This window comes from Capricornis sumatraensis, chromosome 19 (genome assembly GCF_032405125.1).
Source record: "Capricornis sumatraensis isolate serow.1 chromosome 19, serow.2, whole genome shotgun sequence".
NCBI classification, from domain to species: Eukaryota; Metazoa; Chordata; class Mammalia; order Artiodactyla; family Bovidae; genus Capricornis; species Capricornis sumatraensis.
In genome coordinates, this window is record NC_091087.1 from 63,536,125 (window position 1) to 63,593,759 (window position 57,635).

A 57,635-nucleotide genomic window follows, 5' to 3' on the forward strand; every position below is an offset into this window, starting at 1 on the left:
AACTTTCCCCAAATAAGAAGAGTTGAAGTGGTTCAATTCATTTTTGCTTTCTGAGGGAAAATACGTAGCAAGGAGTTATAACAGTAGAGTTAAGATATAATCAATAATGACTAGCACTGAAACAGTGGCAGTCTTCTATATGTCCACTTGTACTAACAGAGACTTGATATACTGGATTTTTAATATCTATGTAAAGCTTTAAAATACTCATAACCATTATACAGCAGTTAACTATCTATGACTGATATTCCTACTGACTTTATAATTTATTTAGTTGCCCTACTGTCTAAAACATTTCCTTTACTTTGGGTATCTGATATAATTTATCCCATTTTTTACCAAGTTTAATTTTCTATTAGATCCATTATATTACTATAATAAGGCCTCCATAAATAAATGTACTGATTTGTCTCTTTAAATTGGTAGCAAATTAAAATCATAAGTCCTTGAAAAGAATGTCAAGTTTGTCACCAAATTAATGTGCGGCATCTTCAAGATGGATTTAATTTGTGCCACTTAATAACAACCTTTTCTGGATGTGCAACTGTCTCTTTCCACTGGCTCACTGCTTCAGTGTTATTACTGTCTTCACTTATCCAAATCTGTAAAGGAATAGTACAGTTATTTAACTTAACACAATAATGGTAACTGAGTTCATACAACTGATTACTCTCACTAATGAAAAACAATTGGAAGTTTGGGTTACCTATTTTCAACTAAACATATTTCCATTTTTCCAAAAGTTTGTCTCTTTGAAACTTAAATTTTAAAACACTTAACCTAGTCACTGAAGACTATTTTATATCACTCAATTCAATTTAAAAATTCAATGTGAGATATAGAATCATTTCCTCCAAAAAAGTTTTTAGTATCCTTTCTTAGGCAATTAACCTAGAAGCTCAACTTAAGACTGATCCCAACCACTTAAAAACATTTTTGTAAATACTAATTGAAACTAATCATAATTTAAATTGATTGGTGTGTGCTAAGTCGCTTCAGTTGTATCCAACTCTTTGCGACCCTATGGATTGTAGCCCACCAGGCTCTTCTGTCCATGGGATTCTCCAGGCAAGAACACTGGAGTGGGTTGCCAGGCCCTTCTCCAGGGGATCTTCCTGACCCAGAGATTGAACCTGCATCTCTGACATCTCCTGCACTGGCAGGCAGTTTCTTCACCACTAGCGCCACCTGGGAAGCTGCAAATTGACCGGTAAGGAATGTGTATTTTAAGTACCTTTATATTAAAGAAAACTGTAATTTTAATTGAAAGCTAATAAATCTAATCTAAATGAAATAATTCTTGATCCATAACTTTCAATATACCTGTCACTTACATAACTTTAGATAACATATGTGAGTGAACTTGGGAAAACTGTAAAGCATTATGCAAATATGTTATCACATTATATGTTATGTATCATGGAGGCAAGGTGAACAAGGAAACAAACTTGAATTCTCAACTCAGCTATAGCACTAACAAATGATGTTACTTTGGAGTTAATTTATTTGAAACTCGGTTTCTAATTCTTTTAAATAAATAAATTGAAGCAGGTCACTTCAAAAGGTTTGTTTTTCAAACTTTTCTCTTTTAATTTCTTGGTCTGAAGAACTTTCCTTCAAATAAAATCATATAAAGAATCCCAGTATATAAAACATAACAGGAACGTGCTTTGGCTAATAGATGAGTGGGAGATCTTGTTTCCACATGTGGCTACCTGACCAGGGTGGCTCCCTGAGGCTCCCAGAGGAGCCAGAGGGAACAGATAACAGGAACCTTTCCAGAGTTATTCTTAACTGCAATCTCAACTGAGAAAATGGAATCACCAAAAACATTATTCTGAAAATTATTTGTCAGGTAAATCTCCTATTCCTTTCATACATGGTAGTTGAGACTTAATGATACAGAAAAACTTTACAAGCCCCATGACTCTGAAAAGTATGCTAGTTATACTAATTCTTGAGTTCAAACTCTTTTCCAAATAAGAATAAATGAAGAACAACAAAAATGTAATATTGTTCACAAACATTTTAGGTAAAATATATGAAGTCAGTTAATATCAATCTTTGAAAATTCACATATAATTTGAAGATTCATGTAAAGTGCTAATAACATCTTGCTGTCAAACAGAAGCTTTTAAAACTAAAAATACAGATTTTGGAATTTAAATGTGAGTCAAACAATTGTAATTAAGATAAAAAATAATATACAGCTAATACAATGTACCCAATAAGAGAAAAAAAGAACTACAAAAGGAAACAAGTTCCATAGGATTGGCAAGTAAATAAGTGTTATGCAGTCTTATAAAAATTGCTAAGAATTTTAAAATAGGTTAATCCAGATAACAATATTGACTAAATAATATCGCAACCACTGTTAAGTGGTTGCTAATTGGCTAACAAATGTGTGGGAGTTCTTGTTTCCACTTGTGGCTACCTGACCAGGGTGGCTCCCTGAGGCTCCCAGAGGAGCCAGAGGGAACAGATAACATATTATCTGTTATTATGTATATTATCATGTATATTATTTTTTATCTTAATTACAATTGTTTGACTCACATTTAAATTCCAGTGGTCAATCTTTTCTAGGAATTCGGATTTACCACAATGGAGCTAATAGCATACAAACATTAAAATGAACATAACACAATAAAGCAAGCCTTAAGAAATCTGATTCAAATACTTAAGAGCTTCCTCTTTCACAAGGAAAGTATTGAAAAACTCAGGGAAAAAAACTCATTTTAAAAATCCTGGTTGCTCAGAAATTAAAACTATTTTTGTATTAAAGCCAAAAGTCTGACAATAGTTGATTTTTGCAGTGAATTTTTTTTCCTGCAAACTGTTTTTACAGTAAATTTTTTTTGAGTTTTCCATTGAATTTAACTTTTGATTTCACTCTATTCAGCCTCAGTTTTAACCTGTATTCCCTTTGTTAACCAACTGTTTAAATGCTACAAAAGTGCAAGGAAAGAATATGAGATAAAACTGCCTACTAACCTGTCCCACAAAGTGTCTTCTTCCTACAGAGCTTCGACTATAAAGCTTAATGAGAAAAATAATTTCTTTTTCACTCTGTATAAGTGGAAAAATCATAGTCTCTCCCCACTTTACTCTTCCATTGGAGGCCTTCAGTAAGCGTGTCTTCTTTTTATAAATCAACTCTCCTGAGCTAAACATTGCCACTTTCACAAAAAAACCTAAAGAATAAGAAATTTTGATAAATAAAATTTTAAATGTCATATAGAGATATAATTCATATATTATATTTGTCATAAAATAACAATAAGTACTTTTAAAGATCTGATGAGTTACTGCCATAAGAGAAAACTTCTCTAGTAAACTTTACAGTTACTATTGCAATTTACAAATAACTATTGTCACCTAAGTGAATCTAATCTTCCTCTACTGCCATTAAAGACTGGAATTGTAGGCATAAATAACAATCAGAAGTAAAGGAGTACACACTGAAAAGGATTGTACAAAAGAGAAGTGCCAACTCCTTGGAAAGCTAAAGGAATTATTTCACCAATTTATATAAGTAAAATTATTTGCTTGAGACTTCAGAGTTAAACACCTGCCCACTAGAGAAAATCTATTCTTTAAGTAAATGTGAGATGTAGAGCTTCCAGTAATGGTAAAATAGCTTATACAAACTAACCTCTCATAGATGATGATTATAAACTGGGGAAAATATTAAAAACAATTGTTCAGACCAGAAACAGAAAGAAACTAGAGGGGTGTCACCTCTTAAAAGATGGGAAGCACACTAAGTAAAATTCAGGTTTATACAGCGTTCACCTAAGCCTGCCCCCCAATCTGACATACAGTGCTTACAGCTCAAGCAGAAAGTGCAGTCTGACTAATTTGAGAAGTGATGGTACAGAGATGGGGCTGCCAGATAACAAGAAAGTGAAGAGTTTCCAGAAAGGAGGCAGTCACAAAGTGAGAACTGAGGCTGAACAATATTTATAAAATGGAGATCACTGATAATCCCGATTACCATTAGCCGTTTTGATTAAAGGAAGACACATGTTAATGTAATAAACTGCACTGTTTTTTCCTTGTTTCCTAGACTTAACCTTATACGGTCCTGGTAATTTAACTTATTCTTTTAATGCCAAGTTGGACTTTACTTATTTTTTATGATTTTTCCATTTACCTACATAAATAATGGTAGTCTATAGCTATTTTTTGTGTATGCTATCCTTTGTGTTTTGATATCAAGAATATGCTAACCTCATAAACCATCTTTTTCCATCTTTTTTTCATGCTGTGGAACAGCTCATATAGAAGAGGAATTATATGTTCCTTGAAAGTTTAGTAGAATCTGCCAGTAAAATCATCTTAGTCTCTGCTTTTGTTAGAGGCAGTTCTTTAACTGCTTTTACATGGTTACAGTATTGTTCTATTCAGATTCTTCCCTCTTCTGGAGTGAATTCCAACATTCTTTTTCTTAGAAAATTATTTATTTTATATAGCTATTCAAATGAACTGGTATCATTATAACTAGTGTTATCTTATTTTTGAATCTCTTATGAATTTAAAATTATATCCTCTTCCTTGTTCATGTTTTCTTTTATTTTTTGCTTGATCCAGCCTTCTATAGGTTTGTCTATTCTAATATTCTTTCCAAAAGAACAATCTTTTGGTTTTATTAATTTTGTGGGGTTTTTGTTGTCTCCATATTTACCGACTCCAACTTTAGCTTTAATTTCTATTTCTACCTTCCTCTGTGTTTGCTGTTGTTTTCCTAGTTTCTTGAATTGTGCTCAATTGTATTAATTTTCAATCTTTGTAGTTACAGTGGACATCATTGCTTCTGCCTACCTCCAGATATTGTCTTTTCTTCTAGTAGGAATAAGGAACACTTTTACCCCCACTCTTAGCCCTTTAGGTAGGAATGACCTCAAACCTCCCACTCTAGGAGCAGCCATGTGAACCAGGGCTAGAGAATCAAAATATCAGAAACTCTGAATATACTCAAAGGCACAAGGTAAGAAAGTGTTTTAAGGTTTGTGTTTTTTCAAGATTTTCAAGGTGTGAGTTTTTTAAAATTAAGTTTTGAGTTAGCAGAGCATCCAAAAAAGGGCATAGACCTAGAGAGAGGATATACCATGTAGGCTGGTGAAACATATCTGACAGTCCTCTGGACACTCAACCTATATTAACTAATGAGATAAATAAAGAATAGCATCAAATGCAAGACAGTCACAACTGGATAAGAATCAAGAGAGGAGTGGGTTAACACAATGGCTAAAATTTGAAATTCAATAAAGTAATTTTAAGTTGAAAGGTAAGTATATGAGTTAAATAATAAAAATAACTAAGATTATAATCTTCACTGTAAGAAATATAGAAAAAATCTGTTATAAATATTTTCTGAAGATTTCACTTTAAACCACTTTGACATACTTACTCAAAGTTAGGGGTGTTGATGAACTTGGAAGGTACTGTGCCTCAAGAATTTGTAACTGAATTCTGCTATTCACTGCTTGAAAACAAGTCCCTAGTTCAAGTTCTGCATGGCAAACCTGCATATTAAAAAAGCGTTATTTGGTAATTAAGAATAAAGTTTGGGGATATTTCAAAATTCAAAAACAAAGAGCTAAGGCTAGACATTCCCAGGTGGCGCTAGTGGTAAAGAATTTGCCTGTCAATCTAGTTCAATCCCTGGGTTGGAAGATCCCCTGGAGGAAGGGAAGGCAACCCACTCCAGTATTCTTGCCTGGAGAATCCCTTGGATAGGGGAGCCTGGCAGGTTATAGTCCATAAGGTCCCAAAGAGTTAGATACGACTGAAATGACTCAGCATACACACATGCTGTTTACTGTCATACAAAGCGAAGTGTTAAAGTGAAAGTGAAAGTGAAGTCACTCAGTCATGTCCAACTCTTTGTGACCCCATGGACTGCAGCCTACCAGGCTCCTCCCACCATGGGATTCTCCAGGCAAGAGTACTGGAGTGGGTTGCCATTTCCTTCTCCAGGGGATCTTCCCGACCCAGGGATCGAACCCGCGTCTCCTGCATTCCAGGCAGATGCTTTCTCTGAGCCACCAGGGAAGTGTTAAAAGAGAATGCTAAATGTCATGGAGTCTGTCAGTATAAAGTACTTACTGACTTTCATAAATTCTGATAATGTAAATTTCACATATATACTGAACCTTCAAAATCAGGGAAACCAAAGACATGCAAATTAAAAAAAAATTAAATTTCTAAGCAGTTTAAGTAGAGAAAATATCAGAGAAATAAACACCACAAGAGCACATTTTCAAAAGACTTAAACGTAGTCATTGGAATAATCTTTTCAAATGACTGAAATATAATATGATATATGAATATATGAAATATGATAAAAATGTTATATATGAAACGCATCATTAGTTTTTCCAGTTGTGGAAATCAGAGGTAGTGCTACGAAAATCAAAAGACAAAGGATTACTACAATGAACAGATTTGTTGATTAAAAGTTGAATTAGTATGCTAAATGGAAGTAAACTGATGACGAAAATTGGCAAGAAGGAAGCTAGTGAAAGTGATGAGCCAGTAAATAATAAGGAAAAGGTCAAATAAAATCTGAGGGAAACAATAAAATGAAGGAAATTTAGAAAGGGGGAGAAGCTAAAATGTGCTCTTCAGTATTGCTGACTAAGAGCAGAAGAAAGTGCATAATCTGCCTTACACAAGTGAACTTATTTACATGGATTCCAGGGTGCATGGAGTAAAAAATAGAAGAAACAAAGTCAGCCAACACAAAAACATAACTGTTCACATGTTGAAAAGAGTAAATATAAGATTAAAGAAAGAACATAATGTTAACAGATGTCACTAGGGTCAGCATAGATAAAACACAAAAGTCTTGGCTAGTGTTGATTCCAACAGAATTATAGAATAGCTGACTGATACTTCATCAAGCGGTTTATATTTGATAATTACCCAGTATTCCCCAGTAACTAACACTTGGATCAGAAAAAAAAGAACCTTTTTATGTACATGCTATTAACTGAATCTTGGATAGTTTCTAAACATGATATTCTGTAATGGTCAAAATGGCCAAAATTGCTCATGCCTTAAGAAATCAGAAGATACAAAGTGAATCACTTAAAAGTTTAAAGTCAACTGTTGAGGTCATTCCTTCTTGAAAAATCTAAAATGATGATAAAAGTTGTCTATTTGGCAACAATTGCTGAATTCTAATAAATAAAAGCAAATTGCTTTTGCTTTTAATAAGAATGAGGTTAAAGCATTTGCCTCCAATGCGGGAGACCCAGGTTCAATCCCTGGGTCGGGAAGATCTCCCGGAGAAGGAAATGGTAAACCACTCCAGTATTCTTGCCTGGAGAATCCCATGGACGGAGAAGCCTGGTAGGCTATAGTCCCTGGGGTCGCAGAGAGTCAGACACGACTGAGCGACTTCACCTTCACCTTCAAGAATGGATTAATCTTTTTAGGTGGACTAATTCAGTAGCCATAAATAAAATACCTTTGCTGATTAAAAGAACAAATGCTGCCATCCATTTTAAAGTTATTTATTGTTTACAAAACACAAAGGAAACCAGGATAACATTTTTTCATTCATTTTTTTCATTATGGTTTGTACCCTTAATAATAACAGATGAAAATACTGAAAGATGGCAAAACTTCTCTTAGAGTTACACACTGGTAGAATTCATTCTCACAAAACAGAGCAGCATTCAGCAGTGGGTTTACCATTTCTTTCTTACCAAGGTTATTTCACAAATTCAATTTATACTCCAAGATATTAATTCAGATCATGAAAAACTATTCAAAGTGGTTTTAAACCTCACAATAACCAAAAACTTAAATTTCTAATCAATTAGTAACTATATATTAAAAGCATTTTTAATGATCTCCATTCCTGAATAATGTATCATTTTTTAAAAGAAAAGAAAATCTTTTTTGTCCTTCCTGGAATGACTATTGAAAATGAAAAATTCAGCATAATTAGAGAAATCCCTTATCTGGTGATTTTTGAGAATATCTTCTTAAGGGGACAATGCAGTGTTGATGAAAGATATTTTCACATATTGAGGTATATAGGCAAGTCATTCTAGTTTATATATGAATTAACTTGACTTCTATACTGATTAAAATAGCCCATTTGTGGCCTATCAAGTATACATTGTATATCTGCTTTAATTATTAAAGCAAAGGGTACACTGATCACAAGTAAAGAAGAGCCATGTTAAAAATAAAGATTAAATGCCTCCTTTCCTGGGACACCACTGCTGGTCCTCTTCAATGATAAGACTCCCTTCCCAGGAGCCAAGGCTCTTACTGTGCACATGCTCTTTTTTTTTTTTTCAAACCCTGAAGGAATGTATCCCTGACTTGTTTGACATTCTATATTCTGATAAGATGTTAAAACAGTGCTGAAAACCATGCTTCTCTTGAGCAATTCCTCAGTTATCTGAGAGGCTGTCTTCCAGGCTATAGTCCTCAGTTTGGCTCAAATAACACTCATTTCTACCACAGACTGTTTATTGATTTTTTTCTCATCAATGTGGTAAAATTAAGAGAGCTGGCTCTGGAATCAGAATGCCTCCGTTCAAATCCTTATTTCCCAACAAAAGGCTATATAAACTCAGGCAAATGCTTCAAGGTTTTGGTCTCCACAATAGGGGTAACAAGAGCAGCAAGCTCATTAAGTTCGTTGTGAGCATTAAATCACTTACGACCAAGTTAGTCGTATGCGAAGTTTCTTCAAATGTCAGATATTAAATATTTCTTCAGGAAACCTTGTCTCTTGCACACTATTCAACACAGAAATTTGAGCTGTCAACTATTTGTTAAGGTCAAAAGTTCCGTGGTGAAGAAATTAATAGCTCTATATGGAAGTTCTGCTGTTCATGATGTCACTGTGAAGGACAGATAGGTAAGTGTGTCTCTTTCAATGTCACAATTAGAATATCAATTTTCCTCTTCAACACATGAAACAAAACATATTATTCTTGCTTCTAATCAATAATATGAACAGTAATATAAATTCACTGATCCAAGATAGCCCAAAAACCCTTTCTTCAAGCCATCTATCTTTGTATCCCTAGCACAAGGCATACAAAATGTTTATAAAAGATCTCTGATTTGCAAAATGTAATTGTAGAAACTGTGCTATAATCATTCATTCTGATTCTCCAAGGCAGATTCAGATTATAATGTCTCAATTCCCCAGAAAATACATTTGCTGAGTTATCTTCTGATATACTCTACCAGCCTTTAAAGGTTTAATCTATCGATTATCCATTTAAATAATAATATGTGCCTTCTGTAAAATATGGTTGCAAATTATTGTCTACTAATCTAGTTAAGTGATAAACTCCTGTCACAGTTACAAAACAAATTTGCTATACTTTAACAGAAAATAGTAATCTAATTTAGCATGCTTTCATTCATGATTTATTCTTTCCTATCAACCTACATACAAATGTTCAATGCCAAGAATATGACAGGCCCTTACTAAGGGTATGGTAAAATACGAAGAAAAAAGATGGAAGCTCAGGTCTTATTTTCTTTTTAAAATAGTGACTTAAATAATTCTGAAAGTGAAGTGAAAGTTGCTCAGTCGTGTCCGACTCTTTGCAACCCCATGGACTATACAGTCCACAGAATTCTCCAGGCCAGAATACTGGAGTGGGTAGCCTATCCCTTCTCCAGGGGACCTTCCCAACCCAGGAACCAAACCAGGGTGTCCTGCATTGCAGGTGGATTCTTTACTGAGCTACCAGAGAAGCCTAAGTTACAGTAAATGCTATAAAGAAAACAGATTTGGTATGAAAACAGAAAATAAAAGATCAGAAATAACAAGATTTTTCAACTCTTCTTGATTATAGTAATCTTTTGTTCTTTACTTTTAATCCCTGATTTCACTTCACTTCAGTGGTTCTTAAGCAAAACTACACATGAAAATCACCTGAGTAACTTGAAAATTACAAATGCCTCTGGCTCACTCCTCCCCAAATTCTGATTTAACAGTTTAAGTGTAGGCATGTTTAACAGCTTCCCATGTGATTCTAATGTGTACTCAGCTTAAGAACCACTTCAAGTCACCTTAAATATTTTTGAAAACAGGTAAAATATAACTCCTAAGTAAACTTAAAATCACGTGAAAGTTTGACCTTAAAAAGGGTTATGACTGATTTCTATATATGTTATCCTAACACAGAAGCTACATAATTAAATCATTAGGAATTTCTAGACAACTTAATGGAGAAGGCAATGGCACCCCACTCCAGTACTCTTGCCTGGAAAATACCATGGATGGAGGAGCCTAGTGGGCTGCAGTCCATGGCGTCGCTAAGAGTCGGACACGACTGAGCGACTTCACTTTCACGCATTGGAGAAGGAAATGGCAACCCACTCCAGTGTTCTTGCCTGGAGAATCCCAGGGACGGGGGAGCCTGGTGGTCTGCCATCTCTGGGGTCACACAGAATTGGACACGACAGAAGCGACTTAGCAGCAGACAGCTTAAAGAGTGCTCAGCTGGTTAACTGAAAGAAGCAACTATTGGGCCTCAAAACTCAATAAGCACTATAGACAATCATGCCCTTCACAAAAAAATACAGCTGGAAGATCCTCATTCTACCCAATTTATGGATAGATACAGTAACTACTCATGACTAAAACTTTCCTAACCCATTTCAAGGCAATTTTCCATTGAGTTTAGAGTTTATAATACTTTCTTGCTTTTCCTATGTTATCAGCTACTTAAAAAAAAATAAAAATAATAATTTTTAAAAATTATTCACTTTTAGGGTTATTATGTTGAAGTGCCCTGCTGTGCTTGATCACTTCAGTTGTGTCCAACTACGCAACCCCATGGACCTCAGCCTGCCAGGCTCCTCTGTCCACAGGATTCTCCATACACGAATATTGGTGGGTTGCCATGCCGTCCTCCAGTAGATCTTCCTGACCCAGGGATCAAACAAACCTGTGTCTCCTGCATTGCACGTGGATTCTTTACCAATGAGCCACTGGGAAAGCCCATTATTTTGAAGTATGAAACATTAATAAAACAGGTATCAGGAGAAGGTAAGCCGACTGTTACTTTTCAATGGAAAAAGAAAAGCAGCTCTGTTAACATTTTATTAATTTCAAAAAAGTTAAATAATGACATAATTATTACTTTTTTACATTACATTTATGTTGTTATTGCTTGAGAGCCTTCCTAATCCTCCAGTATATTCTCATGCTCAAATTATACTCCAAAAAAAAAAAAAAAATTCATCCAGTAAATAATTCTAAAAATGTGAAATACTTTGACATTACATACTATATCACTTACAGAAATTTTTGAAGGTGGTGATATGTCCAGAGAGTAATCCATTTCCTGTGTGCTAAGAGTTCTGAGTGACAGTGAGCATTCTCCAATGGTTTTCTTCCTGGGAGTTTGGGTTTGAATCTTAAATACAAGTCTCACAGTTTGTAGACTTTGGAATTTAATAGAAAATACAAAAGTTTCCATAAATTCAATATTCTAAAATAAAAATAAAAATATAAAACATGTAAATAGCATATTTTTAAAAGGGTCATATGCCAACACAATATAAGTAAAAATAACATTTTATAATGTAGGAAAGGCAAATTTAATATTTTTATAATAACAAAAAAATATTTTAAAATGAAAATGAGAATGACCATGACTTGTTTTTCTAAAATTTATTCTAGATACTATTTGTCTTAGTTTCACAAATCCTTCTAATTACTTAGGAATTTAGTCAGTATTAACACCAACTTCACCAGAATACAGCTTTTTCCCTTTTGAAAAATGAGGTTGTTTTCCATCTTTGGCTGTGGAGCATCATTCTTACTGTTTACCACAGTTCTTCAACAATTAACGAGAGTACTTCAAGACTCTCATGCAAGCTCTCTCTGTATGCAAAATCTAACTTGTTCACATTTAGAGACTTGAATTACTTCTTTAAAGGACCTAGTCTGTCTAATGCTTTTCCTATCTAACTTGGGGGTTAATTTATCTTTACTCTTTCCAGAATGAAAATTGATCTCCTTGACAGAGAAGACAAAGCAAAATATGAGTTTCAAGTTCTACCTTCTCTATCTTCCACTCCAGGCAGCAAGTGTTTTCCATGTGCAGACCATTTTCAGATGTTCTTTTTATTTTTTAAAACCTTGGCTTACTGTGAACTAACATCTTCTTGACATTAGACTGTTTTTTGTTTGTAAACGTCCTTCTTTCCATCTTTTTGAAGGGGAATTTTTTTTGCCTTTAGATATCTGGGCAACTAACATCAATGTTTTAGATACTGTGGCCAAGTGTTCACTTTGATTACAATCACTTATATCTGTGTACAGAATTGTGTTTCTGAGAGTCTCCCAACTACCTGAGCTATCTTTTTCTTTCAGTCTCAAACCACAGATCACATCAGTAACACAGTATACAAAAATGTTTAATTTTTTTTATTCTTTTTTTAATATAAATTTATTTTAATTGGAGGTAAATTACTTTACAATATTGTATTGGTTTTGCCATACATCAACATGAATCCACCACAGGTATACACATGTTCCCCATGCTGAACCCCTCCTTCCTCCTCCCTCCCTGTACCATCCCTCTGGGTCATCCCAGGGCACCAGCCCCAAGCATCCAGTATCATGCATCGAACCTGGACTGGCAATTTGTTTCATATATGATATTATACATGTTTCAATGCCATTCTCCCAAATCACCCCACCCTCTCCCTCTCCCACAGAGTCCAAAAGACTGTTCTATACATCTGTGTCTCTTTTGCTGTCTCACATATAGGGTTATCAATACCATCTTTCTAAATCCCATATACATGCATTAGTATACTGTATTGGTGTTTTTCTTTCTGGCTTACTTCACTCTGTATAATCAGTTCCAGTTTCATACACCTCATTAGAACTGATTCAAATGCATTCTTTTTAATGGCTGAGTAATACTCCATTGTGTATATGTACCACAGCTTTCTTATCCATTTATCTGCTGATGGACATCTAGGTTGCTTCCATGTCCTGGCTATTATAAACAGTGCTGCGATGAACATTGGGGTACATGTGTCTCTTTCAATTCTGAGGTTTCCTCGGTGTGTATGCCCAGCAGTGGGATTGCTGGGTCATAAGGCAGTTCTATTTCCAGTTTTTTAAGGAATCTCCACAAAAAACCTCGATTAACCAAAGCAATCTTGAGAAAGAAGAATGGAACTGGAGGAATCAACCTGCCTGACTTCAGACTCTACTACAAAGCCACAGTCATCAAGACAGTATGGTACTGGCACAAAGACAGAAATATAGATCAGTGGAACAAAATAGAAAGCCCAGAGATAAATCCATGCACCTATGGACACCTTATCTTTGACAAAGGAGGCAAGAATATACAATGGATTAAAGACAATCTAAGTGGTGCTGGGAAAACTGGTCAACCACTTGTAAAGGAATGAAACTAGAACACTTTCTAACACCATACACAAAAATAAACTCAAAATGGATTAAAGATCTAAACGTAAGACCAGAAACTATAAAACTCCTAGAGGAGAACATAGGCAAGATACTCTCCAACATAAATCACAGCAGGATCCTCTATGTCCACCTCCCAGAATACTGGAAATAAAGCAAAAATAAACAAATGGGACCTAATTAAACTTAAAGCTTCTGCACAACAAAGAAAACTATAAGCAAGGTGAAAAGACAGCCTTTGGAATGGGAGAAAATAATAGCAAATGAAGCAACTGACAAACAACTAATCTCAAAAATATACAAGCAACTCCTGCAGCTCAATTCCAGAAAAATAAACGACCCAATCAAAAAATGGGCCTAAGAACTAAATAGACATTTCTCCAAAGAAGACATACAGATGCTAACAAACACATGAAAAGATGCTCAACATCACTCATTATCAGAGAAATGCAAATCAAAACAATGAGGTACCATTTCACACCAGTCAGAATGGCTGAGATCAAAAGTCTACAAAAAATGTTTAATTTTTAAATTCATATGCAATGAGCTTATAAATGAAGTGTGCTAGTTTACATTGTCATAATAGAGGACTCCTAAACAACTTGATAATAATAAATTTTAAAATATTCCACGCAAGTTTTAATATGAAAACATTCCCCCCCTAACTTTTCCCAAGTTGGCTTAGTTTCATTTGAAAATCAAAAAGTTTAATTTGGGAAATATTCATCTGTGAGTGTCAGGATTAAAATTAGAGTTAAGATTTATCTCCATCTAGACTTTCTACAATGCATATTTTCATAAAGTAAGATCCTAATATAACACATAAATTTTGGTTACTGCCTTGTCACTTATTAAGAACATTTTCCCATGTCCTTAAAAACTCTTCCCAAGTATTATTTTTTCATGGCTGCCTAATATTCTATCACATGGTGTTATGGTTTGAATTGTGTCCCCCTGCTAAAAGTTATGTTGAAGTCCTAACCTTCAGTAACTTAGAATGTGGCCTTATTTGGAAATAGGCTCATTGAAAATGCAATTTGTGAAGTCAAGATAAGGTTACACTGGATAGGTGGACCTCTAATCCAATATAGCAGGCATCCTTGTAAGAAGATAGCCATGTGAACACATAGAGACACATGGAGATGAAAGTCATGTAGCTAGGTGAAAATGAAAGCCAATGATTAGAGTGAAGCCCAGGAATGACAGGGATTGCTGGTCATCACTAAAAGCTAGGAGAGAGGCATGTTAGAGATGGAACAGATTCTCCTTCAGAGAAGCAATCAACATTGTTGGCACTTTGACTTCAGACTTCCTCCAAAACTGTGAGAGAGAAATATTTGTTGTTCTAAGCTACCTAGTTTGTAACACACCAATCATAAGAAACTAATATACATGGTATACCATGGGTTTTCTCAATCATTCTCCTATGGCAAACATTTAGATAAGTTTCCAGCTTTCAGCCTATGAACAAAACTGCCAGGAATACTTTATATATATTTTGTTTGCATCTTAGATTATTTCCATGAAGTGATCCAAGTAGAAACACTATGTTAAAACCTGTAAATATTTGAAAGATTTTTTCCTTTAAAAAAATTGTTTACAATGTTGTGTTAGTTTCTGATGTACAGCAAAGTGATTCAGTTATATATATATATTCTTTTTCATATTCTTTTCCATTATGGTTCATTATAGGATATTGAATATAGTTCCCTATGCTATACAACAAGACCTTCTTGTTTATCTATTTTATATATAGTGTTTGTATCTGTTGTTGTTGTTTAGTTGCTAAGTTGTGTCCAACTCTTTTGCAACCTCATGGACTGTAGCCTGCCAGACTCCTCTGTCCATGGAATTTTCCAGGCAGGAATACTGGAGTGGGTTGCCATTTCCTCATCCTGGGCATCTTCCAGACACAAGGGTCAAACTTGTCTCTCTTGTGTCTCCTGCACTGGCAGGCAGATTCTTTACTACTGAGCCTGCTAACCCCAAACTCCTAATTTATCCCTCCCCAACCCGCTTTCCCTTTGGTAATCATAAATTTGTTTTCTGTCTGTGAGTCTGTTTCTGCTTTGTAAGTAAGTACATTTGTAACATATTTTAGATTCCACATATGAGTGACATCATATGATATTTATTTCTCTGACTTATTTCACTTAGTATATATAATCTTATTTTAAGGTTTTAATGTATATTGTCAAAATAATTGCCAAAATAATTTTATAGGCTAGAGTGCTCATAAAACTTTCCTAATTTTAATAAGCAAAAAAAGTAAAGAGAGAGAAAGCAATATGTAATTTAAATTTGTATATTTATGAATACTAGTGAGTGTAAATTTCTTCATGCTTATTAGTCATCTGAATTACTTTATTTTTAAATGATATGTTCTTATAGAAGATAAGTTTCATTTGTATGGAAAAACAGTAACCTTTCAATTCATATCAGAAGACAGAAATACAGATATATTTAAATTGAAATCTAGCATCTATAAAACAAATTCAGGATCATAAGTCTTCCAGTTATGATCATGGAAAATATTTAAAAGAAATTAACTACAATCATGTAATTATTTATCAAAGTCAACTGGGATAGGGGGAGAGAGGATGAAAATAAGACACTTACTCTCCTTACATACAAGAAAAGTAAATATTCTCATCAGATATTACTCCTAAATATTTTAGTGATTAAGATTTTCTTTTTAAATGCATCTTATATTGGACACTGAAATATCAAGTATTTCCGAGGCTCAAAATTCTTTAAAAAAGCAAGGCATACATAATTTGTAGTTTCCCCAAAATAAAACACTTTCGTATTCTAATTCTTTACATAGGTTAAAGTGACAAACATGAGGAAAACATAAAAAGATACTGAAACACAAACACTTACATTAGAGCCTTCCTTGACTGAGGATTTGAAATGCACTGGTTTGGGTAATGTTAGTATTCCTTTTACAGAAATAGTAGGAGTGTCTCCATACCTAGAGGGCCAACTTAAATCTCTGCACTAAAAAAAAATTATAGTTTGAGTTTTACAAAGGACTCTGACAATACAAATATTTATATGTTTCTTAAGTTAATGACAAATAAAACTATAAAAGTAAACTTTAATCTACTGAGATCTTTTGTTTCATCTCCACTAAAATAATCTGACAATTAATGTTCTACACATCATATCAATTTCCCTCTTGAGGAAAACATGTTTTAATCATATCTAAATATTTTCTTTAGATTCTTTATTAAATACTATTTTCTGCAAAATACTATAGAACCCTAAATTCCAAAGAAGATATTGACCCATTCTTCTGAAGATAGCAACAGTAGATGCTTATAATTTACACCCCTAATTATTCAATTTTGTAACAAAAGTTGGTATTAGCTATATTAACTTACCTGTAAAACTGTGATCCAGATCTGCTCTACTGAAGAATTATAAAACACTTTCACATTTAATCTCCCCCAGTCTCTTTCATCTCCTGATAGAGTAATTGTGTCTAAATTGTAAATGGACAAAGAGGTTTCAATTACTATACAACCCTCACAATCCAACTGAGCTTTTTACTGTGCTCAGTCACCCAGTCCTGTCCAACTCTTTGGGACCCCCCGGACTGTAGCCCTCCAGGCTCTTCTGTCCATGAGATTTTCCAGCCAAGAATACTGCAGTGGGTTGCCATTTCCTCCTCTAGGAGATCTTCCCGACCCAGGGATCAAACCTGCCTCTCCTCCATCTCCTGAACTGGCAGGCAGATTCTTTACTACTGCGCTACCTGGGAAGCCCAACTGAATTTTGATAAATCCAATTTTAAGAGCACAACTGAAAAATGCTATAATTATTTTTTAAAGTTGTCAGTTTATTAAGATAAAAATCATACTTCAATGCCTTTACTGAAGTGCTGGTAGAAGACATATCATAAAAAAATAACTGGCTTAAAAACTAAACCCAATTATAACCCAAAGAATTTAAGTTAAAACTAAGAAAACCTTACCCAAATAACACTGATACGGTTTTAATACTGTATGCTTCTAGAAATTCCCTCACTAATATACTTTAAAACAAACAAAAGATATTTAATTTTAAAAATGCCTTTATGCCTGAACATTAAAAAATACATTGGATTTGAGTATTCATATGCAGATAACACTGCCAATATGGATAAAATCATCTAAACTTTTCTTAAAACCTTATCATAAATATATTCAAATTACTATTGGGTAGAAATAATTCCTTTAAGAATATAAAGTAGAATGATTTATTCCTTACCCAGGCTTCTGTTACTCCCCTGAGAATTTTTCCTCGAAGAAGAACTACTAGGCACACTGGACAATGAATCATGTCTCTACAGATAAAATTCATTTTTAGTCAGATGTTACATATCAGATGTTAAGGATTCTGAAATGTATGCCTTAGCACCCACTCTAGTATCAAACTGAGTGCCAACCATTCTGACAATGTTACTGCTCAGAATTTTCCACTTTTAGACAGAAGAGAGGGAAAAAGTTTTCTCTATGTGTGTTAATCAGGAAAATCTTAAATCTCTTACTAGGTAATACATGGCAAAGGCTTTGCTGGTTTTGGTTTGGTTTTGTAATGAAGAGGAAGAGATTACTGTTTATATTTCATACTTGGAAGTACTAAGTCAGAATATATTAATATTTTGAAGTGCCCTATTATCAAAAAACCTATAAAGCAGTAGTTATCAATGCATAGTGCCCCGGGCCAGCAGTATCAGCATCACCTGGGAACCTGGTAGAAATACAAACTCAGGCCCCAGTGCAGAGCTATTGAATAAAAAATTCTCATGGTGAGGACTGGCAATCTGTGTTTTAACAAGTTCTTCTAACAATTCTGATGCACATTAAAAACAAACTGGTGCTATAAAGAACTAATTCTACAAAAAATTAACTCAATTGAGGATGATTAAGAATATATTTCCATTTTAACATATGCATATACATTTACACGGAAATGTATAAGTATGTATTTTCAAAATTCTCAATTCTACTTCAAAAATAGAATACTGTGTTAATATTAATAAAGTTCTATATCTCAACAGAAATACTAATATCTACTAACTAGGTAGTTATATTCAACAAGGAAAATTAAATCAATAAGCATTTTTAAGTATACCATTTTAAATTCCAACTGCCTTAAGACTGCCTCAGTGCATACCATAAGAGAAGTAAAATTCATTTTTTAAAAAAAGAGAGAAAAACTACCATCTTTTAGTATTCAACTGAAAGCTTTCTGAAATAATACACATGGGAAATGCCAAGTGTTTATTCTTTAGATATTAGAATAGAAATATCTACAAAAGATACATAACATGTTGTTCCTAATGAAACATATCTGAATTTTAGCATGAAAATAAATTATTGCTTATAATTAAATTGACATAAATTATTTACCTGAATGAACCGCTGAGATGAACTTGTAAGATCAAACATAGACTTGCTTAGCCCAGGGGAACTGGGAAGTCTGTTGGTCCTTAAGTCACAAACTACAAAGGGACATGAGAAAATTGCTTATTTTTATAGTAAAGAAGAAGAAACACTGGAAGTCTACTTAATTACCATGAACTAAATTCTATAGGAGAAATAGCATAAGTATGTGATGGTTTAGTTGCTAGGTCATGTCTGACTCCTGCAACTCCATGGATCGTAGCCCGCCAGGTTCCCCTGTCCACGGGATTTCCCAGGCAAGAATACTGGAGCCGATTGCTACTTCCTTCTCCAAGGGGATCTTCCCAACCCAGGGATCGAACCGAACCCACGTCTCCTGCATGCACAGATTCCTTAACGCTGAGCCACCAGGCAAGCATAATATATGCAAATCTACTTAAGTGACAAAGCCTTCCAATGAAGTTTAAAAAGTTGTTTTTCAATTATTTCACTTTTGTTTGAAATAGGAACCAACACAAATCAAACAACACATTTTCACAACTACATCAAATATCAACCAGGAAAAATTCCTTCTTTTTTCTTACATCATCTGATTCTTCATCCAGAAGAATAATCTAAGAGGATGTAAGTCATCTGTACTAACAGCAATTCAACTATTTAATGAGCACTTATTATATTAAAAATATCAATACTGAATTCCATGTACTGTTATATTTCTAGTCTGTATTTCCAGTGTCCTTTCTAAACTATAAGATCCTTGAAGAATGAAACTCTGAATAATAATTGTATAGCCTAGCACAGTGCTGAAATAAATATTTAAATAAGTACTTCTACTTTATTTTCAGTACCTCACCCTGAATTTAGTAGTTGAGAGAGCTATATATTAGAAAAAAAAAAAGTGAAAATTTTGTGGATTGGATATGTACAAGATAGTCCATAATTGATACAGTCTCAAATAGTAAACTAAAAAATTTGGTAATCACTTAGGCATTTTCTTTTTTTGTTTGTTTACGTTTCTAATCTCATCATTAGTTTCTAAATTTCTCATTTTCACTGAGTAGAACAGAAAATAAATACAGTTAGTAAATTCTTACTGTAGATATGAATGGATAGATGGTATATAAAATATGTACAAAATCTAAAAATTTCTATAAAAATAGGACAAACAAAATGGAACTTAGAACTACCAATATACAGAACTCATTAATCTTTCAATTTTTACATTAGATATAAACCATAGAGAAGTTATGATGTGATTTAACGATATGAATTCTAAAGCCAGCTTTTCTCTTTATTTTTAAATTATTTTCATTTCATTTCATTCATTAAATTGTTTTTCATCATAAGATTAATTATTTCTTCCAGAATCTTAGATTTAATTTGATTTCTACATTTGTTAAAGAGAAAAGACAAAGAGGAAAAACAAAATTTTTTTTCATACCCGATCCATATAATCTTGTTGCTTCAGAACGAGAAGGAAAGCGCCGACTCAAATCAGGTGACACGTGCTGGTACTTATAGAATGGGTTATAGACATCATAGCTGGGTCCCTGCTGGGCTGAACTGGAAAGTTCTGCCTTTCTATCTCCAAATGATGCTCTGGCAGATCCTGAAAGCAAGTATTTCTAAAATTTTACAACATCCTTTTCTTGGAATTATTAGCTAACAACTGGTGCACCTAAGGCAAAGGGGAAAAAGACTAACCTATAACAAAAGAATATATATACAATATGTAATTTCACTTATATAAAGGTCAGAATGGAGAAGGCAGTGGCACCCACTCCAGCACTCTTGCCTGGAAAATCCCATGGACAGAGGGGCCTGGTGGGCTGCAGTCCACAGGGTCGCTAAGAGTCGGACACGACTGAGCAACTTCACTTTCACTTTTCACTTTCATGCATTGGAGAAGGAAATGGCAACCCACTCCAGTGTTCTTGCCTGGAGAATCCCAGGGACAGTGGGAGCCTGGTGGGCTGCTGTCTATGGGGTCGCACAGAGTCAGACACGACTGAAGCGACTTAGCAGCAGCAGCAAAGGTCAGAAACAGAAAACAACTAAGCCACAATACTTAGGGACATGTCCTTAGGTGGTAAAAAGTAAAATCAGCAAGAAAGTATGACTGTAATAACCGGAATTTTGATTAGAGTGACTGAAAAGGGAGAAGATGGAAGCTTTTGCTTTGCTGGTAATACTCTCTTTCTTTAGTTGAGTGGTGACCATACATCCATTTTATTTTTATATTTTATATATATCTATTTTACTTTATAATAAATCACAAATAATTTGTTTTGTTCCTTTTGTCTATGTATATTATATTTCACAATTTTAAAAGAGTAAAACAATATCAAATTCCTTTCAAAGTTAAGACTTACATTAGAATTAATATATGGACATAAAATTTTTTAATGTTTAAATCATCACCATCTTTTAATTATTTTTATCCTATCTAAAATAGAAACCGCAGTATAAACAAACATTTTCTGAATTAAGCTGAACAATAAAACAGGTGGCTTCACGCTGAGTTCAGAAAAGAAAAATAACATATTTGGTTTTGAAGTGAGATCTTATCCTTGTACTCTGGTTCAAATAACTATGTGTACAATCCAAGCCCTGTACATAGGCAGAAGGGTGCCAAGAGGGAGGTGTGATCTCAGAGAGCCTTATAAGAAGCCTGTAAACCTTATAAGCCAACAGTTAAATCATTCAGCACATAAACACTACTACAGAAGTCTGTTTATGATAACAAGAGCAGCACTGTCAACAGGAGTAGCATAAAGATGACTCTCTTACCTTTATACACTATCCCTAAAAATGAATATTCTTATTTCATTTTTCCTTTATAAGTTAAGTAAATAAACATGTATAATATCATACATGAAACGAACCGCCAATCCAGGTTCGATGCATGATGCTGGATGCTTGGGCCCGGTGCACTGAGATGACCCAGAGGGATGGTACAGGGAGGGAGGAGGGAGGGGGGTTTAGGGAGGTGAACACGTGTATACCTGTGGCGGATTCATGTTGATGTGTGGCAAAACCAATACAATATTGTAAAGTAATTAACTTCCAATTAAAATAAATAAATTTTTATTTTTAAAAAAAGAATTCCAATTTTCCTCTTAAAAAGATATTATATTTAAAGTTCAAGATTAATAACTCTCAATTTACAGAACCACAGTGCTATAGAACTAAATATAAAGTAGCACAACTGCTTATACCTCTCAAAAGCCCAATTAAAAATTTCAGGATTTATTCAAATGCATTCTCTTAATGGATAGACATGTCATAAAGCAAATATAGTAAAATATTAATAATCAATCTCTGTTATCCAAGCAGTAAGCTGCAGTTAAAATCAGATCCAACAGCAAGTACGTAATACAATGTAACAAATGTCAAATATCTGAAACATGATTTTAGTCATTGATAGTGGTCCATCTCAAAATCTCTGTATCAGCACATCACTCACACAATCATACATATATACAAGATATACATATTTGATTTCTATAATTAGGCACCAAAAATGCTTTATTGACTGATTAAATAATTTTCTTTCCAATATGCTAAAAATCAGATGGATTTATGACATCTTCATTGAGCCTATAATTTCAGTGTAAACCAATTTCTCACTCATCCAACTAAAAAGTAATTTTTTCTAGCAATACAATGAAAAAAAAAAGACAAAAGAAAAACTATCACATGCTGTCAGGTAGGTATTTCTTACTTAGCTTCCGATAATGAAAATAATACATAAAATACCCTATATGTCTAAGAATAGAGAATTTATTTAAAAAATTGTATAATACTTTCATATGATTTACCCTTTACTATTGAGCCATTAATAATTTCATGATATATGATATGAATAAAACAGATTACAAGGCCATTTATATGGTTTACTCCGAATGCTGTTAACAAGTGCGAGAGAAAGATCAATTGATCAGGGTATACTGTAAATCAGAACTTTTAGACCGTTTAGGAGACACAATGCTGATATGTGCAAAGCAGGGTATCAAAGCTGATATGTGCTAAGCCAGTATCAGGGTTCATCTTTCCTTGCTTCTTTAAAACAAATTATCACTTCTGCCAGACCCAACTCTCCTGTGCATGAGTAGTGTTAAGTCGCTTCAGTTCAATTCAGTTCAGGTCAGTTCAGTCGCTCAGTTGAGTCCGACTCTTTGTGACCCCATGAATTGCAGCATGCCAGGCCTCCCAGTCCATCACCAACTCCTGGAGTTCACCCAAACTCATGTCCATCGAGTTGGCGATGCCATCCAGCCATCTCATCCTCTGTCATCCCCTTCTCCTCCTGCCCCCAATCCCTCCCAGCATCAGAGTCTTTTCCAATGAGTCAACTCTTCACATGAGGTGGCCAAAGTATTGGAGCTTCAGCTTTAACATCGTTCCTTCCAAAGAACACCCAGGACTGATCTCCTATAGAATGGACTGGTTGGATCTCCTTGCAGTCCAAGGGACTCTCAAGAGTCTTCTCCAACACCACAGTTCAAAAGCATCAATTCTTCAGCGCTCAGCTTTCTTCACAGTCCAACTTTCGCATCCATACATGACCACTGAAAAAACCATATCCTTGACTAGACAGACCTTTGTTGGCAAAGTAATATCTCTGCTTTTGAATATGCTATCTAGGTTGGTCATAACTTTCCTCCCAAGGAGTAAGCGTCTTTTAATTTCATGGCTGCAGTCACCATCTGCAGCGATTCTGGAGCCCCCCAAAATAAAGTCTGACACTGTTTCCACTGTTTCCCCATCTATCTCCCATGAAGTGATGGGACCAGATACCATGATCTTTGTTTTCTGAATGTTGAGTTTTAAGCCTACTTTTTCACTCTCTTCTTTTACTTTCATCAAGAGGCTTTTTAGTTCCTCTTCACTTTCTGCCATAAGCGTGGTGTCATCTGCATATCTGAGCTTATTGATATTTCTCCCAGCCATCTTGATTCCAGCTTGTGCTTCTTCCAGTCCAGCATTTCTCATGATGTACTCTGCACAGAAGTTAAATAAGCAGGATGACAATACACAGCCTTGACGTACTTCTTTTCCTATTTGGAACCAGTCTGTTGTTCCATGTCCAGTACTAACTGCTGCTTCCTGACCTGCATATAGGTTTCTCAAGAGGCAGGTCAGGTGGTCTGGTATTCCCATCTCTTTCAGAATTTTCCATAGTTGATTGTGATCCACACAGTCAAAAGCTTTGGCATAGTCAATAAAGCAGAAATAGATGTTTTTCTGGAACTCTCTTTCTTTTTCCATGATCCAGCAGATGTTGGCAATTTGATCTCTGGTTCCGCTGCCTTTTCTAAAACCAGCTTGAACATCAGGGAGTTCATGGCTCACATATTGCTGAAGCTTGGCTTGGAGAATTTTGAGCATTACTTTACTAGCGTGTGAGATGAATGCAATTGTGTGGTAGTCTGAGCATTCTTTGGCATTGCCTTTCTTAGGGATTGGAATGAAAATGGACATTTTCCAGTCCTGTGGCCACTGCTGAGTTTTCCAAATTTGCTGGCATATTGAGTGCAGCACTTTCACAGCATCATCTTCCAGGATTTGAAATAGCTGACTGGAATTCCATCACCTCCACTAGCTTTGTTCGTAGTGATGCTTTCTAAGGCCCACTTGACTTCACATTCCAGGATGTCTGGCTCTAGGTGAGTGATCACACCATCGTGACTATCTGGGTCAAGAAGATCTTTTTTGTACAGTTCTTCTGTGTATTCTTGGCACCTCTTCTTAATAGCTTCTGCTTCTGTTAGGTCCATACCATTTTGTCCTTTATCGAGCCCATCTTTGCATGAAATGTTCCCTTGGTATCTCTAATTTTCTTGAAGAGATCTCTAGTCTTTCCCATTCTGTTCTTTTCCTCTATTTCTTTGCATTGATCACTGAGGAAGGCTTTCTTATCTCTTCTTGCTATTCTTTGGAACTCTGCATTCAGATGCTTATATCTTTCCTTTTCTCCTTTGCTTTTCACTTCTCTTCTTTTCACAGCTATTTGTAAGGCCTCCCCAGACAGCCATTTTGCTTTTTTGCATTTTTTTTTCCATGGGGATGGTCTTGATCCCTGTCTCCTATACAGTGTCACGAACCTCTGTCCATAGTTCATCAGGCACTCTATCTATCAGATCTAGTCCCTTAAATCTATTTCTCACTTTCACTGTATAATCATAACAGATCTGATATAGGTCATACCTGAATGGTCTAGTGGTTTTCCCTACTTTCTTCAATTTAAGTCTGAATTTGGCAATAAGGAGTTCATGATCTGAGCCAGTCAGCTCCCGGTCTTGTTTTTGCTGACTGTATACAGCTTCTCCATCTTTAGCTGCAAATAATATAATCAATCTGATTTTGGGTTGATCATGTGGTGATGTCCATGTATAGAGTCTTCTCTTGTGTTGTTGGAAGAGGGTGTTTGCTATGACCAGTGCGTTCTCTTGGCAGAACTGTTAGCCTTTGCCCTGCTTCATTCTGTACTCCAAGGCCAAATTTGTCTGTTCTCCAGATGTTTCTTGACTTCCAACTTTTGCATTCCAGTCCCCTATAATGAAAAGGACATCTTTTTTGGGTGTTAGTTCTAAAAGGTCTTGTAGGTCTTCATAGAACTGTTCAACTTCAGCTTCTTCAGCGTTACTGGTTGGGGCACAGGCTTGGATTACCATGATATTGAATGGTTTGCTCTGGAAACGAACAGAGATCATTCTGTCATTTTTGAGACTGCATCCAAGTACTGCATTTCGGACTCTTTTGTTGACCATGATGGCTACTCCATTTCTTCTAAGGGATTCCTGCCCACAGTAGTAGATATAATGGTCATCTGAGTTAAATACACCCATTCCAGTCCATTTTAGTTGTCTGATTCCTAGTATGTCAACATTCACTCTTGCCATCTCCTGTTTGACCACTTCCAATTTGCCTTGATTCATGAACCTAACATTCCAGGTTCCTAAGCAATATTGCTCTTTACAGCAGCAGACCTTAAGTCGCTTCAGTTGTGTCCAAATCTTTGTGACCCTATGGACTGTAGCCCGCCAGGTTCCTCTGCCCATGGGATTCTCCAGGCAAGAATACTGGAGTGGGTTGCTATACCCTCCTCCAGGGGATTTTCCCAACCTAGGGATCAAACCTGCATCTCTTAGGTCACCTGCATTAGGCAGGCAGGTTCTTGACCGCTACCACCACCTGAGAAGTCCAACTCTCCTGTAGATAACTATAATAACCAATCAAAACAAACAAACAAAATACCCTGAAGGTACTAGAGAGTGAAAAAAAAGTAGTAAGGATTCTAAACAGCACTTTAGGACAAAGGGGAATGGCCACCTGTTTTTAATGACTTTTAGCCTTTGTGCAGGCCAAAATTGGCACCGTGTTCGGGGAGGCAAATAAAACTCCAGTAGACAATCCAGTGTTTCTGGCCTGAAGAACATAGAGCAGAGTACAGAGCAACCACAGCTGCTAGAAATAAGGTGGGAATCTTGGAAAGGAGAAAACCCCAAATTCTGTGACTAAAAGTCTGCTCAAATATCTGGCTGATCTCTGAACCACACATGTGTGATACAGGCTCCCAATAAAGATTAAAAAAAGAAAAATACTAAGCTCAGATAGCAGCTGCCACCAAAGGCACAGAATCTGCCACACAGTACAACCAGGTTAATTAACTGCTAAAGTTAAGGAAGGAGGAAGGAAAGGATGAGAGGAGGAAGGGAAGGAAGGGGGGGAAAAAACTGTCAAGAGTAATATAACAGATTCCAGAGTCTCCACAACATGACATCCAATGTCCAGAATACAATCCAAAATCACTCCACATACAAAGAAATGGGACTCATTCTCAAAAAAGGATAATCCACAGAATCTAAATCTGGAAGACCCAGATGTTAGAATAGTACACAAAGATGTTAAAACTCAAAGAAATAAAAGAAAATAGGTTTATGATTACTGGGGGGGGCAGAAACCACAGAAAAATAGAAACTATGAAAAGAAGAATTAAATGTAAATATTACAACGGGAAAATATATCTAAAATTAAAAACTCACTGGATGGGCTTAATGGCTGAATGGAAATAATGGAGGAGAGACAGTGAACTTGAAAATAGGTCAATATTACCAAACCTTAAGAATACAGAGGAGATGCATATGGCGTCACCTGGAACTTGAACAGCTGCGTGAGGCTATCAGAGACAATGGCCGAGAACAAACTAAGAGGGCAGAAGTCCAGGAACATTCCAAATAGCCAGCCAAAAAAGCTTTAAGGTTAAAAATAAAGCAAAACCAGCTACCACTAATCTTAACAAGATAAACACTGTGAATGATGAAAAAGCTAATAGAATGAATAAACCTTTTGGAGATATACAAAAGGAACTTGCACACTTCTTAAAAGGCTTTTCACTTGAACCTCTGCAGAAATAGCTGATTGCTCAGCAGTGTCATGAAAGCAAACAAGCTACTGTTGATGAAACTATAAGATTAGTGGTTCAGTTGTAATACACTGATGATGCATCAAATTGCCCCAAAAGAACAACAAATTAAATGTTTTACATTAAAAAAAAAAAAGAATAGAGAGGAGGAAAAAAAATGGGGAAAAAAAGAAGTTTCATAGACAAATAAGACAATATCACAGGGTCCAACATATGTGTAATTGGTATCCCATAAGAAGAGAGAAAGGATGGGGCAGAAAAAGTACTTAGAGAAATACTATAGATCTTGACAGGAGGTTGGATCACACTGGTACATACATTTGTCAAAACTCAACAAAGATATACTTACAACTTGGGCAGTTCATTTTGTTTAAAGTTTATGTCAAAAGAAGGAAACTATAAATAACTGAACTCTAGTAAATGATATATATACTTAAATATTTAGAGAGAAGTGTACTGATGTCTACAATTTACTCTGAAATGCATTCTCCCCCTACCCTCAAAAGAATTACTAATGGTTAAGGAAATGGATAGATAGATATGTGATAAAGTATATATAATAAAAGTGTTAATGATAGAATCTATATGGTAGATATACAGGCATTCATCATTAAGTTCTTCCAATGTTTGAAAATTTCCATAATAAAATTTTTAGGGAAATAAACCATTGTGACTGTTTCAATGAACTAAAACAAACTATTTCTAAAATACAAGTTACATGTTGCTTCCTTTTATCTTCCTTAGTCCATTGGCCTCTAGAATATCAGCCAAAATTCAACCAATGAATCTACCTCATTCAAGTGGCTGTTTAGACTGGGAAGCATTTTTAGACTGAGAAATATAATAATGAGAAAGAAGGGAAGGGAGAAATACTACTTCATTGATTCCTTATTTCTCTTTACACTAAAACTTAGAAAATAATATTTCCTATATTTATTGACCAAAACCAGAATAATTTGTCTATTTTTTCTTTCTAAATGTGTGAAGGATAACTGACATATTACAATTATATTACTCCTTTAAACAAGAATACTAGAGTGGGTTGTCATACCCTCCTCCAGAGGATCTTCCCGACCCAAGGATCAAACCCCCATCTCCTGCATTGTCAGGTGGGTTCTTTACCACTAGTGCCACCTTCAAAGCCCTAAAAAAGGCCAATTCTACACACAAATGTGTTGACTAGTGTCAGATATCATAATGGGACTTTTCAAAAACACTGTGCACTGAATTCCTCTAAAGAAGCAAGACATTTAAAAAAAATGAAATGTCAAATTTGTACACAAAGATATTTTATATCTTTATATATATATACATATAAAAGAGCAAATTAAATAACAGCAATAACAACATTTAAATGCTGCATGTTGATTTTTAAATCCTGCCATTTTATTGTTTACCTTCTAGTTCTTCCAACTGTGAAGGAGTTCCTTGCGTCCTGGGCTGAATATAAGATAACTTAAACCTGGGCACCACAAATGGTACTTCTTTGCCATCAGATGGTAACTTGGAAAGTAAATAATCCTCAGTACAGCCAACCTGAGGCTTTACAGAAACAGAAGTCAATGGGGGTATAGAGATAGTAGTATTTTGACTATGTGATACTGCCGCTTTAAGGTCTCTTTCCACAGATACTGCATAGAAAAGAAGAGAAAAGAAAAGAGAAAAATTATAAACAAGCACGGAGATTTATGCATATAATAATCTAAACCTAATATGCTTTGGTACTTATTTAACCATTTTAAAAGAAACTGTTGACACATAAACTACTTTTGGGTCTTATCAAGCACTCTGGAATCTACATTAATTCTGCCTAGCCAATATTTGAGAAGTTAATATACTACTACCAAAGTGTATTAACTTATCATAATGGTAAAAGCAGTTTCTAAAGAATCTCATTTCCAAAAAAGAGTTCATAGATGGAAAACAGATTAATTTTGTAGTTAATTTCACAGTGCTTTCAAATAAATATTAACCTAGTCATTTAAATAAAATATTGTCAATAAAACAATTCTTATTGTTAATATTAATGGTTAATTTCAACCTTAAATACCAAAAGTTACTTTGAAAAGAAGCTAAAGGTCTCCATGTCTACAAAAAAAATCTTTACTAAATCACAAAATAAAATTTACTTTGACCCTAGTATAATATCAACTCCCCTGTGCTAGCTTCTGTGACCTCTTTTGTTTATTACTTAGAAAGATTTGTGATTCCTAGGCTGTGTGACTTCAGATGAGGAAGTAAGAAACATCTAGAGCTAATCTTTATGTATAATTAATACTGTCTATAGACAGAATGAAAGCACAACTACTACTCTGTTGGAATTTATGAGATGTTTTATTGAGAAAAAGAAGCCTTCATATTCAAATATACTAGGAAGCTATGCTTTAGACTAAGAAATATAAGAAAGAACCAAGAAAAATAAAGTTCCAGTCATAACCTTGAAGGGTTGAGAAAACCCATGCAATAGCAAGGGAACTCTCTCTCCAGGAGCCCTTGATAAGTGTGGCTCTTGATAAAGTTACAGGTTTCTTCTCTATTGGTCATTCATTCATCCATGGAAGGCACATTTTAAAGCATTGTTCATAAATTGGAAACTGTCTGTATTTAAGTTAAAACATTTGCCAGAGTATAGTGAAAGTGAAAGTGAAGTCACTCAGTCATGTCTGACTCTTTGCGACCCAGTGGACTATAGCCTTTGAGACCCCGTGGACTGTAGCCGACCAGGCTCTTCCGACCATGGGATTCTCCAGGCAAGAACAGTGGAGTGGGTTGCCATTTCCTTCTCCAGGGTAGTTTCCCAACCCAGGGATCAAACCCAGGTCTCCCACATTGGAGGCAGATGCTTTAACCTCTGAGCCACCAGGGAAGCCCTTTGCCAGAGTATGTTATTCCCCGAATACTTCTCTTCCTACTTTTGCTCACACTATTTCATCCACCTGTAACACACATGTCTAATCCTCACTTTCTCTTACTTCCTTCTTCCCACCTGGCTTGCTAAAATCCTCTTCAAACTTCCGTACCACAGGCCATCTTCTTGTGGTAATGTCCTAGAGTCTCTCCTATGTTGAACACATCTTTCTCTCCCCTATGCTCCAAGGTACTTTCATACCTAGCGAGTGTGCCTCACATTTATGTTTCTGACCACCTCGTGAAGTTAAAAAATATGTCTCATTTACATTTATATCACAAAATGCCACAAATAAAGACATGAAATAAATGCTGAAATTAAAAAGAAGCAAAACTCACAGTCATGTTTTTCTGTTCCACCATAGAAACATCCTCTGCAGCAACTCTTTATAAATTCTGTTGCCATTACATTAAATCTCCAATATCCAGCAAAAGATACAAACTTCCGATTTTAATACTAATCTGTTGGAAGAACAGAATACAAGTTAACATGATCATGCATAATGTCACTAGGTATCATTAAATAAATTATATTATCTGTCTTTCTAAAGCATTATGAGGGCTCCAAAGCAAAAAAAAATTGTTTACAGGAAGATACATTTTTTGTTCCTTTACGTAATTCTATATAACTTAGGTTCCTTCTAAGTTATTAAAATAACATGCTTAAAAATTGAACAATTTTTGAACTAATTGAACAATCTCAATGTTAAATCTGGAAAAAAATTCCACTCTCAATTTTCTCTTTCAGCTGATATATCTAAATCAATGTCCAAATAAAATTTGCAAGAATATATGGCATTCATAAAAAGTGTGAGAAAAATTTCACTTCTTCCAAATCAATTCTGTTGGTAATCCAAAGGTCCTATGAGGGCCAATAAACAAACAACTTCATACTTTATAAGTTAGTTTAATGCAGAGAAGTACACTAACAGAAAAATCTATCTTAAACATACACTAACACATATTCTCCCTCTCTCTCACACACCCACACACACACACACACATACATGTGTGCCAACTAAACCACAAATAAGATCTACTGGAAATAAAGAGAGTCTGTTTTAAATTAACCAGAAACATAAAATGGTATACAAAGCCAATTGCCCACCTTGGCTTCAATGGCTTTGTTCCAAATGCATTCTCCTCATTTACGCCTACTTAAACCAAAATTTTTCATGGGAAATTTCAAATGTATACAACACGAGACAAAATAGTATAACAAAACACCTACCACCTGGACTAAACAATGACCAGTTCAGTTCAGTTCAGTTATTCAGTCGTGTCCGACTCTTCGTGACCCCATGAACCACAGCATACCAGGCCTCCCTGTCCATCACCAACTCCCAGAGTTCACCCAAACCCATGTTCGTTGAGTCAGTGATGCCATCCAACCATCTCATCCTCTGTCATCCCCTTCTCCTCCTGCCCTCAATCTTTCCCAGCATCAGGGTCTTTTCAAATGAGTCAGCTTTTCGCATCAGGTGGCCAAAGTATTGGAGTTTCAGCTTCACCATCAGCTTGTGGCAAATCTTAATTCATCTCACTGTTCATTATCTTTTGTCCATCTTTCTATTTAATTACCAGTCCTTTTCCTCCTCAGTTTTAGAGGATAAATATTTGAAAGACTAATGCAACGTCCATAATGTAAGTGGTAAACATTCTTCCAGTTTGTCATTGTCTTTTCAATTTGATGATGGTGTTTTCTGCTATGCAAAAAACAGGAGTGGGAGTGTGTATGTGTATATATAAACAAGCATATATACAAACATACATACATATATGAGTGTGTGAATACTGTACATCCCAGTAGTGTGTGAATGGGATCCAACCCTATCTTCTCTCAATTGACTATCCTAGTATCACAAACACCACTTATTAAAAATTCCATATTTTCTACACTGATTTTAAGATGGTGCTTTTATTACACACTAAATTTCCACATGCCATTGGGCTTGGGTTTTACAGTTTGTATTCAATTGATTTGTATTCCTGAACCAATATCACATTTTAAAAATTACGGCACTTCCCTTGTGGTCCAGTGGTTAAGAATCTGCCTTCCAATGCAGGGAATGCAGGTTCGATCCCTGGTTGGGGAACTAAGATCCCACATCTTGTGAGGCAACTAAGCCCATGTGCCACAACTACTGAGTCCATGTGCCCTAAAGCCCATGCTCTGCGACAAGAAAAGCCCTCAGCTGCAACTAGAGAAAGCCTGCATGCCACAACAAATACCCGGCAGAGCCAAAAAAAAATTATAATGGCTTATGTTTCAATATCCAGTACAGCTAGCCTTCCATTGTTACTGGTCTTCAATTTCAAAATTTTCCTAGCTATGCTTGCTTGTCTGTTCTTACAAATAAACTTTATAATTAGTCCAGACCTAGGAATAAAAAGTCTGATATTTTTATTGAGATTATGTTACATTTATATATTATTTTAGAAAAAAACTGACATCTTTAAGATGTAGAGTCTTCTGATTTAAAATGACTGTTCAAGTTTATGTTTGTATCTTTGGGAGTTTTTTATAGTTTTCCTCATAAATTTTGAACTTCTATTAAGTGTATGCCCATAAAATTTATTTGACTAAATGGCACTTTTCCTTCCATTATATCTTGTAATTTATTATTATTTTTTAATTTATACATTTTTTTCAAAGGCCCTTCTCAGTCTCAGTTTAGAGGATGTATTCCCTGACATGCCATATCATACTAATTTTTCTCATCTTTAAACATCTAGTGAATTTTTTTTTAAGTTTTACATTTTTCATGATATTTCATGACAACTGTTCTATCTCCCTGCTAGAATAAAACCTTTCCAGAAACAATAATGCACTCACTTTTCTACTTAACACTCAGAACCTTGTATGATGCTGGGAATACAGCAGGAACTCAGCAAATATGTAGTTGACAGACAATGAAATAATGTATAATAACTAGGTTATATAAAAACTGGGTTGGGAAGATCCCTTTGAGGAGGAAATGGCAACCCACTCCAGTATTCTTGCCTGGAGAATTCCATGGACAGAGAAGCCTGGCGGGTTACAGTCTGCGGGGTCACAAAGAGTCGGACAAGACTGAGTGACTAACACTATATAAAAACTCCTAATATGCTCATCAAACCATATTTCTGGACTTGTCAACTTGCAAATACTTTATATTAATTATGAGGGGAATGTGAGGGGACTGGTTAAAAATGATTACTGCTTCTGGGGGAAGAGTTTTCGAAGTTTACACGGCCTTGAACCATCCAAAATGAACTGGAGATGAGAGAGGGATTCTTATATAAATAAGAATAATGGAGCTAGAGTTTGTTATGACAGACTACTGGAGAGCAGAGACGTGTACACAGAAAGAAGCACAAACATCAGTGGAAGGTCCTACTTAAGTATTCAGGGTAGTACTGATCAGAGCATGCATACAGAGAAGCTACACAAGACTAAAGGAAGACCACCAGAAAATGTTACGAAGACCAGAACAACCTTTACTAAGGTCAGTAATAATGCCTGTCCCCACCAACCAAACTGGAAAAACCTCGCACAGAATACTGAATAGAGGACTCAGAGAGACTTGCCTTAGTGGTGGGGAATAAATAGCCCTACATTAAAGACTAGTCTGACCTAACAAATCTTAACAGCAAGTCTCAAAAGGATCAAACTATTTCTAAGAAATTTAACTATGTCCCAAAGCAGAAAATAATTATAGAAATCTAAATATATATATCACACAAGGTAAAATTTACAATCTCTGGTAGCAACCAATAAAAAATTACCAGACATACAAAGAAAGGGAAAAAATTAATGTAGAGAAAAATCCATCAATTGGAACCAATACAGAAATGAACAGTTAAGGACCTCAAAACAGTTATAAGTGATTCTATATGTGAAAAAGTTAAGTAGAAACTTGGAAGAATCAAAAAAAAAAAGACACAAACCAACTTCTAAAGAGGAAAACTATAATGTTTGAGATGGAAAAAATACTGATGGCATTAATACAGCAGATTAGATACTGCAAAAGAAACAATAAGCACAGCAATGAGACCCCAAATGAAATACAAAGAAGAAAAAAAAGAATAAAAACAAAATGAAAAGCATATCTCAGACCCATGAAACAATTTCAAGAAGCCTAATATACATGTATTGAAATTCATGACAGTAATGGGGAGGCAGAAAAAAAAATTTTAAGAAATAATACTAAAATTTTCCAAATACGACACATACAAAGCTCAGGTCTAAGAAACTCAACAAACACTAGGCTTAGAAACTATGAAGAAAATTATGCCAAGGCACATCATATTAAAATGGCTCATAGATCCAGTACAAAACATTTTTAAAACTACTACAACTCAATAATAAAAAGAAAAGTAACCCATTTTAAAAAGGATTTGGACAGACACACCTCCACAAAAAAATATACAAATGGCCAAAAAAGTACATTAAGAACACGTTCCACACCATAATTCATTAAGGAAATGTAAGTTAAACTACAATGAGATAATAGTACACACTTGTTAGAAATAATGAAATTGCAAAGACTGACCGTTCCAAGCATGTGGAACAAACAGAACTCTCATTTTCAACTGGTGGGACTATAAAATGGTTTGGCAGTTTAAGTTAAACATATAGCTACCATATGATCCAGACATTTCTTTCCTAGGTATTTAATCATAAAAAAAGAAATTTTATATCCATACAAAGACTGATACATTAGTGTTCACAGAAGCTCTATTTGAATAGCCAAAACATAGAAATTATCAAATATCCATCAACAAATGCATAAACAATTGGGTATACCTGAATAACTAACCTGTGGATTGGTGTCTTTCCACCTGTACTGGTAGACTTTCCAGTACTAAATTCCCATTCATTATCTCTTTAAATATGGTTTTTGCCCATTCTCTATTTCTTTCCTTTCAGGAACTCCATTCACTAAACTTTCTTAACTTCTCGTTCTGATTATTCTAATTTTCATGTATCTTAATCTCTTTCATATCTTCCATTTCTGTATCTTTGAGCTGTATTCTGAATGATTTACTCTGATCTATATTCCAGTTCATTCATTCTCTCTTGGGATTTGCCTAATTGCCTAATCTGTGGTTAAACTTAACAAATGAGTTTTGAGTTTTTCTTACTGCATTTTTCATTAATAGAAATTACATTCAGTTCCTTTTTTAACCAGTTAGGTACCTTTTCAGATTCCTGCTCCCTGCATATATTTTCAATTGTGACTTTTATTTACTTAAATAGAAGTATCTGTGAAGATGGCGGAGGAATAGGACGGGGAGACCACTTTCTCCCCGTCCAAATTCATCAAAAGAACATTTAAACGCTGAGTAAATTCCACAAAACAACTTCTGAATGCCAGCAGAGGATATCAGGAGCCCAGAAAAGCAGCCCATTGTCTTCAAAAGGAGGTAGGAAAAAATATTTAAAAATACTTAAATAGAGCCCATCATGGTTAGTTTAATAATCAAGAATTAGTAATTAGAATACATAAGCATTTGCAAGTTTTCCTCTAATTGTCCACTGTTTTTGCTGATTCTTGCTCAGGTTGTCTTATTTCCACTTGGTTATCTTTTACAGATTATCTATTGACCTCAAAACTTAACTGGTAGAACTTTTTTAAGCCAAAGACAAAAGTATACTCCTACAGAGAATTTGCATTTGTATATCATATCATTTTAAATTCATGCCTTGACATATAACTTGATTTTAAAATGAGCAAAGGATGTGAACAGATATTTCTCAAAAAAAAAAAAAGAAAAGAAAAGAAAAATACAGCTAATAAACACACGGAAAGGTGCTCAACATCATCAGTTATCAGGGAAATGCAAATCAAAACCTCAATGAGATACCACTTCACACACACTAAGATAGCTATAATCAAAAAGACAGAGAAAAGTAAGCGTTGGTGAGGATGTGGAGAAACTAGAACCCTCATACGTTGTTGGTAGGTGTAGCTGCTTTGGAAAACAGTTTGGCAGTTCCTGAAAACAAATACAGAATTACCATATGACCCAGCAATTCATACTTGTAGGTAAGTGGAGAATGAAAATATATTTCCTATGAGAATGGAAAACACATTTCCATAAAAAAAAAAATTGTATGCAAATATTTGTAAGAGCCAAGAAGTGGATATGACCATCAACCAAGGAATGGGAAAACAAAGTGCGGTATTATCCATACAATGGAATATCAGTCAGCCGTTAAAAAGAATAAAGTACTGATTTACAGGAAACATGAATAATCCTTGAAACAAGTATGCTAAGTGAAATAAAACACAAAAGGCATGTTATATGATTTCATTCATATCAAATGCCCAGAGTAAGCAAATCACAGAGACAAAAGTAGATTAGAAGTTGCCGAGAGTTGAGGGTAAAGAAGGATATGGTGAACGACTATTAATGGTATAAGGTTTTTTTCTGGGGGTAATAAAAGTGGTCTGGAATTAAGACACTGATGATGGTTGTACAATTTTGCGGATATAGGAAAACCCACTGAATTATACACTCTAAAGGGTGAATTTTATGTCATATATATATCCGTAAAGAAAAAAGATTTTAAAAATTTATATATTGAAATTTTTTTAGACCACCAAAGTGATGTGTACTTCCCCCATGATCTGGTAGTTTTGACTGCTCAAGGACAGGTTTTTTTCCCACTTCTGTTTCACTTGGCATCGAGACAACTTTCCTTGTAGATCCCTAAAGGAAGTTTCATCCTTTCCATGACATCACAGACCTTTGGGATCCCAGAATTATGGGCAGAAGTCTCTTGTTGGCTAACCATGAATGAGCCCTGGACTTATTTCTAACTATGCCTCAAACTCTACAAATCTATCAAATTCTTATTCAAATCTAATCAAATTCCCCCAGTTTAGAAAATACCCTCAAAGTAAATAAAGTTCAAGGGCTCCTACAGTCTTAGATTTCCAGCTTTCTCTTAGATTTTGGCATATAACATCCTAAGTACCTTAAAAAATTTTTTTTTAATACAGCTATTCTTAGCTATTTTCAGTGTGAAGGTTTTTCCAAATGCCTTAACTATATTCCAAAAGTGAAAATCCAATATTTACTTTTCAAGTTAAAGCTAACTCCAGTGAGTTAGGACAGGATTTGCAAAAACTAAAGACAGCCTAATATAATCCACAATAAAGTAGCTTCGGAAGTACTTGTGACCTTGGGTGACTATAGCAGATATTTAAGACTTAGATAACATATTTCTATATACTCTGATGAAAAGTTTACTTTAGAAAAACCATTAAACATTAATTTGAGTCCTAAAAGAAGCATGGGTAGGTGACTTGTCTTTTAGGTATGGAGGTTCTTTATATAACTAAGTAAAATTAAGATTGCAGCAAGGATACACAAAGACACCAATAAAAGGATAGCCCAGAAACATGTGAACATATGTATGGAAAGTTGACATATGACACTTATAGATTATTGAAAGGAAAAACAGAATATTCAATAAACAATGCTGGGAAGAGCAGATTACCTGTATGGGAAAAAAATGAAACTGGATTCCTACTTCACACCACACAAAAATTAATTTCACATGGACTAAGGACACAACTATGAAAGGCAACATTTTAAAGCTTTTAGAAGAAAACATCAGACTGTATCTTTATGATCTCAGGGAAAGGAAAGATTTGTTAAACAAGATGTCAAAAGAGCAAACCATAAGGAAAAGCTTGACATATTCAACCATGTTAAACTACAAAATGAATGTCTCTGTCAAAAACCACTATAAAGAAAGTAAAAGACAAGCGGCTGCTGCTGCTAAGTCACTTCAGTCGTGTCCAACTCTGTGCAACCCCATAGACGGCAGCCCACCAGGCTCTGCCGTCCCTGGGATTCTCCAGGCAAGAACACTGGAGTGGGTTGCCATTTCCTTCTCCAATGCATGAAAGTGAAAAGTGAAAGTGAAGTCGCTCAGTCGTATCCGACTCTTCGAGACCCCATGGACTGCAGCCTACCAGGCTCCTCCATCCATGGGATTTTCCAGGCAAAAGTACTGGAGTGGGGTGCCATCGCCTTCTCCGAAAAGACAAGCTACTTACTAGAAAAAAGATATTTGCCACAAGCATAACTGATAAGGGATTAGTATCCAGAAAATGTATATATATACGCCAGAAATCAACTTTTAAAAGACAAAAAATTAAAAACAGGCAAAAAACACAGTCATCCCATATATCCATAATTAAGGAAATGTAAATTAAACCCCACCATTTCTCACCTACCAGATGGTTGAAAAGAAAAAATTCAGATTATCACAAATGTACAAATGTCTCAAATGTTGTTGAGAAAGGGAACAAAGTGAATACTTAACACATTGCTTGTGAGAGTATGAACTGTTATAAAGCAATTCAGTATTATCTAGCAAATCTGAAGATCCACAACTCTACTCTGAGGCAAAAAAGCACAGGAAATTCTTACACATGTACACAGAGAAACATGAATAGGTACAGTAATAACAAAATAGCTTTTAATGGCAAAAAGCAAAATCAGATTTTAATATGAAGACTGAAAACACCCTAAATATTCATCAACAGGAGGATGGATAAACAGTTGTAAATTCATACAGTGGTGTGCTATGCAGCAAAAAAAGGAAATGAACTATAACACAACATAGATGACTCTCATAAACACAATTTTGTGCTCTCCCAAAACATGAAACTGAACAGTGCATTACTTATGAATACCTACTTATGTAGTAAAACTATACAAAAATTCAAGGAGCATAGCAAAAGACATGATCAAGAAGAAAGATACAATTATGGTTAAAAAAATATGTATTAGTCTGTAGCATGATATAGGACAGGGCATCTATTTTATCTGTAGTCTCTAAACCTGTAGATGTATCAAAAGTACTATTTTGCACACATGAAATAATTTTCATTTAAAAACTAAGCAAGCACATGGCTGTGGTATAAATTATGAAAATATAGAAAACTATATGAAGAAAATAAAAATTAACAATAACCCCATAATCCTAAGATAACTACAATACTTAAATAAACATACTTAAATAATGTGTTTTCTTCATCCCCCTTAGAGTGGAAGCATGGAGTCCTACCCCGTGGATCACCAGGGAATTCCCATTTTACTATTTTTACTTTTTTTTTTTTCAACACTTTTATTGAGGTACTGACTTAAGTGAATTGTACAATTACATCAGTCAGACATATGTATAAAGAAGCAGAAACATCTTTACAATCAAGAAAATGAACATGAATACATTCATGGGACAGGGAAGCCTGGCAGGGTCCCAAAGAGTTGAACATAACTGAGCAACTGAACTGAACTGACTGATGAATAAATTCGCCATCCCTGAAAGTTACCCCCTTAACATCCATTCCCTTTTTCCTTTCCTTGCTGCTCCCTACCCTCAGGTAACCACTGATCTGTTTTCTATTACTTTAGTTTGTCGTTTCTAGAGTTTTGTCAGGTATAGTTTGGGCGTAACTTATTCATATGCTTCACTTTAGTAGATACTGCCATCAATTTACACTTCTACCCACAGAGTACAAGTTGTTCTACATACTTATCAAAACTTGTTTGCCTTTTCCATTTTTAGCCATTTTTTTCATATCCTAAGAAAAATACACATAAAATTATTGCCTGAACAAAAAAATTAAACTCTCAATGAAGACTGAAGTTAAACTCAGAAATCTTCATCTAAGAGCATTTTCCCTTAAATGCACAATAATAACTGAAGCAAAGGCCCAAACTGGTGTATGACTCATGAATTCTGATTCAGCCAAAATGTCTGATACCTATATAAGATTTTTAGAAGAGTTATTGAGATACACACTAGAAAAATCACATAACTTAAAAGTTATTGCTCACTCAGTCGTGTCTGACTATTTGTGACCCCATGGACTGTAGCACGCCAGGCTTGCCTGTCCGTCATTATTTCCCAGAGCTTGCTCAAACTCATGTCCATTGAGTTGGTGATGCCATTCAACCATCTCATTCTCTGTTGTCCCCTTCTCCTGCCTTCAATCTTTCCCAGGATCTGGGTCTTTTCTAACAAGTCAGCTCTTCACATCAGGTGGCCAAAGTATTTGAGGTTCAGCTTCAGAATCAATCCTTCCAATGAATAGTCAGGGTGGATTTCCTTTATACTATTCAGGGGGTTCTCAAGGCAAGAATGCTAAAGTGGTTCCAGAGAACAAGGGACTCTCAAGAGTCTTCTCTAACACCACAGTTCAAAAGCATCAATTCTTTGGCGCTCAGCCTTCTTTATGGTCCAACTCTCACATCCATATATGACTACTGGAAAAACCATAGCTTTGACTATATGAATCTTTGTTGGCAAAGTAATCTCTCTGCTTTTTTTAATATGCTAAGTTGGGAGCACTTAAATACTAGAACTCAGGTGAAATGCAATTCAACAGTTTGTTAAAGTGTGACAGTAACACTGACAACATCTGAACTCAAGAGATCAAAATACCACTAAAATAGTGTTCATAATTTGAACTGGGGGGATTAAACACTTTCTATTCAATATGGTCAGATACTTGCTCTCAGCTACTACTTAATCAGCAGACAGGAACCATGCTGGGTGATGCTCTTTAATATAAATGTATCCTATTAGCCTTATATTCTTTCCAATCTGACCATAAACTCCCCTATACTCTACTACCCTATCACTTCTTCAAATCTTTGTGTCTCAAAATAAGGATTCTACAATCACTATCTTTATTTCTTCATCTTTTATTTACTCCTCAAAGTCATTCAAATTTGGCTTCCATCCTTATCTTTTTACTGGGTTGGCCAAAAAGGTTCTTTAGGTTTTTCTATAAGATAACGGAAAATCTCAAAAATTTTGGCCAACCCAATATTTAAACTATGCTTGTTGAGTTCAACGACAGCCTTCTAACTACCAAAACCAACAGGTAATTTATCAGTTCCTATCTTCCTGATTCCTCTATCTCATTTGACTCTAAAATAGATTTCTATCCTTTATTAAAACTCTTCCCTCTCCTGGCTTCTATGACACTGCTAACTGTTAAGTCACTTCAGTCATGTCTGACTCTGTGTGACCCCATCTATAGACAGCAGCCCACCAGGCTCCCCCGTCCCTGGGATTCTCCAGGCAAGAACACTGGAGTGGGTTGCCATTTCCATCTCCAATGCATGATAGTGAAAAGTGAAAGGGAAGTCGCTCAGTCATGTCCGACTCTTCGTGACCCCATGGACCACAGCCTACCAGGCTCCTCCGTCCATAGGATTTTCCAGGGAAGAGTACTGGAGTGGAGTGCCATCGCCTTCTCCTATGACACTAGTGTCTGTCAATTTGCTTCCTTCTTTCCTGAACTTGCCTCCGTGGTCTCCTTGGCTGTCTCTACCCATCACTTAAGTACTGGTATTTTCCATCCTTGGTCTTCCTCTTTTTTTTTCTTAATTCTACTTACTTGAATCATTTCTTTCACTCTCACAAGATTAAGTATCACAAATCCATGGGTGGTTTCCAACATTCACAACTCTGATCCTGATTTTAGAAAATCCCAGTACTAATATACCTAACTGCCAACTAGACAGCTTTGCCAAAGGTCCTACAAAAATCACAAGCTCATTTTGTCTCAACCTGAATTAGTCCCTCAATTTGTTAGTTTTATTTGTGAGTACACAATTGTAATTCAAGTGGAGCCAATAAAATACAAGAGGAACTTAAAATTTTTGTTTCTTGAAGAGTTTTTTTAAAAAGAGCAAATTTTTATGAAGGCTTTTTCCTCCACACTCGAAGTCATTAGCAAAAGCTAAAAAATACATGATAAAATATCTCAAATCCCAGTTCTCAAAGGCAATCATATTAATATTTTCTTCCAGAAAGAGCAATTTTTAACCTTGAAAAAGTCACATATCAAAATATTGAACTGGTAAGTACGGAGTGTTGTTACTGTTAACTCAATATTTCCAGGCTGCTTATAACAGTATTAATCAGGGAAAACACCTCTATCAAACAGCCTACTTGGAGGAAGAATCAGTATATTTTAGAAATGAAAGCAATTCTTTTACATGCTGTATTTTAAAGCAGCGGTCCCGAACTTTTGGGCACTTTTTGGTATCAGTGACCAGTTTGGTGGAAGATAATTTTTCCATGGAGGTGGTGTGTGTGGAGGGAGGCGGGGCGGGGCGCCAGGGGGGTGCCCGGGGTAGTTTTGGAATGATTTAAGCATATTACATTTATTGTGCACTTTATTTCTATTATTATTACATCAGCTAGACCTCAGATCATCGGGCATTAATCTCAAAGGTGGGGGGACCCCTGTTCTAAAGGAATCAATCAGCGTTTTTTGTCTTGGCATTTATCGTACCTATACCTACCATCTGTGTGCCATATAGCCACGATTCATGTGTAGCATTTTCTTGATTTAAAGAAAACCATAGTAAAGAAACAAGAAGAAAAAAAACTGGAGACAGAAGCCAAATCTAAAATCTGCTGCTGTTGCTGCTGCTGCTAAGTCGCTTCAGTCGTATCCGACTAGCTAGGTAGATAATTCATATTTTCCAAAATTCAAAGCAAAGTGATATTTACCACCCCTCCGCGGATTCAAAAAGTTTCAGAAACATCACAGAGAGAAACAATTCTCTAACCAGTTCTCATCAGTTTCTCCAGGTAAAAAGAAAAGCCTTCTCTTCCCTCTTAACCCAGAGGCCACCCCAGCCCTCCCTAGCCCCTGCTCCCAGAGCCGGTCGTCGGAAGCGCGCCCCAAGGGCAGGGAGCGGGGCGCGCGGCCGGCTCCACCAGGGCTGGGGTCTCCCCTCTCCCTGCCCTCCAGGCCTCAGAGATCCCGGTTGTCGAGGAAATTTCCCTCAGGCCTGAGAAGAGTAGGCGTCGCTGGGGAGAATCAGGTACAGTCCCCCGAGCCCCGAAATAGTGCGACTTTTTTTTTTTAAGTTAAAGGAGACCAAACCCTACAAAACAACTGCTCCACAGAGCCTCCAGAGGCTGCGGGTGAGGGGGCTATTCAGCCGCCGGCGAGTCCCACCGGGTGGGCCCAGCAACGACCGCTCGAAGCCACACAGCTTACCCGAGGAAGCGCCCGGGACCCCACACCTGAGCCCCCTGGCTCTCTCCCCCGCCGCGTCCCCGCCGTCTCCACCCTTCGCTCTCGGGGAGTCCCCGCTTCACACGCCACTGAGGCAGTGCCGCGCGGCCGCGGCCGGTTACCTGCTCGAGGTAGTGGGCGCTCTGGCGTCGCCGCCCGCGGGAACCGTGATTCGGGTCACCTCGCGCGGCCGCGCTCCGAGGCCCCTCCCCCGTCCCCTGAAGACCGCCCCGCCCTCTCTCCAGGTCCGCTCCGCCCCGCCCCCTCAGGTCCGCCCCGCCCCCTCAGGTCCGCCCCACCCGACCCGAGGTGCGCGCCGACCGAGCGGCATGGGGCGTGGCCGTCTGTCCCTGCACCTGAGCTCCAGGGCCCTGCTCCCTTGGCTCCTCCCCTCCTCGCCTTACCCAGCACAGCTCTCTGATGCACCCTCTGGAAGGGTCTAAGATGAAGCCAGGCCGGGTTTGGAGTGTGTTAAGAGATCAGAAGGGAGGTAAAAGACAGGGGTGTTTAGTGGGAATGCCACTCGCTTGATGAACCTCCCTGAATAGGGAAGGAAGGAGCAAATTCTCTTGCCAGAAGATACTTCTGCTAGTAGAGAAACTTCTCGGAAGCCAATAAACTTTTGTTTGTGTTACTGGTGTTTAGTGTTGATATCCTATTTAAAGTCTTGAGAATCAGCTCACAACTCTTCACTTTTATGACTTTACGTTTCCTACTGCTTTACCTGGTGGCTCCGCGGTAAAGAATCCATCTGCAATATAGAAAATAGGGGTTCCATCCCTGGGTTGGAAAGATCCCCTGGAGAAGGAAGTGGCAACTCACTCCTGTATTCTTGCCTGGGAAATCTCATAGACAGAGAAGCCTAGCAGGCTACAGTCCATGGGGTTGCAAAGAGTCAGACATGACCGAGTATGCATACACTACTTTACCAGCAGCAGGTACCTTGGAAGGAATCCCAGAGGTATCCACTACTTGTCCTGACCCATTCTATGCTGGAATCCCATCTGGCACACTTTGGCACAGTTGGCTGGCCCTTTTCTTTTTTGCCTTCCTTTCTGGGAATCTCTGTTCTTGGAAAGCTGTTGAATGAATTCCTAGATTATCTGTTGATGAATGGCTAAGTTTTGAGAGGCTGATGGATTGTAAATTGAAGTTCAGTTTAGTTCAGCTGTTCAGTTTTGTCTGACTCTTTGTGACCCGTGGACTGTAGCACACCAGGCTTTCCTGTCCATCACCAATTCCCAGAGCTTGCTCAAACTCATGTCCATTGAATCGGTAATGCCATCCAACCATCCCATCTTCTGTCATCTCCTTCTCCTCCTGCCTGCAATCTTTCCCAGCACCAGGGTCTTTTCCAATGAGTCAGTTCTTCACATCAGGTGGCCAAAGTATTGGAGTTTCAGCTTCAGCATCAGTCCTTCCAATGAATATTCAGGACTGATTTCCTTTAGGACTGACTGGTTGGATCTCCTTGCAGTCCAGTGACTTTCAAGAGTCTTCTCCAACACCACAGTTCAAAATCATTAAATAGAGGTAATCATTTTCTTTCTGGAGAGTAGTCTTTCTGAAAATGGATTCTGTTCATTTCCAGGATCTAGTTGCTAGAGTGGGAGTTAGGGTGGGGTGGGGGTGGGGAGGAGGATGCCTTGATCCTGAGAACAAATTAGTCCTGGGGAAAGAGAGACTATAGCTTCTCTCTTTGAGTTGACAGGGCTTTCAAGGCCTAAGAACTGTGCTTTACTTTGTATCATCCTGTATTTCTCAAGTTTATTTGATTTGAGGACTGGCAGAATATGCCACCCCAAAATATCGGGATACTTTGGCATAAAGATTATTTTGAGGCATCTGAGAATCAGCAGTTGGAAGAAGGGTACTCTGAACTTCCTTTTTCTTTCTGAAAGCAGGAAATGGAACTCCCAAGTGAACAATGTCCTCCCTATGCCATAAGGAAAGAAAAAGGCTTATCACCAGAGATGAGAGTCAAGGAAGGGGGAAGTCTACACAAAGAAACCTTTTAAAGTAACCCTTATCTTTATATTCACTTCTCCACTATTAACTAACCTGGCTCAAGTCCCTTTGTTGCCCCCCCATTTTTGCTCCTTACTGCTCTGTGTGCAATTTAGTATATAACTAAGTGTTTGGCTCTAACTGCATCTTTGGGTCTTCATTTTCCTGTGGGTATGCCCATGAACATGTAAAAAAATAAATCAGTGTGCTTTGCTCCTGTTTCAGTTCAGTTCAGTTCAGTTCAGTCGCTCAGTCGTGTCCGACTCTTTGCGACCCCATGAATTGCAGCACACCAGGCCTCCCTGTCCATCACCGACTCTCGGAGTTCACTCAGAGTCTCGTCCATCGAGTCAGTGATGCCATCCAGCCATCTCATCCTTGGTCGTCCCCTTCTCCTCCTGCCCCCAATCCCTCCCAGCATCAGAGTCTCTTCCAATGAGTCAACTCTTCGCATGAGGTGGCCAAAGTACTGGAGCTTCAGCTTCAGCATCATTCCTTCCAAAGAAATCCCAGGGTTGATCTCCTTCAGAATGGACTGGTTGGATCTCCTTGCAGTCCAAGGGACTCTCAAGAGTCTTCTCCAACACCACAGTTCAAAAGCATCAATTCTTTGGCACTCAGCCTTCTTCACAGTCCAACTCTCACATCCATACATGACTACTGGAAAAACCATAGCCTTGACTAGACGGACCTTAGTCAGCAAAGTAATGTCTCTGCTTTTGAATATGCTATCTAGGTTGCTCATAACTTTTCTTCTAAGGAGTAAGTGTGCTCCTGTTTATCTGTGTCAATTTAATTCTCAGTTCCAGGTAGAAACCCTAAGAGTGTAAAGTTTTTGCTTTCCCTCCAGACCACACAACTCTCTTCTTGAGAAATGCTGGTTAATATCCTGGGGCCTCAATGTCTCAGCAAACACACTTTGATAAACACTGCTTAAAAGCCCTGGAATATTCATTTCAGTAATTTTTCATTCTATTACAAATGTTTGCAGAGTTCTGTACTCTTTACACAAAGCTTTCACGTGAGTCATCTCATTTAAGCCTCACAATTGTGATGTAACTGTTATTATCCTAGTTTTACAGCTGAAAATATTGAGGGTCAAACAAGCAGTAGTTACTCAAGTAGAGTCTAGATTGACTGGATTTCAGACTCTAAGTCTTTAAAAATATGTATTATATAAAGTGTGTAGGTAATGTGCTCTATTTAAGGATCAAATGATTCTGTATGTATGTGAAGTCACACACACACACATATACTTTCTCTCTCATTTGACCCTTAAGTAGAGCACTTCCTTGATTGGAAATCTCTGGATTCATGTGTTACTTTTCCAGGCCCAGGACCTTTACCTATGTTTTACTCCCTGCAGCACCTGACATCATAGTGTAGGGCACTTAAATGTGCTGGATGAACAAAGAGTGACTGGTGGGGACTTCCCTGACGGTCCAGTGCATTTCAGTTCATTCGCTCAGTCGTGTCTGACTCTCTGTGAGCCCATGGACTGCAGCATGTCAGGCTTCCCTGTCCATCACCAACTCCTGGAGCTTGGTCCAACTCATGCCCATTGAGTCAGTGATGCCATCCAATCATCTCCTCCTGTCATCTCCTTCTCCTCCTGCCTTCAATCTTTCCCAGCATCAGGGTCTTTTCCAATGAGTCAGTTCTTTGCATCAGGTGGCCAGAGTAGTGGAGTTTCAACTTCAGCATCAGTCCTTCCAATGAATATTCAGGACTGATTTCCCTTAGTATTGACAGTTAAGAATTCACTCTGTAATGCAGGTGATGCTCCCACATGCCACAGAGCAACTAAGCCTGTGCACTGCTACTGCTAAGACCATGTACCACAACTGCTGAAGCCCATGTGCCACAACTAGAGAGTCTGTGTGCTGCAAGAAAAGATCCTGAGCGATGCATTGAAGAGCCTGTGTGCCTCAACTAAGACTGGATGCAGCCAAATAAATAAGCAAGCAATATAATACTTAAAAAAAAAAAAAGAGTGAATGGTAAATGAATGCACAATAGTCCCTCCTGAACTGGATGGGGTGCTTGGTCCCCTGATGAACAACCTTAGCAACCTCCTCACTGTTGCAGAAGTCCCCAGACAAGAGCTTCCCAAATTGCTCTTAATTTTCTTCCACCTAAAAAAGGCTTATTAGAAGAACTTCCTCGGCTGACAGATATAGTTTGTTGAAAACAACAAAACCAGTTCCTTTGTTTTCTTTGAAATGTTCCCCCTTCCTGTTCCACTTTCAGAGGCATTGATAATGTACAAATGGAGGATATGGTACACCTTTCTCTGTGACCTTGTGTTCCCTCTTCCCATAGAATGATGGTGTTTGCAACATTCTGAGTGGGGTTTTTTTTGTTTGTTTGTTTAGTGTTTGTTTTTTTAATGTTAAACATTAATGCTTTTAATGTTTAATGTCCTTTTATTTGAGGCAGATATAAGGAGAAATAGATTTAGGTTGACATGGATAACACAGCAGCCTAGACTTTGCTATGCGTATTATTTCATTTGATAGAGACAAATCACTTAATCCCTGTCCTAATCCTCTTCATTCTTCCTTAATTTAGTGCAGTTTATAAATGCTTTATGACTCAGTCCAGCCCTACATTGCCAGTCTCCCCTAAAACTAACCCCACCACACATTTTTGACTTTCTGAATTAATTGAAATTCCCTAAGTTGCCAATTTGCACTACTGTTCTCTTTACTTCCATTATATGTGTATCACTGGTAAGTTCAGGTTCATTCAGTATCACTTCTTCTGGAAGATGAAACTCCACAAAACCCATCTGAGAGTGCATTAGGTGCCCTTCCTCAACATTTCCCTCATAATCCATTCATATCTGTATCTTGGCACCTACTCAATAACTGTGATTATTGGCTTTCCCCCTTTTTTCCTATCAAACTCATTCTATGTGAGTTACAAATAAACAGGAATTATAACCCACCTCCTTCTTGAGCATACTCATAGCTCCTCACATAGCAGCACTCAAATATTCACTGAATGAATGAAAAACAAATCTTTAAAAGAATGTGAATCCCTAGAGTACTTGTAAAATAATTTCACAAATATAAACGGTCATAGGAACACAGTGGGGGTGGCATACAGATTTCTGCTTCCCTCCAAATTATTTCCTTCTCATGTTCTGCCTTAGAAAAACATAACAGCAGAAACCTATACATATTCATTCTTTCATTTATTCACTTGTTCAACAAACTTTCTTGAGTGCTTGAAGTATATCAAGTACAACCCTAAGCATTTGCTTCAGGGAGAAAGTGGCATTTCAACAGAGTCACAGGTGGTCATCAAACCTTAATTCCTTCTGTGGCCTCAGAGCTAAACTTCACTGTCCATTCCCCTTGCATCTAGGTAAAGTCATATGACCAATCCTCATCAATGGGAGTTGGAATTTCACTTCTGGATCTACACAATTAAAAGCCGGGAGTCTCTCTCCTTTCCATCCCTTGACCACCTTGGTCCCCTGTTAAACCATGACTAACCATGGCATCACTGATTCAATGGACATGAGTTTGAGCAAACTCCAGGAGCTAGTGAAGGACAGGGAAGCCTGGCGTGCTGCAGTCCATGCCACAAAGAGTCAGACATGACGGAACAATTGAATAGCAACAACCATCACTACAGCTGATAATACAACTAGATGGAAGAGGTCCTGGTTTCTGATTGACTCCATGGAACAAAGCTCCACCCACCTCCCACTGATCTTGATTGGATTGTGATATGAATGAAAAACAAACTTTTTTGTGTAAACTACTAATATTAAGGCATTTTTTTTCCAGCTAGCTTTACCTACCCTGATTAACATTGCCATACATGACAATATGTAGATTACATAAAACACTAGAAAATGTCTTATCCTACTCTAGGCCTTGATTGAAAGTGAAAGTGTTAGTCGCTCAGTCGTGTCCGACTCTTTGCATCTCCATGGACTATATTCTGACAGGCTCCTCTGTTCATGGAATTCTCCAGGCAAGAATACTGGAGTGGGTAGCCATTCCCTTCTCCAGAGGATCTTCCCAACCCAGGGATTGAACCCAGGTTTCCTGCATTGCAGGCAGATTCTTTACTGTCTGAGCCACCAAAAGGCCTTGTGTAGGAAACATGAAAATTGATCAAAGAAAGCATTGTCCCAAATGGATAGTGAAAAATCCTTATGGATACACAGATCTTTTTTCCTCTCTCTCCGAGGGTCACCTGATCCAAATGATGACATCTTGACCAGAAAAGAAGCATGGCACCACCATTACATCATATTCATCCTCTCTATCAGCCCTTGTCAGTCTCTTTCATGCACTTTGAAGGGTTTCTAGTGAGGCTGAGGAAGTTCAGTGCTGCTCAAAGTAGAGTATGTACTAAAGAGTGATGGAAGATAGGAATACAAAGATAGGCTCCGAAGGCTCTTGAATATCTTACCAAGGAGACTGTGTATTAATCTATAGGACATATAGTTGAATAAACTATGTCCTGTTTGTGGTGGGATGAGTTTTTTTTTTTCCCTCTCCCTTGCCTATCGTCTTCTTTCCCAGGTAACTGGTACTCACTTAAAGCTAAGGTAAAGGTGGGAAAATCACAGATGCTCCACCAAGAAGTATAATCATGATGAAGGCCTCTTTTCTCAGTGCCCTCGTCCACAGCCCTTCCCTCCTCCAAACCCATTAATTAATGAAACTTCATAGCACCAAAAGGCTGAGAGTTTCACGGAGGCCAAAATGAAAAATATTCAGTTCCTAAGATGGGAGGCAATTGTACTGGTAGAATCAGTGGATGATTATAAAGGAGGCAAGAAAAAAAAGAGAGGACCCAGGAAAAATAAAAAGAGGGCTTCCTACCAACCACAAGGCCAACTTGCCCGACCAAGCTGAGATGCTGGTCCAAAGAGGATGAGAGACGCTTGGAGCACGTCATGTGACATTGCCCCAGGATTCCAGAACAAAGGCCCCCAGACTCACTGAGTAAAACAAACATTTAAATCCCTACTTCCTATGAATTCTGTATGGAATGGAAAAAGTGATTCACACCCCAAGTTAATGACTGCATTCTTCCAGACTCTCTGCACAAAGGTTTAAACTGTGTCAGTTTGTTTAAGCCAAAGCTACTTTTCCCCAAATCTCTTTCCCTCTGTTGTTCTCTGCTAGATTGGCCAAAAAGAAGTGGGGTAGAGTTTGCAAACTCGAAGCAAAATAGCTCTTACTCTCTGAAGATCCTCGTGATAATAGAGAGGGGCAGACAAACAGAGATGCTGGCAGGTTCTAGCTTGTCCTTGCTCCCCAGGTCTAAGCTTCTCCCCCTAAACACCGGCCCTACTGACCACCAGAGTCCCAGGGCCTCCTCCAGGCCTTGGCTGAAGACCAGCAGAGCTCACAGAAGTCCACAGACTTTCTCATGGCACTCCTTCTGGATACTACTCCTGCAGTTACATGCGCCTGGCTTCCTGGATTCATTGCAAGTTCTGGCCCTTCAGGTCCACCTGCACCAGGGGTTCATGGGTCTGATTAGTGACTTTTCACTGATCCTTCAATCCCATGCTACAGACCTTTACTTCCCTTGCTTCTCCCACAGATCTGTGAGATCTTATTCGTATATCACTAATATCTAGTGGTTCTCTGCCTTGATCGAAGCCCTCTGGTTCACCATGCATGAACTTGGCTGCCCAACAGGAAGATTATGTGAATTGCACTTTCTTCCCTTCCATTATTAAAGGCAGTGTGCTGGGGTTTGTATATAGGAACTACAGAAATCCGGGTAAAAAAATTATACCATGGTAGAGATCTCCCCAAGGGTTAGTTGCCCACTGGTTTCCCAGTGTGAATTTATCATAGTATGGAAACTGACTTTCAGCTTTTCTAGCTCAGAAACTTGTTTCTCTTCCCCTGTAGCTTACTAAGTTAAATTCTGCTAAATTAGAAGACTTGGTCAGGCTCACTAGAGGTTGAACTAGACAATAGGGCCTGTTAATATTAATAGGGCCATCTATTAAAATAAAATAAGAAATATAATTATTGCAGGTCCCAGACATTTGTATCTAAAGGTGAAAACACTACTCCCTGCAGAAATAGCCTTATAAGAAGCTAAATGAAAATCAGAAGGTTGTCTGGGGAGGGATGTGAAACTAAAATTAGAAGCGTTGGGAGGAATATTGATTGATGAATAGCATCAACTTATAATTACTATCATCAATACCACAGATAAGCTGTGTGATTCCATTATGAAGTATACAGAGTCATAGGCCTTCTTCTCCTTAGTAGATTACAGGACTGGCTTGAGCCCTCTTTGAATCCTACCCTTTGTCATGACTTTGAAGTTCCTTCCACTCATTTCCCCACCTCTTGATTTTGGGTTTAGTCATGTGCTTACTTTGGCCAACAGAACGAGAAGGAAGTAACAGTGTTCAAGTTCTGAGGCTAGACCTGAGGAGACTTCATATGTTACTGTTTGCCCACTTGTGTCTTGCCATTCCCGTGAGAAAATTTTGCCTGGGCCAGCCAGCTGGTCCAAGAAGGATGAGGGAATTAGATCATCCTAGACATGTCCAGATGAGAGGGACTAATCAGAACTGACCAGCAGATTGTCGTTTTACATCATGGCATTTGGGGACTGTTTGTCACACAGCAATAATTACCTGACATACTCTTCAATCATGATGTTCTGTGTTGGGGTAGAGAAGGTGCTTTTACCCCATTGTGGCCCCAGAGTTCCAGACCAGTGTGCCCAGGATTCCCCTCCCAAATCACTAGAGATCACCTTGGACAAATAGTAAGTCAGGGGATTCAGCTTCCCATCTTCAGTAAAATCCTGTTTGATTTTTTTTTTTTCCTGTCCTTTCAGTTAGATGTAAAATCTAAACATGTGTCAATGCGGAGGAGAGAGATTTTTAAGCTCTTCTGAAGGCTACTTCTGAATATTAATGGTTGTTTACAAATGCAACTCAAAACAATTATTTGAAATAAAACTGAAATCTGATCACTTGTAATTTGTGCTTTCACCAGAGTTTTAGGAAAACTCATACGCCCAGCAAAAATCCCTAGACAGCTTAGGATGCCAAGACTTTCTTCCCCTCTCTTTTAAATCTGCTCCAAGTCCATAAGGAGAATTCATGAATAAATGTGGTTGGCAGAGGAACTAAAATGCAAAGACATATTTTTATGACAATTGCATCTTCATTTGTTAGTCTGAAATATGCATTGGTCTTTATATGAATTAGAAGCGTGGCAGGGTGGGGGTCTCAAAACACTTTCCAATCCCATTTTTATTCAGACATTCCTTCTTTCCCCTCCACTCCCTGCCTTTCACTAGCCTCCCCCACCCTGCTAGTTTATGAAGGGACTGAAAATGTTGGGATATTTTTTGAAGAAATGTGGGAGGTCTGCAATCCATTTCCTCCTTGGTGTGGGTTTCATTTACCAGAAGAAGAAACAAAAATAACAACAACAACAACGATGCAAACACACTTCCAGGACAGCTGGATAACAGCTCCACGCACTGGCTTTTAAACAGCTATCCTATCACCCCACGAGGCGACAGATCTCAGGGGACAGGATGGGGTCTGTGAAGGACAGTGAGGCATGCCCTTCCATTCCTGAAAAACATCCTCGCAGGAAACAACTTGGCGTTTCCTGCAAAACATGAACTTGCTTGGCTGTGGGAGCAACTCATCACCCCTGTTCATCTCATACTGCCTGTCTGATTAATAACAATAACTAGTCCAAGAACAGAGTGACTACAACTTCAATAGGAAAGAGGGCCACGGGAGATAAACAATGCCCTCACCAAAGGAAAAAAAAAAATGTGTGTATGCACACAGGCACACACCCTTCCTTTAAAAATGTTAAGGGACTTCCCTGACAGTCCAGTGGTTAAGTCTCCACACTTTCAATGCAGGGAGTGTGGGTTTGATACCTGGCTAGGGAACTAAGATCCCACATGTTGTGTGGCGTGGCCAAGAAAATATATATATATTTTTAAAGTTGAGAAGTACAAACTGCCTCAATCAAAACCACTTTATGTTACTGGAAACAAGGTTGAAAATTACTACCCTTCTCCCATTCAGATATGTTTGGAATGCTAACAGTTGCCATTCTTCATTGACCACCATAAAACAATCATGGTGTTAACGGTTCATATCCATACATTTATTTTAATTCTTGCAAAAACCCTGCAGAGGAGATATCTTAACTTTACAGATAAGTAACCTTTCCAAGATTACAAAAAAGTGATCAAGGAGCCAGGATTTTAAACCAAGGCTATGTGTGACACCAAAAGCCAGGCTTGTTTTATGAAATCGCAGGCTTGGTTGATAAACTGTGAAACCCAAACATAGGAGTTGTTTTTATTAATACATAAACCTAAGTCATTCCTCAAGGCCCAGGGATATAGCCATCTCATCTATAAATTTTTGACTTGTTCTAGACAAAGCTTTTGATGGTTACCAGTAACAGAAATCCACCCAGATTTATTCAAGTGAAAAAGAATGGAATCCTAGTCCCAGCCCTGTAAGGGAACAATGGGAACACGGAGGAACTTAGGATCTGAACAAGTGGAACTCAGAAAGGACAAGACCTGAGGCAGCCCAGCTACCCTTAGCCCCTCACCTCAAGGAGACTGCTTGTCTCTCACACCCACACATCCTTTCCACTTCTCTGAATCTCCAGCCCCTTGGAGTTGTAGTCTGCATACAGTTCCACAATGATTTCCTGGATGGCTAATCTACTAGGTCTTTGAGCTCAGGGTCTACCACCTCAGACAAGTAACTGCTTCTTCTTTTCTGGATTCCTGGGAGAGGAATCTGATGGGCTCAGGTGGTATTTTCCAGCCAGTTTCCACACAAGGCACAGTTTGTTGGCTGGTCTCTTGTTCAGCGCCCCTGGGTCAAATGTTCACCCTGGTCCAGTGAGAGAGAGGTGGCCGGGGAGAGGGGATCAGTGACCTGGGGCTGCGCCTTCTGGGTAGGGAAGCACCCTGAAGTCCAGAAAATGCTTGGCTCATTTTCACTCACTATTTCTTTCTAAGGCTGGTTTATGCACCTGGTTTAGCACTTAATTTTAAGTAGCCTGATGATGCTCTCCAATTGCCTGCTATTGCCCTCTATTAATTGTCTAGGTTTCTAGAGAACCACATCTTATTATCATTATGTCTGCAACACCTAGCAGAATGCTAAGAACACAGTGAACACTTAAAAGTGATTTGTTTTATTAAAGTTCACTGCGGGGCAGAACAATGCAGATGATCAAGAAGAATTTATTCCCTCTTTGCCCACAAAAAGCCCACTGGAACTAAAAAGAGAGTATGAAATGTGATCCTGAGTCTTTATCCTCACTAGCTTAGCTGTTACATACACGGAGAAGGAAATAAATTTGAACTTTAAGTTCACAAACTCCAAATCTCTTCCAAATCTTCCTAAAAGAGGCATCCAGGCCAATAGATCTCAACCTGGAGTAATACTCTCGTGAACCATTTTCTTGCTCTGATTCCATCCTCTTATCATCCATTCCAAGAAGCCTGTTGTTGCTGTTCGGTTGCTGTCATGTCCGACTCTTTGTGACCTCATGAACTGAAGCATGCCAGGCTTCCTGGTCCTTCACTATCTCCCAGAGTTTGCTCAAACTCATGTCCGTTGAGTCAATGATGCCATCCAACCATCTTAACCTTTGCCTCTCCCTTGTCTTTCCCTCAGTCTTTCCCAGCATCAGGGTCTTTTCCAGTGAGATGGCCCTTCGCATCAGGTGGCCAAAGTATTGAAGCTTCAGCATCAGTCCTTCCAATGAATATTAAGGGTTGATTTCCTTTAGGATTGACTAGTTTGATCTCCTTGCTATGCAAGGGACTCTCAAGAGTCTTCTCCAGCAGCACAGTTCAAAAGCATCAGTTCTTTTTTTTTTTTAATTTTTATTTTTACTTTATTTTACTTTACAATACTGTATTGGTTTTTCAATACATTGACATGAATCCACCATGAGTGTACATGAGTTCCCAAACATGAACCCCCCTCCCACCTCCCACCCCATATCATCTCTCTGGATCATCCCCATGCACCAGCCCCAAGCATGCTGTATCCTGCATCGAACATAGACTGGCAAATCATTTCTTACATGATAGTATATATGTTTCAATGCCATTCTCCCAAATCATCCCACCCTCTCCCTCTCCCTCAGAGTCCAAAAGTCCACTCTACCCATCTGTGTCTCTTTTGCTGTCTCACATACAGGGTCATCATTACCATCTTTCTAAATTCCATATATATGTGTTAGCATACTGTATTGGTGTTTTTCTTTCTGGCTCACTTCACTCTGTATAACTGGCTCCAGTTTCATCCATCTCATTAGAACTGATTCAAATGTATTCTTTTTCATGGCTGAGTAATACTCCATTGTGTATATGTACCACAGAAAAGCATCAGTTCTTCAATGCTCAGCCTTCTTTACAGTCCAACTCTCACATCTGTACATGACTACTGGAAAAACCATAACTTTAACTATATGGACCTCTTACACTATTATAGTGGTAAGCTTGATTACTCTTTGACTTGCAAAAAAAAAAAATAGTTTCAAAACCTAGGTATTAAATTAGTTAGTTAGTTAGTTCAGTTGCTCAGTCATGTCTGACTCTTTGCGACCCCATGAATTGCAGCACGCCAGGCCTCCCTGTCCATCACCAACTCCCGGAGTTCACTCAGACTCACGTCCATCGAGTCCGTAATGCCATCCAGCCATCTCATCCTCTGTTGTCCCCTTCTCCTCCTGCCTTCAATCCCTCCCAGCATCAGAGTCTTTTCCAATGAGTCAACTCTTCACATGAGGTGGCCAAAGTACTGGAGCTTCAGCTTTAGCATCATTCCTTCCAAAGAAATCCCAGGGCTGATCTCCTTCAGAATGGACTGGTTGGATCTCCTTGCAGTCCAAGGGACTCTCAAGAGTCTTCTCCAACACCACAGTTCAAAAGCATCAATTCTTTGGCGCTCAGCCTTCTTCACAGTCCAACTCTTACATCCATACATGACCACAGGAAAAACCATAGCCTTGATTAGACGGACCTTAGTCGGCAAAGTAATGTCTCTGCTTTTGAATATGCTATCTAGGTTGGTCATAGCTTTTCTTCCAAGGAGTAAGCGTCTTTTAATTTCATGGCTGCAATCACCATCTGCAGTGATTTTGGAGCCCCCAAAAATAAAGTCTGACACGGTTTCCACTGTTTCTCCATCTATTTCCCATGAAGTGATGGGACCAGATGCCATGATCTTCATTCTCTGAATGTTGAGCTTTAAGCCAACTAGTATTAAATTACTAGTAACTAATTACTAGTAAACATTTTACAATTGGTATTGTGATTGAAAGTGATTAATATAAGACATTCTCCTGTCCATAGCTGTGCATGCATGCATGCCAAGTTGCTTTGGTCAAGTCTGACTCTTTGCAACACTATGGACCATAGCCCACCAGGCTCCTCTATCCATAGGATTCTCCAGTCAAGAATACTACTACAATGGGTTGCTATGCCCTCCTCCAGGGAATCTTCCCTACCCAGGGATTGAACCCCCATCTCTTGCATCTCCTTCATTGACAGGTGGGCTCTTTACTACTAGCACCACATGGGAACCCCCACGCCCGCCACACACACACAGCTGAGATGACACTAATTCTACAAATAAGAATGTTTTCTGCTATTAATAACAGAAAACCCAAATTGAACAGTCATAAACTTCAGGAAATGTTTTGGTTGATGTCATGGCTTAAATCATGTTTGTAATTCTTTGAAATTCCTCCTATCAAGGTTGGGATCCATGTCCTGTCCCTGTATCAAGGGTAACCATAGTGACTAATTGACCAAGAGAGTACTGTGGAAATGACAGAATGTGGAAATAACAGAGTGAGTGATTACAAATTAGAGAGCCAATGTCATGATTTGAAAATGAATTTTTTTAAAGCATTTTTGCATAGATCAACCAAAATGAACTGGAATTGAATCAAGCCTAAAGAGTTCATTCTCCCCCTTATTGAAGTGTCTAATTGGATTTCTTTTAAAAATTACGTACACACACACAATCTGTGTTTGAAATGGTTGTTGAATTGTTGCCATTGCCCAGAATCCAGTGTGACCTTGCAGCACTCCTAGATATTAAAAATCCTTTCCATAGTCTTACATTTTTTGGTTTAACAAGCACAAGAGGCCATGAACTCCAATATCTGAAGCAAACGTGTTAAACATCTGGGACCTGGCACAAGTTTCTCCTGTGGGATGCTTTGTTTGTGCAAACTTTTATTGAATTAAAAAAAAGTTAGGACTGAATTTCAAAATATTCGTGTAACCTAGTAAGATTATTTCTCTGAAGCTCAAGTCAAAATACAGAGTTCTTCAAACCAATGAATGAGCTTAATTTAAAATCA

At 37.4% G+C, this 57,635-nt stretch overlaps 1 protein-coding gene across 2 annotated transcripts; it reads right to left on the reverse strand.

Annotated features, from left to right (window-relative positions):
* Positions 1 to 289: 289 nt before the first annotated feature.
* Positions 290 to 30,581, reverse strand: TC2N (tandem C2 domains, nuclear). 2 transcript variants are annotated; one of them, XM_068991269.1, is made up of 11 exons: positions 30,515 to 30,581; positions 28,666 to 28,899; positions 20,282 to 20,449; positions 18,847 to 18,938; positions 17,702 to 17,777; positions 16,834 to 16,934; positions 16,331 to 16,447; positions 11,298 to 11,489; positions 5,414 to 5,528; positions 2,995 to 3,194; positions 290 to 602 (listed from the first exon to the last, which is right to left on the reverse strand). In XM_068991269.1, exons 1-11 carry the CDS (start codon positions 30,579 to 30,581, stop codon positions 492 to 494), a joined length of 1,473 nt encoding a protein of 490 aa, XP_068847370.1. In that variant the 3' UTR covers positions 290 to 491. The 2 variants fall into 2 exon arrangements, with proteins under 2 accessions (XP_068847370.1, XP_068847371.1); XM_068991270.1 differs by lacking the exon at positions 11,298 to 11,489.
* Positions 30,582 to 57,635: the final 27,054 nt, after the last annotated feature.

Excerpts from the sequence above, each read along its gene's own strand:
- TC2N (XM_068991269.1), bottom strand. The coding sequence starts at position 30,581 with ATGGCAACAGAATTTATAAAGAGTTGCTGCAGAGGATGTTTCTATGGT. Across the intron at positions 20,450-28,665 it reads ACAGTTGGAAGAACTAGAAG|GATCTGCCAGAGCATCATTT; the intron begins GTAAACAATAAA and ends ACTTGCTTTCAG. Across the intron at positions 603-2,994 it reads GAAGACACTTTGTGGGACAG|ATTTGGATAAGTGAAGACAG; the intron begins GTTAGTAGGCAG and ends ATTCCTTTACAG.